The following is a 72,089-nucleotide window of genomic DNA, read 5'->3' as shown; positions in this document are numbered from 1 at the left end:
TGCAGGAGGCCCAAATGGATGCCTGCTCTAGGAGGGGCCGGCCACTCCAGCCCTGCGGGGGGAAAGGAACCTGGGCAGCTCCTCCAATCATGACCCCCACATAAGTCGTTTCGGAAGCCCAAGGGAGCTGGCGTTAGTCCTGTGGCAGTTTACTGAGGGGGCGGCACAGGCACTGCATCTGAAAGTACCCACTTCTCTGGATGGGAATGTGGCCGGCATGCGGAGAGGAGACTGTCCCCTGGAGCCACTTGTTTGGTTAAAAAATGGCTTCTTCCCCTTGTGCCTTGAAATCTTCTTCCTAGACTTTCAAATTTTTCCACGAGCAAGAAAAACATTCTGTCCAGAAAACCTCAGTGAAGAGAAATGAGGGATGTCAGTGGAGACATTACAAGCTCTTCAGAATGTCAGCACAGAAGGAGAAGGTAGAAAACACTTATTTTAATGTCTTCATTTTCGAGATGAACAAGTTGTGGCCAGAGAGATGACGTGTCCTAAAGACCTCAGCATGGTGCCTGGAACAGCGATGACGATGATGTTGATTACAGAGCAGCCTTTGTGAATGTGCCCTATAGGAGGTGAGTTATGTTGGAGGCAAAAATCAAAGGCTGGGCCTTAAAACCGTGCAGGGGAATCTTGTGCTGCACACACTCACAGAGGTTTCTTTCCTGCAGACAGATGCACATTTTGAATCTCTGAGAAAGGAAAAATTATGCGTCATTTCATAAACTTTCCTTCCCAGGGAATTTTCTTCCAAGTGCCTCCCATTTTGGGCAGAGCTGCTTCAGGAAGGTCCCAGAGCTCAGACATGGGTGTGCACCCCCATTTCACATTTACTGCTTGACCACTGCTTTGCTTCTACGCACAAACGCCTTAAGTCTCTCTCGTTTTTCTTTTTTTTGTAAAATGTATGTATCATAACTAATTCTGAGTTGTTTTGATGAGAAACTAATTTTTAAAAAGTATATAAAAAAGGAGCAAAGGCAATTCAATGGAGAAAGCATAATCTTTTCAACAAATGGTGCTGGAACAACTGGATATCCACATGCAAACCAGTGAATCTAGACAGAGACCTTACATCTATCACAAAAATGAACCTAACCTACATCATGGGACTAAATGTAAAATGCAAAACTATAGAACTCCTGGAAGGTAACAGAGGGAAAACCAGGAGACATTAGATTTGGCAATGACTTCTTAGATAATGACACCAAAAATATAATCCATGAAAGAAAAAATTGTTAGTTGAATTTCATTAATATTAAAACTTCTGTTCTGTGAAAAGCACTGTGAAGAGAATGAAAAAGCAAGGCACAGGATGGGAGAAAATATTAGCAAAACACATATCTGATAGAAGACTGGTGTCCAAAATACATTTTAAAAAACTCTTAAAACTCAACAATAGGAAAATAAAAACACCTAATTATGAAAAAGAGCAAAAGATCTGAATAGACACCCCACCAAAAAAGACATACAGATGAAAAGATGCTCCACATCATATGTCATCAGGGAAATGCAAATTATAACAATGACATACCACTACACACCTATCAGAATGGCCCAAATCCAGAACACTGACAACACCACATGCTGATGAGGATATGGAATAACAAGAGCTCTCACTTGTTGCTGGTGGGGATGCAAAGTGGTATAGACACTTTGGAAGACAGCTTGGCTGTTTCTTACAAAACTAAACATCCTCTTACCTTATGATCCAGCAATCATGCTCCTTGGTATTTATAAAAAGGAGTTGAAGACTTATGCCCACATAAGAGCATGCATGCAGATATTTATATTAGCTTTATTCATGATTGCCTAAACTTGGAAGCAACCAAGATGTCTTTCCACTAGTGAATAGATAAATATACTGCAGTACACCTAGACAATGGCATATTGTTCTATGATAAAAAGAAATAAGCTATCAAACCACAGAAATACATGGAGGAACTCTAAGTGCATATTACTAAATGAAAGAAGTCAATCTGAAAAGGCTACATACAGTATGACTCCAATGATATGACGTCTGAAAAAGGCAAAACTATCGAGACGGTAAAAATATCAGTGGTTGCAGGGGGTTGTGGGGAAAGGAAGGGATGAACAAGCAGATCACAGAGGATTTTTAGGCCAGTGACCTTAGTCCGTATGATACTGTAACGGTGGATATGTGTATTATCCACTAGTCAAAAACCCATAGAATTATAACACAAAGAGTGAGCCCTAATGTAAACTATGGACTGTAGGTAATATTAATGTATCAACACTGGCTCATCACTTGTAATAAATGTATGATAATAATGAAAAATGTTAATAATAAGGGAGACTGTGCATGATGGATGAGTGTGAGAGGTATTTTTCTGCAAACCTAGACTTGTTCTAAGACAATACCGCTTGTTAGTTAAAACACAAAATAAAACAAAACGACAAATGTAAAACACATGGTATGTTGGCAGATGTCCCATAATGTTGTTCCTTTAGATAAATAAAGTGACTTCCTTGCCCAGCGTCTAATGACCTCACCTGACACAGGTGAGTTCTCTATATTCTACCTCACAATCTGCTTGGCCAGGGTGCAACTCTGCCTCATGGACTCCAAGAAGAACAGGAAGCCAAAAGGAGAGTGAGGAACAGGTGTAAGTGACTTGGAAGAAATCTTGAAACATGGAAGATGTCTGACTTGTGCATACACCACAGATGCTTGTGAATCATTTTGTGAACATTTATTGGTTTGTCGCTTCTAATTTCCTCTGAGCACACGTTATGTCTACACTGAGAACTTCATTGTTAAGCCTTCCAGTGTGAAAAGTTTCTTTGAGCCATGGTTTACTGTAGGGCTCTATCCTTTTTGACTCATATCACTGGTTTCTGTCTAGTAAAAATGGTGCTGATAAAAGTGACAAATTCTGCTTTCATTCAAAATGTACTGTGTTGTCACCCAGCAGAGGGAAAGATATGGAAGTTATTAAAGGTAATGGGGAAACTCCGGTTTCAATATGGCACATTCAATCCACAGTTCAACTATTCCTCCCTCCAAAAAACCTGGAGACAAGACCAAAGAAATATTAAAGCACTCGCTACAGTGCTACAGGACAGAAAAGGGCACCATCCATGGGCTATACATTTTGTGAGTTTCTGTAGTTTTTGATTCTGTTGGGGAACTAATTCGGAACTGATTGTCAAATCAGACTCCCACCCAACAGAGCTTCCCAGTGTCAAGCACTGGGAGTAACTTCAAGGACAAAGACAATTGGGAGGCTCAGACAAAGCCAAGAGCAGTCGGCTCCCCACAATCTCCCTTTCTCCTTCAGTCACACTTTCCTGGATCAGAACAGTGGATTAGTCTCCAGGTGAGCCTTGTGGGGATACCTCCCACAGCAGGAAGGTGAGTCATGAAACATCTCCAACCGTTCCCCTGAGAGTTGTGTGCCTAGGAGCCAAGCCTCAGAGATTCTGGGCTTACTTACTCTACTTCACCCTTTAGCTGGGGCACTGGGAACGTCCTGCTATAGACATTTTATAGATAAGTGCTCTTTTTCCTAGCAAAATTTACTCAAAGACACAGTTGCCAAGGAGATTGGACTGGATAAACTGCTCTCTTCTATTCCTTTCACACAGTATCCCTGTCCCCAAAGGGTCAAATAGATCACAGCCCAGCTGTTTTCATACCCTACTCCCTGGTGGGGTGTTTGGATGCAAGAATAAGCCAACAAAGTGGTCTACTAACCCATTGTGGAATGTGAGAGGAAGACCAACTTCTCCAGCGGCAGCCAGAAACACCCTCAAAATCAGGGCACCATGAGTGGGCTTCAGCATGGTCAGCCAAGAACACAGTGATGAATGTTGCTGGGGACTGAACTCTGTCTCCCCTAAATTCATATGTTGAAGCTGTAACCATCAATGTGGTGGTATCTGGAGATGGGCCTTTCAGAGATAAACATGTTTAGATGAGGTTATGAGGGTGGGGGCCTTATGATGGGATTAGTGCCCTCATATTATAAGAAGAGACCCCAGAGGGGCCAGCCCGGTGGCCTAGTGGTTAAGTGCACATGCTCCGCTGCAGTGGCCCGGGGTTCGGATCCCGGGCATGCACCAATGTACTGCTTGTCAAGCTGTGCTGTGGTGGTGTCACATACAAAGTGGAGGAAGATGGGCACGGATGTTAGCTCAGGGCCAGTCTTCCTCAGCAAAAACAGGAGGATTGGCAGATGTTAGCTCAGGGCTGATCTTCCTCACCAAAAAAAAAAAAAAAGAGACCCCAGAGAGCTTCTTTTATCTCTCCATTATGTGAAGACTCAGTGAGAAGGTGGTCCTCTGCAAGCCAGGAAGAGAGCTCTCACCAGGGGACTGAATTGGCAGGCATCTTGATCTTGGACTTCCAGTCTCCAGAACTGTGAGCAATGAATTCCTATTGTTTACGCTACCCAATCTGTGGCATTTTGTTAGTCCAAGCTTACTAAGACAGGTATAAGTTGGCAATCTGGGAGCAGCTCTCACAGCCATATTTCACTTTTCTTACTAAATGATGTGGGCATTTATGGGGTGGTCAAAGACATGAGCAGGATGTCCATATATGGAAGTATCTACCTCCTGGCTAACTTCAGGCCATTTTTATTGGAAAGATCAGCTCAGGGGCTGAACTACCTAAATAGTTCCATCTCTAAGGAAATGCCTTCTCTATTTCCCAACAGGAACAACATCCCTCACCCTTCACTGATATCCCTGAGAGTTACCAGCTGGGCTGGACACATGGGCTTGTAGAACAGTGGCCAGGGAGCAATACTAAGGTCTCTGAACAACATTGGAACTCTGCACATGAGGTGGGATGCCGGCCTTGTGGCACGAATTAGTGGGGCAGGAGGCTGAGTGCCCTGGTGGCGGCCCTGATGCCAAAGGATATATAGGAGGGGCCCAATGGTGGTTACCAAAAATGGACTCTGATCAAGACAGACCTCATGATGTATTTACCTAGAAAAGGTATCCCTCACCACTGGAGAAGAATCAACAAATCAAAGCAGGCCAGACTCATCAGGAAGGAAGGATTTGATCTAGGAAATCATAAAAAACATAAAAAATCATTACCCTGAGTGAAATTCAGAGAGACTATGACATCTAGATAGCAAGACAGACAGTTCCATATGCACCCAAGTCATTATTTACTAGTGAGGTCAAGAGACAATATTTTAGGAGTAGCAAGGACTCAAAAACTATCAGGTTCCATTTACTGTTTCCGAAATTATTACTTAAGCAAATATTCCAGATAAGTGATGAAAGAATCAGAATAAAATGTTCAAGAAAGGTGGGAAGAGTTGTATGCAGGACACTGGTGGTTAACGAAGAAGTAGCTAAGAGTAAATGATTTGAGTAATTGTAATTAATGTTTGCGAGGTGACAGAATGGAGACAGGGAGTACAGTAGGTGAAACTCAACTGTAGGCGAACGTGTTTTCTTTTTTCTTTTCTTAATGGTGATACTTATTATTTATTTATTTGTTTTTATTGAGACATAATGACACATAACACTGTATAAGTTTAAGGTGTACAACGTGTTGATTAGATACATTTATATACTGCAATATGATTACCACCTTAGCTTTAGCCAATGATTCTATCATGTCCCATAATTATCATTTCTTTTTTGTAGTGAGAAAGTTCTGGAGATCTAATGCATGGCATAAGTGAACCTGTTTTCTAGTGAACCCTGTGGAATGGTCTCGCTCTGACATCTGCCACATACATCTTCTCTGGTTGGAAAGTCCTGGAGAAGATTTAAAAAAAAGTGTTATTTGAGTGCTTCCAGAAGGTTTACCTGCTTTCCGATTATTTCTTGTTTCTCTCTAGCAAAAGGCCCATGTCCTGCCTTCTGCCCTCGTGTCATTGGTGCCAGTAAGAACAGAGAGTGCTGCCTCTCTCATGTGTGGCTACTTTTTTGATTTTACACTCACTTTTTTGTGGGACACGGATGCCGACTGGGTAGCAAAGACAGTCCGATGACAGGGCATTATTATTAATAGTTCCAATTATTCTTCTCAATTGTTCTCCTGTCCACAACTTCCTTAATTGTAACTTTTATTAGGTAAGTTCTCAAAGAAAAGCAAAAAGGAGCAGTTTGCACTTGTACTAGTAAATGTCATGTTGGTGGAGATGATTTATGATGAAAATTTCCAATGGAAATGTCCCCTGTCTATGCAATGCATCACCCAGCGTTGGTCAATCAAACTCTGCAGTTAAAACTAATCAGTTGTAAGAGACACCCTGGCTCCCCATGTATAAATAGGGTGCACTGATGCCGGGTGGTGAGACTGGGAATGGTTGTGATTCGTACAAGGAGTCAACAACGTCTATCTGTCAAGTGTTTGGTGTGTGTTAGTAATTAGCTATATACATCTGCTTAGCTATATACAACAGCTACTCCCAGTGACTCTCAGATTTAGTCAGAACACCAGAGGACAGCATGCTTGGGACACAATGAACTGGCCCTTCTGCCAAACTGTGTGGTCCTCCTTGGAGATTTTGCTTTGTATCATCCGATGACATTGCAGATCATTTAATTAAGGAACTCCATGGAATTTACTGCTCCGTTTACAGCTGGGATATTTTTGAGGATGTTGTTTACTGCATTACATGGGTTCCATTTGTGAGTTGCAAGCAGGCAATTGGAGGTGAGTGTCTAGAAGCTGGCAGTATGCAGAGAGATAGGGAGGTGCATGCACAGAGACCCAGGGGTCAAAGTACCTCTACAATGGCTGGGGACGAGGAGGTGGTCGAAGGTGGGATCATGGTCCTGAAGGAACATATGTAGGGGAGGAAGACAAATCCTCTAGCCTCTAGGTCCTTCTGACTGGGCTACAAATTAAATTGACATGAGACAGAATAACAGGAGAAAATCAAACAAAGCTTTATAACATGTATACATGGAGAGACTCAGGAAAATGAGCAACTCACCAAAATGGCCGAGGCTGTTACCTTATATACTATCTTCAGCTAAAGACAAAGGAAGATGTTGGGGGTGGAGCCAGTCAGTTATGATTGATTACCAGAAAAGCACAGTAAATAAGAGTAAGGTTAATATGCAGATTTAAGTCCTTGCCTTCACACATTGATAAGAGTTTCTAGAGATAAGGTCATTCCCCCCTTCTTCCTGGTACAGAGAGGTAGATGTCTTTAGGAATGGAGATTTCCCTTACAAATGTAAATGTATCTTACAAAGGGTAACTTCTACTTTTCAGAGCTTCTCCAATCTCTGCAGTTTTTAAAAGTAACCAGTCCAAAATAATCCTCATGCCAAAGAGACACATTTTGGAGTGGCCAATTATGATCCCCCACACAGGGTTACAGGAGAGAAATCAAGGAATGCAATCAGTCATGGAGGGAAATATAAAGGCTTGGGCCCTGAAATTGGTTCAAGATTGAAGTGGTGAAAAATGCATGGGTTTTTGAGTCATAAATCCTGAGTTCAACCCAAGTGACTTGCATTTTCTGAGCTTCAGCGTTCTGCTACAACATGGGGATAAAATTCCAACACACAGTGTTGTCTGAAGGATTAAACAAGATAATGTGTGTGAGGCACCTAGAATGATGACGGGCACATAGCTGAAGCTCAAAAACGTGACGAAAAATCGGAAGCACCACCAGCCCCATATGGCAGGACTGAGAAGTCTGGGCTCTGGAGCAGAAGATCTGAACATATGCCTGCCTTCACAGATTCTCCTGACACTGTTCTTTCTGTCCACACTGGGGGACCTGCAGAGCCTGAAATGTGTAGCAGGGTCAGAGAATGGATCCAGACAGAGAGAAATGGGCTGCAGGACGGGCCACTTAACATACTTCTTCTAATGCTTCCTTTGCTCCTTCTGAACACTCTCCCTCATACAGATTCAATGTGAAACAGCAGCCATGGAACCCCATCCCTCAGATGCCAAAGCAGGAAGTCTCCTGAGAAACTTCTGTAAGTAGTAAAATACTGCAATGGAAAAACACAAAACAAATATTTGGTTTCCTCTGTGGGGTAGCTCCTGACACCAGCAACATTTCTTTGAAGTCCTTTTATTTTGCAAATTACTTCCTTTGCTTGGATTCTTTCTGCTGTTTATGCTTTACTCTACTTAAGTCTTCTTTAGTAATGGAAAAGGACATTCCTTTAAATAATTGAATGCCTCTGCTGTGGGACAGCTTCCATTTACTGCCTTGGAAATCTGACTATACTGATTCTCCTCAGAAGAAAAAATAATTAGTTGGTCTGATTTTCTTTAATTATGAGTGATCTAGCCCTGAAAAGAGACCATACAGTAAAGAATGTCATTTGGAAGAAAGAAAGTAAACTTCAGTGTTCTTATTCCTTTGTGTCCCAAAGGAAGGCAAGAAGGGAATTTTAGTTTAATATTTGCCTACTCTGTAACAGAAACTGTGCAGGTAATTTCATTCACAGGATCTCAATTTTGGGTCACAGCCTCTCTGAAGCAGCTATTATCATTTTCATTTTCTAGATGAAGAAACGTTCACAAAAACCAAAATATTAGAATGTGGAGGAACCAGGATTTGAAGACCGATCTGTTTGATTTTAAAATATATTCATTTCTATTTATATCTGTCAAAAACAAATTAATACAAGATCCCATGGTGTTATGAAAATTTTAACTCAAACACATTTCTATGAAGCATATGTCAATTGCGGGGCTCTATGGGGCCTGCAAAAAGTGAAAACTTTACTTTCTGCCTTCCAGATACTGTTCTTATGGATTGTGTTCATTTTTGTGTTTTCAGCAATATAATAGACTCCGCTGTAGGTTTTATGAAACTCCGTAATCACTTTAGAGATCTCAGATGCTGGAGTTTGAGCACCCATCTTCCTAGACCCAAGGATTGGGTGCGACGAGGGCTATGAGCCAAGCTGGAGGATGGGCACTCTCCAACGGGAGATCTGGCGCACTCTGACAACCTTGTAGGGAAGGAGGTCTGTACAGGTGGATCTGTGTGTAAGGAGGTGTGTGTAGGTGTATCTCTGTGGAAGGAGATCTGTATATATGGGTTTGTATATAAGGTTTTTATGTAAAAGAAAGTCCACTCTGTTGGCGAGATGACCAGAAATTTTCAAAAGCAAAGCAAGGCACCCATCAGAATTTGTGTTGGGAGGGAGATCAAAATTCACCTTGGGGAAAACTGACTGAAAATAAGCATAATTTTTCCTTTGTATTATGTATCTAGAGACAGATCCCCTAGATCCTTTATTACTAATTTGCTCCTTGTTGCACTGAGGGTCAGAGAAGATCTTTATCTAGCCAGCATTCAACCTCAGGAATGTTTAACTCAAAACTTGTGCTCATTCCTTATGCTCTGCTGAGCCAAGCACTTTGCCCTTGGAGACCAGTCCAATTCCAGAAAGAGAGTTGAGGATCATTACGACAGAAGAAGCCCCATCCCTCCTGCAGCCTCCTGCAGTGGCTGTTCATGGCAGCTTGGCACACTTGCACTGTGGCTTCTCTATCTAGGGAGGGATGGGCAAGGGGAGGGGGTGGGAGATGTTTGAATCGTGGATGCTGCTCTGGATTGTGACATGTGGTGGTTCTCCAGTGTGTCAGATTGCTCACTGCTGGGGGTGCGAAGAAGAGGCATGAATGCAGAGAAAGAACACAAAGGTTCAGCACTCGAGAAGCTGAAGCTGAGTGTGTCCCTTTGGTGGCAGATGGGCCTTGGGCTCAGCCCAGGGATCCAGAGCACATTGTCATTGGAAACAGGACTGATGCGAGAGCCCATTTCTGGCTCAGACCCTGGGCAGGATAGACTTGCCATGGTGGGCACAGCAGGCCCTTGTTGAGTTGGCCTCAGACCACTGGTAAGTTTTTGAAAAGTCTCATTAAGCTCAAGGAAATGCTTGCTGTTGGAAAACCTGGAAGAGATGAATAAATCTTGTCTATGTCACCTCTTTCTTCATTCCTCTGGGAGGAAGCTGGCATTCTCTGGAATATGTTTCTCTGCCTCCAGCCCTCCATCTGTCTTACTAATCCTCAGTCATCTTTCCTGACTCCTATTCTCTCTCCCTGAGCCTTTCATCTGACTTTGGGTTTTCTGCTCTTGTCCGGTCTGTTCCATCTGTCTCCTGCCTGCTGCCAGTGGCATTCTTTGCCTCTGGATTGAGTCCCATTTCTCTTCTCTCAGTGACCTTAAATAGGCCTGCAATTCAGCAGAGAAGAGTTTGAGGTTTTGTTTTTTTTTTTAATCTATTGAGGGAACAAGAATACCCATATGCACAAATGAATTATTGTCTACAAACTTATGCGATTAGAAAACAGCTGCAAGAATGATCCTGGGATTTGGAATAATCATGTGCATTTGGAGGGATATAGAGACGTCATCCTAATGTGCATCCCGAGTGCCAGACTGGACATCTAAGTGCTAATTATAGTCCTACCACCTCCCTGATGATGGTTAAGAGCATTTAACTCCTCTCTCTTCTGGCAGCTTTTCTTCAGAGTGAGGTGAGCCTGTGAATTCACCTCCAGTGGCCTGGCGGGCACAGGCATTATTCTCTCTTTCGTTTTTGTGGGGCAGTAGTTATTTTAGCCACCGTGTCTGGCGTGTTGCTCTTCCCAAGCCCTCATAACTCTACCCTTGGGTCATTGGACAGAGATTGGCAGAATAGAAGCCCCTCTGCTGGTTCCCCGCTGCATTTATTCATGCCTTTGCTGGGGATGCTGACCGAGTACGTCTGAGTCTTTCTTTCCCTGAACTACCAAGGCAGCCAAACAGGTGAGATCCAGAGTTACCACGTGACTTAGGAGCACTATTTTGCAGGCCACTGTTCTTCATCTCTTCCATTAAAGAGACTGAGGGCTCAACCTGCAGCTTTCTAACAAGTTCTCAACCAAAAAGCACAGAGGGATTGACTGTAATTAAGTTTGGATCGTGAGTCTGTTACATTGACTCACGGTCCAGAAGCAGATGGCTTCTTCTCCCTCTCACTGACACTGCAGCAGCCTGGGGCTCCAGTACAATCCGGGCACAGCTGGGGCTAGTTGGCGCTGCCCTGGCTCCATTGTAGATGTCTCTGCCCATTTCTCTTAGCTTGAATGTGTGTGTTCTGAGGCCATTCTGTCCCTGCATGTGTGGTCTGTTAGGAGCCCCCTAACACACGCCCAGTCTTAAAATCAGGACTAACAATACTCTTTCTTCCTCTAAACTAATTTTATTCCTATTCCCCTGGTCAAGGAAGCTGCAGGCTCTCACAGTAACTAAATTGTCACCTAATTCAGAGTAGAGGTGCTGAGGTGTAGGGTTACTCTCTAATATCAAAAATACTGGGCCCTTGGAGGTCAAGGAGCTCTAAACACAACAAGTTGAATCCTACTCAGTTTGTGTCAGGGGAGAAAACACAACAAAACAAAACAAAAATAGAAACCCATTGTTATGGGCTGAATTGTGTCCCTTCAAAATTCACACGTTGAAGCCCTAACCCCCAATGTGACTGTACTTGGAGATGGGTCCTTTAAAAGATGATGAAGATGAAATGAGGTCATAAGGGTGGGCCCTGATCCAAGTGGACTGGTGCCCTTATAAGGTGAGGAAGAGACACCAGGGGTGCACACAGGAAAAGGCCATGTGGGGAGATAGTGAGAAGGCGGCCATCTGCAAGCCAAGAGGGAAGCCTCGGGAGAAATCAACTCTGCTGGCACCTTCATTTTGGACTTCCAGCCTCCAAAACAGGGAGAAATAAATTTCAGTTGTTTAAGTCATCCAATCTGTGGTATTTTGTTATAGCAACCTTAGCAAACTAATATACCTATCAATTTCCGGAATGTTTTTTTGTGCAGGGCATGTACTCTGAATAGGCCAGGGAAATATCTTAACATCAGAGGATGCCAAGAGATGCAATGCCTGACACACAGTAGACACTGCATATTTGAGTGGTGGATGGGGGGATGCATGTTTGGATGGATGAATGAATTACTTGGGCACTACTTGTTCTACAGGAGGAAAGAATGTCTCCAAATATCATGCGAGGTGCTCTCCCTCAAACAAAAATGAGTGGCACATTTCCTAATTAACCTGATACTAATAGTACCTGATACATTATAGATAATCAATAAAGGTGAGCTTAATCTGAATATATTTTTTTTTCCTCTCCACATACTTTTGTGTTTTTCAAAGACAGGCACTGGCCTGGCCTAACAAAATCAAGATCCGCAGTCCGAGTTACTGACTAGTCCCTATGATTTTCTTCAGTTTCTTTGACAGAGAAGACTCGGGAATTGAAAGAAGTCAATTACCTTCTGTGAGCTTTAAGTGAGAGCTGAAAGCAGTGTCAAAACCCTCTAAGATTAATCCAGGAACTGGAAACACTTGGGCAGAACTCACACCTCCAGTTTGGGAGGATGTGACACAGCAACAGCGAGCGTTATGTAGAAATGGGAAAACTGATCGGCCTCAGCAGAAAGTGCCTCGGGACCAAGGCACCCAGAGAAGAGCAGGCCTGAGATGTGGGTGGAGAAATCTGGCAGAAACAGCCATGGACTTGAATCCCAAACCTTTGTCTCTTAGTGGGTGAGTCTCCATGAAGGGAGTATTTCCAGACCATTAAAACCCCAAATTGGAATGCAAATGAAAATAATCCTCAAGCATCTATCCATTTACATTTTCTGCAGTGGCTTTAGGAATGCTGAAATTAAGTATTCCCATTTGTATTTCTTTGGAAAGAGTGAGAGGATTGGAATCAACCACAAAGAGGAGGCCATTTGGAGCAGGTGCAGGGAGAGGGGAACTATGGGCTTGGGAGGTAGAGCTGTGCTCCAATTCTCAGTCCCAGTGCAGCTGTTCCAGTGCCTTCAGGGAAGGGAGCAAATCACTCAGCCTCAGTTTTTACATTTATAAAATGGAAATGTGACTTTCCAACCAGCAATATAGTAAATTGAGCTATTTCAAAATCTTCCAGAATGTCTAAAAATGCTAGATAAAATATAACAACAGAAACAAACCCCAAATCTACAGCTGGGTTCAAGAGAAAGAAAGAAAGTATTGAGGTGCCAGAAATGAAGAAGAACTTTAAAACCAAAGTCAAGAGCTCAAGACCTGGTGCTGTTGTCAGGGAGGCACCAGGAGCAGGTGTGGGCATGGGGGCACACAGGAGTGGGGCTTAGCCTTCCAGCCTGTGAGGCAGGAAGGGACACCCACTAAAAAGCTGGGCCCCCACAGGGGCTGCCTTCCGGAGAGGTGTCTAAAATGACCCCAGGTATACATAATGGGGCAAAAAAATAAAAATAGAAAATTATATACAGGTAATAATATATACGATATATGTTATATAATATGGTCGTCCCTCAGTATCTGCAGGGGATTGCTTTCAGGACCCCCTGCAGGTACCAAATCATAGGCCTTTTGATGAGGCAGGTTGAACCTACAGATGTGCAACCTGCAGATATAGGGGGTGAATGGATATATAATAATTATATACATATATATATATATATGTATATGTATATCTCCACAAACCCAGTCCTGGGAAATTTTTAAAAGTCACAATAAAACAATATTCTATATTATTAAGGGCACATAAACATGAAAGACAAGTATGAAAGGTACAGAAAATAAACATACCACCTTCAGGAAACTCTTGGGAGGATGAATAAGTGGGTAATGGGACTCACCTGTATAAGTAATATTTCATTTTTTTCAATGGACAAAAAAGAAAGTGAATACATGAAGGGAGAAAGAAAGGAACAAAGAAAAGAAGGAAAGATCTAAAGTAAATATTGTAAAATGTTAATATTTTAAAAATCTGGATGGTATGAGCAGGAATTTTTTTCCTATTATTTTCTTTAACTTTAATATTTCATATTAAAAGAAATAAAATAAAACGTGAAGATTAAAATACACATTTTTTTTCACTTTTTTTTTTTGTGAGGAAGACCAGCCCTGTGCTAACATCTGCCAATCCTCCTCTTTTTGCTGAGGAAGACTGGCCCTGGGCTATCATCCATGCCCATCTTCCTCCACTTTATATGGGACACCGCCACAGCATGGCTTGACAAACGGTGCGTCGGTGCGTGCCCGGGATCCAAACCAGCGAACCCCAGGCTGCCGCCGCGGAGTGTGCACACTTAACTGCTTACGCCACTGGGCCGGCTCCTAAAATACACATTTTTAATAATTATTGTGATTTTATGTGTAATATATTTATCATATAATGTGATATATATCATACCAGACATTAAGTGTTTGAGTATATTGTTAGAAGATTATAAATATATCATTTATACCAAGCGGAGCACATGATCAATGTATAATAAATATGGCTTTTCATTTTATAATTTGTATAGGGAAAACTACACTTTTCCTGTATGCTTCTCCTTTACTCTCACACTACACTACACTCACAACACTTCTGACACTAGATGTGTGGATTTTCCATACATCAAGCAATCCTCGTGACACTTTCTGACACTCTCCACCTTGAGTTAGCATTAGATTCCACAGGTAAGGGCTCAGTCCCAAGAGACTACCTCTCCCACTTCAGATGCCAATCACAAGTCCAAGGTTGTCACTTGTACTTTTGACCGACTGGCTATAAATCAGGGTTCCCACGACTCCCTCTTCGAGTTTGATACTTTGCTAGAGTGGCTCACAGAACTCAGGAAACAATCACTTACGTTGACTGGTTTATTACAAAGGATATAATAAAGGATACAGATGAACAGCCAGATGAAGAGATTCATAGGATGAGGTCCAGAAGAGTCCCAAGTGCAGGAGCTTCTGTCCAAGAGGAGCTGGGGTGCACCACCCTTCTGGGGCATAGATGTATTTACCAACCCAGAAGTTCCCCAAACCCCATGCTATTGGGATTTTTATGGAGGCTTCATCAAGTAGGCATGATTGATCACTAACTCCATTTCTAGCTCCTCTTCGTCCCCTAGAGGATGGGGGATGGGGCGGAAAATTCCAAGCTTCTAATCATTGCTTGGTCTTTCTGACTATCAGCCCCCATCTAGGAGCCCACTAAGAGCCATCTCATGAGAACAAAAGACATTCCCCCTACTCAGGAAATTCCTAGAGATTGAGGAGCTCTGTGTCAGGAACTAAGGTTAATCACTAAATATTTGAACCAAAGATGCTTCTAGTGTTCTAGAAAATTACAGAAGTTTTAGGAGCTCCATGCCAGGAACCAGAAAAATTATTTTTTCATTCTGTTTAATATCTTTTACCCAAATTTGCCTCTTTCTTTCAAGGATTTAAGCTATTGCAATTTTAGTAAGTCCTTAAAAAGATACCACAAGTGAACTAGACTGTGTCTGCTACCCTTGGTAAGTCCTTCAGTGTGTGGAGGGCTGTATGGTACCAAGGAGCAGCAGCTGTGAGGCCGGAATGCCTGGGATTGAAACCCAGCTCCTTTGCCTACTGTCCGTATGACTTTGGGCCAGTCTCTTAACCTCTCTCTGCTTTAGTTTTTCATCTGTAAAAAGGGATATTATGGTAGGTACCTCAAAGATTGCTGTAAAGATTAAATTAGTTAATATATGAAAAATACTTAGAATACTGCTTGGCACGCAGTAAGTACTATATATTATTGGTAATTCTGAAACTAAAAAAAACCCCAAAGTGAATTTATTTTTCACAAATTTAGAGAAAAGTTCCCATTCCACTTGTGTTTGAAGCTCAGTTAACAGTTACTGATGTGTTAGACAGTGTCTGAGGGATAAGAGAAACTTCACCATAAAGACTCTCATTCTTCTTCCACAGTCTTGCTTCTCCTTAATTCTTGTGTTTTTAGCTGTAAGACGCAAATGCCCAGCTCTCACCCTATTGCTGTGGTGCAAATTTAACTTCTGTTTCAGCTCATCATTTCACATCAGGGTGAGAAATGAAAGGCAATACTTATTCTCTGATCTTCACAACAGGGAAATAATTCCTTCCCCTGGGTTAAATTAGACAAAGCAGTAACACCGTCAGCCCATTGTACGGTGGTATATACAGTGGTAGATTCTAGTGTTTTATCAACATTGCTGTAACTGGAACTTTGTCTCTTCTATTTTGCTGGACTAGTCTGTATCTCATCTCTCAAATAAACAAAATGAAAACAAATGTAAAGAGAAGAGAAGAAAATTAAAGAAAAGAAAATATGAGACCCAGTGTTTTCCAGAACAGCCTGAGCAGCTGAGGAGTGCATGTGGGTAGAGCAGGGCTTGCTAAGCAGCTCCTGTAGAACATGCTCTGGCAACAATAACGTTGACACAGTGCTAAAGACCCTTCGAAAGAGAATGCAGTCACTTGTAGGCTTGTATTTTGCTTGCAGTTTGTGGGTGTGCCAGGTGAAAGGCGGCCACAGTAGCCTTGCTTCCACCTTCCTCCCCGAGTCTCTTCTCTGAATTCTCATTGAACAAAGACTCAAAAATACTGCTCTGAAAGACAACAAATTCTTTGCCTGCATGAGGAGTCTGCATGTCTCAGTTGAGCGCTAGATCCGATAATGTATAAAACTGATTAAAGCCATGTGACAACCCTGGAGAAGCTCTCCTCCTATCTGGGGAAATGGAAAAGTGCACACGTAACTTCACTCCAGGGAGCGATGCCAGCACTGGGTTCTTTGAGAGCACTCAGAAGAGGGTCTCATTTTACGTAGGTGTAGAGAGGTTGCCCAAATCCAAGGCAGGGCGCGTGACCTTTTACAGATGCACTGAGTCACTCTGTACATTCTGTAAACTTCCTGTTGGAATTTTTTGAATTGACTACCTACATTTCCTAAATTAACCACCTAGGAGCTGGCCCCCTCATTCCCCTTCTGCTAAAGGCATCCAGGCTCATTAAGTCTATTTATAACAACATAAAATCCATCTGTGAATGAGATTAATAATATAAAATGTATCAGTCATGTCCAAGGACTGCAGGGTATATTCATTTGCTTCCATGGATTTTAACTTGGCAGTTCCCATTAACATTAATTGGATTATTAGGTTAAATTCAATGTAATGAACAAAGAACAGTCATCGAAACAGGTACAAACAAGTCATATAAGAAAAAAGTTTCCATAACATACACACTAAACATATACATTAAACTAGAATTACCGTGGAAGAGAAATCGTGTTATTCAAGAACATGTTCATAAAATGTAATGCACGCTGGTTCATTACTGGTCACCGCAGCCCTGTGTTTGTGAAAATGGGAACCTGTTTCCTCTGCTGGTGATTACTGCTAAGGAGAAAATTCTTTGCATCCCAAGGATAGTTCATTAACAATAACATCTGTTGTTTATATATTACCAGAATGAAACCTTTGTTTTCAGAAGATGAAACTGCAAGCAGAATGATGCTACAATAGGTAAAATTTCTCTGTAAGCTAAATTATTTCCAGACAAATCAGCCACTGAGAAAAACTATCTTGGCAATATATCAATAAGGATTATTTACGCAGTTAGGAGTAAAATGCAAAAATAACTTCTAAAAATGTACTCTTCCTTGAGTGCCTACCTTATATTATTTTTCAAAAACTAATTGGAACTGCAAAATTAGAGTCCAGAGAACTGAAATGTCTTTCTCTCTCTCTCTCAGCCTCATCCTGCCTCTCTCTCTCTCTCTCTCTGTTTGCTAGGCTGCCATAACAAAACACCACAGATTGGTTGGCTTCCATAACAGAAATTTATTCTCTCACAGCTCTTAAAGCTAGAAGTCCACCATCAAGGTGCCGGCAGGTTTGGTTTCTCCTGAGCCCTCTCTCCTTGGCTCACAGTTGGCCTCCTATTTGCTGTGTCCTCAGGTGGTCTTTCCCCTGTGCACACATATCCTTGGCGTCTCTTTGTGTGTCCAGATTTCTTCTTACATGGACATCAGTCTGATTGGATTAAAGCCCACCATCATGGCCTCATTTCAACTTAATCACCTCTTGAAAGGCCCTATCTTCAAATACAGAGGCATTCTGAAAAACCAGGGGTTAGGACTTCAACTTGTTAATTTTGGGGGCACACAATTGAGCCCATAACTCTATCTGTTTATCTGTGCATCTACTTATCTACCATCTACCTACCTATCTACTTACCTATCTACCTATCTATCTATCATCTATCTATCTATCTATCTATCTATCTATCTATCTATCTATCTATCTAATCTATCTAGTATTTAAACCTATCATTTTTAAAGTTGGAGTGCTATAAAATTGAGAATGCTTTGAAAAATAAAATGAACATATATATATTTTATTTGAGGTGAGGTGGTTCTGACTGAGTTTACATTATGATCCTTCCTCCTAGCAATTGCCACTTCCTGTCTGTAATAGAGAGTAGTCAGTTCCTACCTCATGCTATTATTATGAGTATTTAATAATTTAATGCATGTGAAAACACCTAGTCCTAGGCAGACAGTCATCAATACTTGCTAGTTTCTTTAATATGTGCTGTTCATTTAAATTAAAATAAAGGGGAAAAAAAATCCCCCAATTTTCAAATACAAGTTTAAATTTACATTGTGTAGACAAATTTTCCAGATGAATTTTAACAGAAGACAAGGGACTCAAACTCTGCTGGGTCAGACTTGGCCTAGCTCTCTGAAGTGAAATTTTAAATCGTTGTTACATAATAATTTCTTTCCTTCTAAAATAAAAATTATAATATTAAAAATGATGAATAATATTCATTTCTGAAATTTTAAATTTTACCAAAAATATAAGGAATAGAGGAATCTCCCATAAATTCTATAACTCAAAGATAACAACTGTTAGCATCCTTCGCAGTCTCTCTGTTTTGGTACATATACGTGCACGTGCCAGAACACACATTTTAAATAAGTGGAATCATTCAGTACGTGTTAGATTACCTAATAATATTAAATGTTTCAGGTTGTTTTACTAATACAGTTGTTCTAATGGATGCTCTTTGTGAGTTAAGGGATTGATATTCTGTACTGGCATTATTTTTAAAGAGAAATGTACTCAAGTTTACTCAAATAAAAAAACATTCAGTAACAAACATTTATTGAGCATTAGTATACGTTTGGAGCTGGAGATAAAAAAATATGTATGTGACGTGGTGCCATGGAGGATCAGACGAGGTGACGGCTTCTGAACTGGAAGCTGGCTTTCAAAAACTGGACAGGACTTGTCTAGGTAACTGGTGGGTAGAACTGGGGGAATAGAAAAGGAGGAAAGATCTGAGGGAATGGACCCCACAGGTGAGGAAGCAGCAACAAATACCTTGGGCACCACGAGCTCCACTGTTGCTGGATCTAAAGAGCCGTGGCTGGAGCGGAGCCTGCAGAGGTGGCCGGGCTCACAAATGATCCCACACCACTCTATGAGGAGGTTGACGTCATATGAGGTGGCAGCTATGACAGGTTAGAGAGGTTGAATCAATGGAAATTTCCTTGGAGATGAAAGAAAGGAGAAAATTGAGGACAGCTCATAGGTTTCTAGTTGTGGGGCCTGACAGAATAGCAGTGCAATCTGTTAAGACTGGAATATATAGAATTCTGTGGAACGTGTAGATACTACTTTTGCAGTGCTGTCGTTCAGAATGGGGTGCTGAGAGAGATGCACATTAACATAATGTAATATGTGTGTGCTAGAGACAGAGCTCACTAGAGAAACAAGCTGGGGCAGAGAAGGGGGTGGGTTGGGAGGCAACTTCTCATTTATAAATGTAGCACCTCATATATTACAGAGAAAACAAAAATTCTAGCTTTGTTTATACTACCATAGAGCTATAGGTATTATGAACTGTTGTAGATTCCATGGAATTTTGAGTAAAAACGTACTCTGTCTTTGTAAAAGGAGAAGTTCATACGCCCATATTCATCTCCCCTTTTCCCATTCTTATTGTTATTATCTAAAATTTTATGCAAGAAAAATATAAAGAGAAAATAAGTAGATGAGAGGAAGAAAGGCAATGAGTCAAGAGTCATAAAAATAAAGAATGAAGGCTTTCCTTGATGCAGGAAAATGGATGAAGAACCAACTTGTGAAAAAAGACTCTTCTACATCAATTGATCCTCACTATTGCTGGAAAACATACCAAATCCTCATTGACCCTGTCTCCTTGTTAAATTTCTATTTTCCCCTACTTTTTTTGGTAACACAACTCAACGGTTTTAGTATATTCATAAAGATATACGATCATCAACAAAATCAATTTTACATTTTTTTATTGTCTCCGAAAGAAACACCATACCATTTAGCTGTCCATCCTCAATCCCACCATCTCCCCAGCTGTATGGCAACCACCAAGCTATTTTCTGTCTCTAAAGTTTTGCCTATTGTAGACATTTTACATAAATGGAGTCATATAATATGTCTTTTTTGTGATTGTTCTTTCACTTAGCATAATGCTTTCAAGCTTCATCCATGTTGCATCATGCATCAGTACTTCATTCCTTTTATGGCTGAATAATACTGTTTATACATTTGTAAGGTGATAGACATTTGAGCTGTTTCCACCTTTTGGCTGTTATGAAGACTGTTGCTATGACCATTTGTGTATATGTCTTTGTGTGGCTATGTTTTCATGTCTACTGACTCTATACCTAGAAATGGAATTTTTGGGTCATAAGATACCTCTATGTTTACCATTTTGAGGAAATGCCAGACTGTTTTGTGAAGTGGCTGCTCTATTTTATTTTATTTTATTTTTTATTTATTTATTTTTTGTGAGGAAGATCGGCCCTGTGCTAACATCTGCCAATCCTCCTCTTTTTGCTGAGGAAGACTGGCTCTGGGCTAACATCCATGCCCATCTTCCTCTACTTTATATGGGATGCCACCACAGCAGTGCGTTGGTGCACGCCGGGATCTGAACTGGTGAACCCGGGCAGCCGAAGCGGAGCGCGCACTCTTAACTGCTTGCACCACCGTGCCGGCCCCTATTTTATTTTATTTTTTGAGGAAGATTGGCCCTGAGCTAACGTCTGTTGCTAACCTTCCTCTTTTTCTTTTTTCTCCCCAAAGCCCCAGTACATAGTTATATATCCTAGTTGTACGTCCTTCTAGTTCTATGTAGGACGGCACCTCAGTATGGCTTGATGAGTGGTGAGTAGATCTGCACCCAGGATATGAACCAGCGAACCCCGGGCTGCCAAACCAGAACACATGAACTTAACCACTATGCCACCAGGCCAGCCCCTGCACTATTTTATATTCTCACTAGCAGTGTGTGAGTGTTCTGATTTCTCCACATCCTCACCAACAATTGCTTGTCTGACTTTTTTTTTTTTTTTTTTTGGTGAGGAAGATTGTCCCTGAGCTAACACCTGTTGCCAATCTTCCTCTTTTTGCTTGAGGAAGAGTGGCCCTGAGCTAACATCTGTGCCCATTTTCCTCTATTTTGTACGTGGGGTGCCACCACAGCATGGCTTGGTGAGTGGTGTATGTCTGTGCCAGGGATCTGAACCCATGACCTCAGGCCTCTGAGGTGGAATGGACTGTACTTAACCACTACGCCACTAGGCCGGCCCCTCAAAGTTCAATTGGTGAAAGATCCACTTCTGAGCTCATGTGGTGTTGACTGTTGACAGTTCCTTGTCAGTTGTAAGTCTGAGGACTTGAGTTTCTGGCTGGCAGTTGGCCTGGGCCATCCTCTGTTCCGTGTTATATGGGCCCCTCCATTGGGAAGCTTGCAACACAGCAGCTTGCTTCATCAAACTAGCAAGTGAGAGAGAGTCTACTAGCAAGACACTTGACAATCTTATGTAAGGTAGTCATGGAGTAACATCCACCTTTGCCATACTCTGAAGCAAGTCATAGGTCCTGGCCACACTCAGACAGAGAGGATCAAGAGCGTGAATTCAAAGAGTTGAAGATGTGGGGAGCAATCTTAGAGTTTGTCTGCCATGGTTGGGGACGGTCTCTTTCTGCCTTGATCCATCACTGGAGCTGCAAAGAGGACAAGACTTCCAAAGAAGTGTTCAAAGAACCTGGCTAGGGCTGTGGGATTTTTCCCCAGATTTCTTTCCTTCCCTGACTTTGGTCATTAATCTATTTTAGTTGTTTTCCTACCACTTCTTGGCCTCTTTCTCTGCCCCGTTATGGGTTCTTCTTGTCTCCTGTCTCTCACATGAATAGGTTTTTGCTGGGGTTCTGCCTTTGTCCCTCTGTCTTGCTCAACTATTCTGAATCCCCCAAGGATCTCATTCTCTGAGAGTTCCCCCTTTACCTCTATGAAGAAGCATCTTCAGTCTACATTGCTCTCCCTCACTTTTGCTCACCTTCTTACCTGTATTTCCAACCACCTGACAGGCAATACTTGGCTATCCTTCCATCTCCTCTAGAGTAGCACTTTCCGAAATGAACAAAAATACCTACAGAAGCATCAATTTCCATTATCCTGATAGCCAGACAACTTACAGTCCATGGACTCCCTTCACCCAGTCAGTCACCTAAGAACTTTCTACATTCCTTTCCTGTAGCTTCATGTGTTATACATTTGTGTGTGTGTGTGTGTGTGCACATATACTTTAAGGATTTGTGATGAGCATATATTCTCATATCACACTTCTTTTCAGAAACTTTGGTGTCTCCTAACTGACCACAGCATGACTGCAATTTTCTTGGATAACAACTAAAGCTCTCCACGCTTGACAATGTACCTTTCCAAAATCAACTCCCAATCCCTTCCCTAGTTTGAAACTCTGTAATTATCCCAGTCAGTGCATGGCTTCATCAACACACTGTACTCTTTATGCCTTACTAATGTCACTCATGCAATATTGCTCACTATATTGTGTGATAAGGATCCTATTCATCAGAAGTACAACATGAAACCACAAAGCATAGAAGCTATATATGCATATTTTAAAGAACAATAAAGTGAGCAGCCACATCACCACCACCAAGGTTAAAAGGAAGACTTTGTCACTACCAGAAGTACACTTCAGTGTGCTCCTCCTCAATTGCATCCCCCCACCTCCTCCTGAGAGATATTTTGACATTTTTAATAAGCACTCCTTTGTCATTTATAAATATAATTTTATCACCTAGGCATGAATGTCTAAAGATGTGAGGTTTGAGCTTGCCTGGTTTTGAAATTCATGTGAATGTAATCAAACTACAGGTATTCATCTGTGACTTGCTTATTTTGCTCCCAGTTTCTAAGATTTATCTATGTTGATGCCCATGGCTGTATTACCAATCTTTTTATTGCTTTGTAACATTCCTTTGTATAATATGTTGCAATTTGTTTATCTAATATACAGTTGATGGAAATTTAAGTCATTTTCTAGTTGTTGGCTGCTGCAAACAATACTGCTATGTATGTTCTTATACAAATCTTGCTCACAAGTGCAAGTGTTTCTTTAAGAAATAATCCTAGGAGAAAAATTTCTTGATTTAAGAACGTGTAAGTGTTAGTTTCTGCCAAAAAGTAGTTATACAATTTGCACGTTTACCGCCCATTTATGACAGTTGCCACTGCTCCATGTTCTAACCTTCTTCGTATAAGAGATCTGAATTTTTGCCAACCAATTAGGATTGTAATGATATCTTTTAATTGCACTTTTAATTTGTGTTTTCCTGTTTATCAATAATGTTGAGCATATTGTCACATATTTGTTGACCATTTGCATTTTCTCTTTTGTGTAGTTGCTGTTCAAGTCTTTTGCCCACTTTTAAATAGATATTTTGCCTTTTTTCTTATTAATTCATATGCTTACTTATATATCCTAGATAAATAGACGGCTTATCTTTTCACAATCTTATTAGTATATTTTGATACAGACAGTTTCTTATTTTTATTATAGTCAAATGTATCAACGTTTACCTTTACAATGTTTTCTTTTAGTTTCTTAAGAAAGTATTCCCCAAAGTCTTGATGATATTTTCCAATATTGTTGTCTAAAAACCTTACAATATTGCCTTTAAAATTTAAATCTTTAATCTACCTGGAATTGAATAGTTATATGGTATGAGAAAGTGGTTAAACTTCATTTTTTCCCATATTGATACACCATAGTCTCATCACAATTTATCAACATGCCAATAATTTCCCCACTGATGTGTCATTCTACCTATGTCATACGTGTGTTTCTGAGATCTCTAATTCTTCCACTGACGCCTTTGAGTCTATTATAAAACCACACTGTTCTATTATCACTTCAAAATAAACCTTAGTGTTAAGTAGGGCTAATCCCTCCACCTTATCCCCCTTTTTCTACTGTCTTGGTGTTTTAGAAGTACAGAGAAATTTTGGAATCATTTGGTCATGCCCCTCCTCCCAAAAAAACCCTTACAAGTAAGCAATAGGAAAAGAAAAATACCTTGAGATATTGATGAAGAAGGCATTGATTCCATAGGTAAAATCATAGAAAGGTAGAATTTTTAAAATATTGAGTCTTCCAATGCATGAACATGATTTTCTACTGCATTTATATGACCTCTTTGATATAGATTTATGTACCTTTGTTTTTTGCTGATGGAGAGTCTCTCTGAGCTAACATCTGTTGCCAATCTTCCTCTATTTTGTATGTGAGCTGCTGCCACAGCATGGCCACTGAGGAGTGGTGTAGGTCTATGTGCAGGAACTGAACCCAGCCTGCCAAAGTAGATCATGCCAAACTTAACCTCTAGGCTATCAGGGCTGGCCCTATATACCTTTCTTTAATATCATTCAATACTATCAATAAAAGTCTCTATAAAAATCTTCCAAACATTTTGTTAGGTTTATTTCTAGATACTTTATATTTTTGATATTATTTAAATGGTATGTCTTTTAAACTTTGTTTTTTTTTTCTGATATATAAGAATGCAAAAGATTTTTGAATGTTACTTATATATTCTGTTTTCTTATTATATATTTCTATTCATTCTAATATTTTATTTAGAGACACTTTTGCCTGGCAGTGGTAAGTAGTCACTCCTATCTTGTTCCTTAATCACAAAGGTAGATTTTTTGTTGATAGGAAGTATCAAGGAAACACTTTATTTTTTAATTTGGCTTGCTAAGAGTTATTAATTTGCTTGTGTCTGTTTAATTTCAAATGTTTAATCTTGATCTATGGAGACGACTAAAAAATTTGAGACCTTACTTTATTAGTGTTGATAATATTAACTGATTTTTTAAAATGTCAAATCCATATTACATTTCTGGAATAAACCTGACTTGGTCATGATGCATCATCCTTTTTATACATTGTTCTGTTTGGTTTGTTAATATAAGGTATGGAATTTTCCTAAGGTATACTGGCCGTTCTTGAACTGTGCTTTGTTCATCCTGTTTACCTGACCTGATTTACACTTAGACTGCTAAAAATAAGTCCAATGTGGATAAAGGTAAATTACTAAAGAAGTGCTCTTGGCCTTTATTAATCTGAGAGATGTATAAGACACTTGAGGAGTATTTCAGTAATAACCACTGCATTAAACATGCAGTGGGAATGCTGGCATAACTACGAGCATATTTCTTAAACTAGTGAATATAATTTGAATCATGACTTCCCGTGCTTGGGAAAGGCTGAACAAAATTGCTACTCTTTTATTAAAATCATCATTGGTTTCTGCTGTTATAGGAGAGCCTCAGATGCTGTGTCTCACTAACAGTCAGGCTAAGGGAGTTAGCTAATCCACATCTCTATTGTAAGTGCACTGCAGAGAAACACACAAGATAGTTGTGTGGGATGTACCACTGGGATAAAACTTCTTTTTACCAGTGAGGAGGAAATTGGGTATCGTCTTTTATTGCACGTTTGTTATGCTGCCTCTGTGCTGATGTTCTCCTCCAATTAACAGTTAATATTTTAAACTAGTTTTGCTTTCTAGGAAAATATTTGGAAAAATTGTAAAATCTCAAAACCGTAAAGCTGTCAATATTTAGAACCCAACAGAGTAAATCTTTCCCTCATTCATTCACACACTCACTGAGTTATTTATTCTTGTGTTCATTGAACACCTAAGGGACCATGGTATGCAGACAATTGAGTATGTACATCTTCATTCAATCCCCCTCTTTTCACTACAGTACCTCATTCTTGCCTTCAGCCCTGATCGGTGTCTGCATCCCATGTTGCTCTGGCTTAGTCTCTTCAGTGAGTCAAGTTTACTCCAGGTTTGTTTTTATTCTCTAAGGCAGGTGTGTGGTAGCTGTGTTGATGCTTATAGTAGTGGAGTATATCTGAGTATCCAATTGTTCCTTTGATAGACTTTCAATTAATCCTCCTGTGTTCACTCCCTTCTGGTAAACCTGGCGTCATCCATCAGATTACCTGGGGCCTCCCATTTCACAAGCTATTCCAGCATCCTGAAAAGTCATTGGTGTCCTTGTATTAATTCACCCACTACTACCACATCTCAAGCACTTTGCCATTCCCAAACTCACCTTTCAACATCACCTGCTCTTCTCTCTCTGTTGTCATGCATCCATCTGTTTTCTGTCTTCTATTTTATGACATCTCTAATCATGGTCATCTCTCCAAATCTCTTTGTTCTTTTCATATTATCTTATATTCCTTAGCTATTATTTTGTCATGTTTTGTTCGTATAAAATCTTAAAAGTTTACACAGAAGAGCCCTCACTTCAATTTCCATTACCATCATTGATGAACTTTAAACAGGAGAGGGAACTGATTTAATTTGCTTTTTAAAATATTTCTCTGGGTGGTATATAGAATTGATTGGAGCTAGAGTGTAAGTGTGGAAGTGGGGAGATCAGTTAAGGGATCATTACAATATTCCAGGTAAGATAAGGTGCTGGCTTTTCCTAAGATCATAGAAATGGAGATTGAGGAAAACCAGACTGATTCATTTGGAAAATATTTGGGGTTTACAGGATTTGTCATTTCAGCTCCAACATGTAAAAATCTTGCAAATAATAATTCTTGTCCTTATAATGAGAAAAAGCTAAACAAACCGAAAATCAAAGATTTTTCTTGGTCCCATGGAAGAAATGAAGTCACAGGGCAAATTCCCATCCCCAAAACTTGGGAGATAGGAAAATCAGAGAGTCACAGCTGAGATATACTTACTGGAAGCCAAAAACTCATAGGAATGCTTAAATGGTTATTTTGACAATCTGCTGGAGGCTGAATGTGGACTAACATGACAGTGAGGAACTCCTGGGGCCCTCCATATCATGGGCTTAACCTCCAGGAACCCCACTGTGTTCTCAGTTACGAGCCAAAACGATCCACTGTTGCTCTGGTAGGGGGAGTACATTGTGAAATATCCTCAGAGCATGGCCATACAAAGATCTAGACTTCAGGGAAAAAGACTTTAGCAAAGAGTTATCCCACCTGGAGGGAGGGCATTTCTCCTATTCGAATCTCCTCACCCTTGTTCTCAATGAAGAGGGTAAACAAAAAACTAAGAAACACTTGTGAAGGTCAAAGCCCAGGACATGGGTGCACTATAATACTGAGATGTAATCCTAAGGTCATACAGCTTTTCCTTGCCCCACTCCTTACCGTCACACCAACAAGCTCCAGCATCAAAATTTGGATTTCATTGAAAAGAACTGAAATAAACACATGCTATCCAAGGAGGAGTTCTTAGAGAAACTCGAAGACAACAGAAGAGACACAAACAAGGATGTTAAATGAATTGAAGTTTCTGACACCTACAGCTACAGCAAATAATAAACACAGCCCAACTCTTCACCAGATTAACATAAATCTAAACACTAAAGCTTTACCTCAATTCCTATTATGTGATGCAAACATGTGATGTGTTCCACTTTCATCAAAAGATTACAAGGCATGGCAAAAGGCAAGAAAAAAAACCACAATCTGAACAGAAAAAGGAGTATCAGAAACAGACTCAGATGTGACACAGATGTTGGAATAATCAGACAAGGAGTTTAAAATAACTATTATTAATATGCAGAGGACTCTAATGGAGAAAGTAGACAACATGCAAGAACAGATGGGTAATATAAGCTTAGAGATGGAAATTCTAAGAAAAAATCAAAAGGATATGCTAAAATCCAAAACTCTAATGGTAATGAAGAATGCCTTTGATGAGTTTATCAGTAGACTATACACTAAAATGCAAAGAGAAAAAAAGAGTGGAAAAAAAGAACATCTAAAAATTATAGAACAATTTCAAAAACAATTTACACATATCATATGCGTAACTGGAATACCAGAGAAAAATTAAGAGAAGACACAGTTGAAGAAATTAGGAAGTAATAATGGCCAAGAGCTTTCCAGAACTAATGATAGACACTAAAACAAAGACCCAGGAAGCTCAGAGAACAGCAGACAGGATAAATAAATACCAAAAATCTACACTAAGGCATATCATATTCAAAGTTAAAAAATAATTAAAAACAAAAAACAGACTAAGGGAAAATCTTGAACAAAACTAGAATGGGGAGGGATATTACCTGTAGAGGAATTACAATGAATTCTCATAAGAAACCATGCAAGCAAGAGGTGAGTGGGGTAAATATTAAATTGTTGAAAGAAAAATATTACCAACCTAGTGCTCTATATCTACTGAAAGTATCCTTCAATGGGAAGGGAAAATAAAGAATTCCTCAGATAATCAAACACTGGTAGAATTCATCACCAGCAGACCTGCTTTACAAGATATGTTAAAAGAAATCCATCAGTGAGAAGGAAAATTATATAAATCGGAAAGTCAAACTACAGAAAGAAAGGAAGATCATTGAAGAAGAAATGAAGAAGATAAAATAAAATCTTCATTTTTCTTATTCTTAATTCATCTAAAAGATGACTGTTTAAAGCGATAATAGTTACTATATTGAGTGCTCATAGCGTATGGATAAATGAAATGAATGACAGCAGTGTCATAAAGAATGGGAGGAATTGGGAATAATTTGTTTTAAGGTGACAGCACTACATGTGATGTGATATTGTATTATTTGAATATGGATCTAGATTAGCTAAAAATGTATATTGCAAACTCTAAGGTAACCAGTAAAAAAGTCAAAATAAAATATAATTCATATGCTAACAGAAGAGATAAAATGGAATCATATAAAAAGCTCAATTACAACAACAGAAAGCAAAAAAAGAGGGTGGAGAAAAGAAACAAGCAATAAGTGCCATGAATAGAAAAGAACTGGAAACATGGTAGATGTTAATCCAATTATATCAATCATCATTTTATATTTAGATGTTCTAAATACACAAATTAAAAATACACCAATAAAAGAAAAAAAAAGTAAATAAGATGAAACTATATGTTGTCTACAAGAAACTAATTTTAAATATTAAGACTCAGAGAGCTTGTAAAGTGATGTAGAAAGATATACCTTGATAGCCGAAATCAAAGAAAGCTGGAGTAGCTATATTAATTTCAAACAAAGCACACTTCAAAAGAATGAAAGTTAGCAGGGATAAAAAAGGCATTTCATAATAATTAAGGGACCAATTCTCTAAGACATACCAATCCTAACTGTGTATGCTTCTGACAACAGAGCACGAGGCAATAACAAGTAGAACTGCAAGGAAAATAGATAAATCCAGTGTTTTAGTTACAGACTTCAACACCCTTTCTTCAGTTAATTGGTAGATCAAATGGAGAGAAAATCAGTAAGGATAGAGTTGACCTGAACAGTACATCAATCAACTTGATCTAATTGATATGTATAGGATACTCCATCCAACCAGAGCAGAATACACATTGTTTCAAGCTGCATGAATTAGTCATCAAAATAGCCAAGACTCAGAGCCATAAAACACACCCTAACAAATTTAAAAGAAAGTAAATTATAGAAACTATGTTCTCAGACCACGTGGAATGAAACTTGAAATCAGTCACACAACAAAACCTGGAAAATCCCCAATTAGTTGGAGATTAAACAGCACACTTCTAAATAACACATGAGTCAAAGTAGTCTCAGGAGAAATTAAAAAATATTTTGAACTAAATGAAAAAGAATATACAACTTATCAGAGTTTATGGGATACAGTGAAAGCAGTGCTTCACTTAGAGAGAAATTTATAGCACTATGTGCATATATTAGAAAACAAGAAATACACAGAATCAATAATCTAAGCTTTTATCTTAGGGAACTAGAGAAAGAGAAGAGCAATTTAAGGTAAAACAAGGAAAATATAGTAAAAATATAAAGTAAAGCAAAAATCAATGAAATTAAAAACAGAAAAACACTAGAGAAAATCAATGAAACCAAAAGCTGGCTCTTTGAAAAGATCATTAAAATTGATAAACTTCTAGTGAAGCTAACGAAGCAAAAAGAGAGATGACACAATATTTTAATATCAGATCTGAAAGAGATGTCATCGCTACTGATACTGTAGACAGTAAAAGGGAAATAAAGGAATACTATGAACAACTCTATGCCAACAAATTTGATTACTTAGATGAAATGAGACTATTCCTTGCAATATACAAATTTCCAAAGCTCACACAAAAAGAAATAGATGATCAGAATAGGGTTAAATCTATTAAAGAATGTAAGTCAGTAATTACTAACCTTCCAAAAAGGAAATGACCAGGCCCAGATGGTTTCACTGGTGCATTCTACAGAACTTTTAAAGAAGATATAATATCAATTTTATACAATCTCCTCCAGAAAATAGAAGAAGAGGGATCACATCTTAACTCATTGTATGAAGTGAGCATTACACTAATACTAGAATCAAATACCTATGAGAAGAGAAACCTATAGATGAATATATCTCATGAAAAGAAATCCAAAAATCATCAACAAAATATTAGCCAATCAAATTTAATAATGCACAAAAAGTTTGTACAATAATTATACCAAGTAGGATTTATTCCAGTTATAAGAGGCTGGTTCCATATTTAAAATTCAGTCAATTTCATCCACCACATCAATAGTCTAAAGAGGAAATATCATATAATTATGTCAATAGAGGAAGAAAAAGCATTTGACAAAATCCAACACTCATTCATGATAAAACTCTCAGCAAAACAGGAATGGAAAGGAAACTTCCAGAACTTGAGGAAGACTATCTACAAAAATATATAGCTAGCATCATAGTTAATGGTGAGAAATCAGAACCAGGCAAGGATGACCCCTCACCGCTCCAATTTAAGATTGTACTAGAAGTCTAACTAGTGTAAAAAGACAAGAAAAAGAAATAAAAGGTACACAAATTGGGAAGGAAGAAATATAATTGCCTTTGTTTAGATGGCATGGTTGTCTCTGTAGAAAATTCCAAACAATAGACAGAAAACTTCCTGGAAATAATAATCAGGTATAAAAAGTCATGGATACAAAGTTATTATACAAAAGTCAGTTGCTTTCCTATATATCAACAATGGACAATGGGAATTTGAAAATTAAAAAATAACATAATTTACAATAGCACCCAACAATGAAATAGTTACAAATAGTTATAAATTTAAAAAATTATGTATGGGATCTATACATGGAAAAATACAAAACTCTGATGAATGAATTAAAGAAGATCTAAATAAACGGAAGATATTCTGTGTTCATAGATTAGAAGACTCAATATTGGTAACATGTTAATTTTTCCCAGTTTAAACTACAGATTCAATGCAATCCCAAACAAAATTCTAAAAAGCTATTTTGAAGATATTGACAAACTGATTCTAAATTTTATATGGAAAGACAAAAGACCCAGAAAAGCCCACATAACATTGAAGAAGAACAAATTTGAAGGATTTACTCATTTTCAAGACTTATTTTAAAGCTACAGTTATTAAAGCAACATGGTAGTGGAGAAAGTATAGACGCATAAATCAATGCAACAAAATTGAGAGCCCTGAAGTAGACGCACACACATATTGACAGTGCAGCAAGGACAATTAAATGGTGAAAGGATATTCTTTTCTTCAAATGGTGCCAACAGAATTAGATATCTATATGCGAAAAAACAAACCTAGACACAGGCTTTGCAACTTGCACAAAAATTAACTCAAAATCGGTCACAGACCTAAATGTAAAATGCAAAACTCTGAAAGTTCTGAAAGAAAGAATTATACAAAACCTAAGTAACCCTGAGTCTGGCAATATGCTTTGGGCTACAACACCAAAGGCACAATCCAATAAAGAAAAGTGATTAGTTGTGTCTTATTAAAATTAAAAACTTCTATGTGAAAGACTGTTAAGAGAATAAATAACCAAGAGAGGGACAGGGAGAAAATATTTCCTAAATACCTATCTGATAAATGATTTGTGTCCAAAATATATAAAGCATTCTTAAAATTCAACCCTAACAAACCACCCAATTAAAAAATGAACAAAAAAGATGGTGGAGTATGAGACCCCAGCCTCTGTCCCCCGACAAGAAACAACAACTAGCTATCCACGAACGGAAAGAGCTCTTCAAGAGCTCTGGGGTCCACTGAAGAAGCGGTAGCAACACAGTGGAGCAAAAAACCTAATAATAACCACACAGAAGGGGGAGGAAGAACCGTTCCACTTTGCCTGCGTCCTCCCACGTCCCAGCCCAGCACTGCTCAGAGCCGAGAGGGAATCCTGGGCCCACGAGCTCCCCTTGCAGGAAAGAGGAGAACAGGGTGAGCGACCAGCTTCCCCAGGCTTCTGGGGCACTACATGAAAAACTCACTTGGTTTCACCTCACCCAGATCACTGAGGGGGTCAGCATAGCTGAGACGTCTGCACCCAGCTAGGAACAAAGATGGCAGGGGCTACCAGTGTAATCCACATGGCAGAGGTGACTGTCCTTCCTGGTGGCCTGCTCTGCAAAGGAGCCCAGAAGCCTTCACTGCTGAGGACCTCAATAGTCCTCCAGACTCTGTTGACCCCAACAGTTTTCACCACCGAGGACCCCGCAGTGTTCTCCATCACGGACCCCAGTGGCCTGCTACACAGAGGACCCAGCAACCTTTGTGGCTGAGGTAAACAACAGCCAGCACAACCCCTGTGGACCCTGTGAGGCCCTGCAGATTTTTTATCTCCTCTTTGTCTCCACAGACTCTAGCTGCCTGAGTCCCTCCCCCTCTGCAGGCACGTGTGTCCACACTATCAGCTCCTGCCCCAGCAGCTGCACGCGCGTTCGTAGTTGACCCGGGCCCCTGCTGCTGGTCCTGACACTGGCTACCATGCACGTGCCTGCAGCCAGACCTTGCAGCCAAGTGTGTGCATACCACTGGCCCTGGCCACCACCGATGCCTGCCCTGGTCCCCCACTACCGGACTCAGAGGTATCGCTGTACCCCAACAGCCCTTGAAGGAGCCGCGGACCTCTGCAGCCCTCACTGACAAGGATCATGCAGCTGCCAACGTTGCATAGCCCACTAGATGTTGCATGCCCCCACCCCCTACCTTGAGCCACTACATGCCCCTGCACCTGGCATCCTGAACCACAAGAACCAGGGCCACAGCGTGCTCCCATGTGCCCCCACCACAGGTGAAGGGCTTTCCTTATTGATGCCAGTCCATAAAGTCTGGAAGAGGCGACTGCTTCTTCAAGTGGAAACAATCAGCAAAATGAAAAGGCAACCTACAGAAGGGGAGAAAATGTTTACAAACCATATATCTGATAATATCCAAAATACATAAGGAGCTCATACAACTTAATAGCAAAGAAACGAATTACCCAATTAAAAAATGGGCAAAGGACCTGAACAGATATTTTTCCAAAAAAGATATACAAATGGCCAACAGGTACCTGAAAAGATGCTCAACGTCCCTAATCATTAGGAAAATGCAAATCAAAACCATGATAAGATATCACCTCACATCTGTTATAATGGCTGCCATCAAAAGACAAGAGTTAACAGGTGTTGGAGAGGATGTCGAGAACAGGGAACCTCTGTACACTGCTGATGGGAATATAAATTGGTGCAGCCACTATGGAAAACACTATGGAGTTTCCTCAAAAATGAAAAATAGAACTACCGTATGATCCAGCAATGCCACTTTTGGGTATATATCTGGAGGAAATAAACTCACTATCTTGAAGAGATATCTACACCTTCATGTTCATTGCAGCATTATTTACAATAGCCAAGATATGGAAAAAACTTAAGTGTCTGTTGATGGATAAATGGATAAAGAACATGTGATATATATATGTAGAATATTATTCAGCCATATGAAAGAAGGAAATCCTGCCATTTGCAACAACATGGATAAACCTGGAGGACATTATGCTAAGTGAAATGAGCCAGTCATAGAAAGATAAATATTACATCATCTCATATGTGGAAATCTAAAAAAAAAAAATGTCAAACTACTGGTAATAGACAGTAGAATGGTGGTTAGCAGAGGCTGAAGGGGTGGGGAAAAGGAGAAATATTGATCAAAGTATACAAACTTTCAGTTATAAGATGAATACATTCTGGAGATCTAATATACAGCATAGTGACTGTAGTTAATGATAATGCTCAAAATTTGCTTAAACAGTAGATCTCAGTTGTTCTCACCACGCACACACACACACACGCACACACAAAGGTAACTATGTGAGGTGTTGGATACATTAATTTGTTTGATTGTGGGAATCATTTCATAATGTATGTATATGTCAAAACATCACATTGAACACCTTAAATATATACAATTTTTATTTGTCAATTATACCTCAATAAACCTGGAAAAATTCAAATGAAAAATATTCAGGTTATAAAAGTAAAAACTAAGAATAAAAAAATAAAACATGGAAAAAAAAAATCTAACCAGAGAACTCACCATAGAACATATACATGTGGCAAATAAACATATAAAAAGGTGCTCGAAATCATTTGTCATTATCATTTCACAAATTAAAACAACAATGAGATACCACTACACACATATTTCAAGGGCTAAAATCCAAAACATTGACACCACCAAATGCTGGGGAGGACGCAGAGCAACAGGAACTCATATTCTCTGCCAGTACAAATGCAAAATAGTATAGCCACTCTTGAAAGCAGTTTGACAGTTTCTTACAAAGGTTGAAATAGTCCTATGATTCAGCAATTTATTCAACTGGTTTGAAAACTTATGTCCACACAAAAAAATTCACACAAATGTTTACAGCAGCTTTACTTATAATTACTAAACACTGGTAGCAACTAAGATGTGCTTTGGTAGGTGAATAGATACACAAACTTTGGTGCGTTCATACAATGGAATGTTATTCAATGATAAAAAGAAATCAGTTATCAAGCTACAAAAAGAATGAATGGATCTTTAATGCATATTGCTAATTTTTATAAGCTAGTCTCGAAAAGCTAGATACTGCTTGATTCCAAGTGTATAAGATTCTGCAAAAGGCAAACTATGGAAACAGTAAAAAGATGAATAGTTGACAGGGATTAGGTTGGGGAGAGGGTTGAATATGTGAATCAAAGAAATTTTTAGGCCTGAAAGCATTCTGTGTCATACTTTCATGGTGGACACTTGACGCTATGCATTTGTGAAAAGCCATAGATCTTTATAACATAAAGATTAAACTTTAATATATTAAAAGAATAAGTCTTGAGGTGGTCAGCAGAATCCAGGAGGGAATGCAGAACGTGCCAAAACAATCTAGTTGCCCTACAAATTCATGAAATAACCTCACTGAAAGGGATTTGGGAAAAGGCCGTGAATTCTGATACCTTTCTCCAGTAAAAGGAGTAGGACTCCTTGGAGACAAGGCTGATCCTCAGACTGGGGCAGGAAAGAGACAAGAATGGCTGGGACATCTTGCAGTGCCAGAAAGTAAGGAAGTGCTCCAATAAAACCCCCACAGTGATGGGAAGTCACAGCAACGGAGGAGCCAACTGAGGGAGCTCCCACTGCCAAAGCTGGAACCACAGAACAGTAACGGGAAAATAAAGGAGCGTCGGATTATAACCCCAAGTATAAAACACGCGTCCATGAGGCCATACTAATAGTAACGAATGATTGAATAAATAAATAAGTACAGGACAAGAAATAAGTTTCCCACGCAGAAAAACTTCCAAGTAAATTGTGTAGTGTACCTTATGAGCATAATTCCCAACTCCTTAAGTGTGGGCTGCACATAACGACTTTTCAGAGTGCAGTACGGAAAGAGGGGAATAAGAGTCACTTTATAGTGGAGAAATCTGACAACATGACCTCATCCAGGTGATCAAGGTCTACATCAGCTGTGAAAGTTAAGTCGATAGTATGTACCTTGGTATGATGTGATGCAAATGGTGCTTTACCTCTGTGGTCTTCCTCGCCAAAACTCATAATCCGAGCCTAATCATGAGAAAATCAACAGATGGATCCTAATTGATGGACATTCTGCAAAATACTTGACCATGACCCCTCCAAACTGTCAAGGTCATCAAAAACAAAGAAAATCTGAGAAACTGTCACAGCCAAGAGTAACCTATGGAGACATGAAAAATAAATGTAAAATGATACTTGGAATGGGATCCTGGAACAGAAAAAGGACATTAGATAAAAACTAAGGAATCTGAATAAAGTATGGACTTTAGTTAATAATAATTATCATTACTGGCTCATTAATTGTAACAAGTGTACTATACTAACACACTATGTCAATAATGGGGAAAACTGGGTATGGGGTATATGGGAATTCCGCACTATTGTTGCAATATTTCTGTAAATCCAGAACAAAGGGATAAATTTCATCAAAAATAGGGGGAAATACAGTTTTCCCCTTTCTCTTTCTGGTGAGAAAAGTCCATGGAGGGTGATGTGTCTTGCCTAAGGTCACAGAGTTAGCTAGAACTCCTGCTCAGTGTCTTTTTATTTTGTCACTTTGTCTCTCACTTTTAATTTCCTATCATTTTTATATCATCTCCTCTCTCAAATATATACAAGGTAGATACAGGCAGTTACGTCTAGAGTGGACCATGTAAGGAAATTTGCACCAAATATCACAAGGACTTTATTTTCAGAGGTCACAGTGGCGTATTTTTTTTCCACTTTTATTTTGTTCCCTGTAGCTCCTTCCAATATCTTCCTCTCCTGCACACACATACACAGATGTTGCTACCCTCTAAGCCTAGAGTCAAGGGTTTATGCAAAATTTAATAAAATTCAACAAGATGAATATCTTGTTATATCTTTGTCTTTTGCATAGTAAAATGGCAATATTATCGCATAATAAAAAGTCACAGTAGTGTATTTTAAAGCATGTGACAAGTGGTAGCTTTGCTTTTGGTGTAGAAACCCTTGCCAACTCAGGGAGGAGCCTCCACGACCTCTCCAGCAGAATGTCATATTCCACACCCTGCATTCTGCAGTTCACAGCCTGAATACACAAAGGACTTGGCTTGCAATAAACTGAAGGTTAGTGCACATCTTATGAAAGCTGTAAAAGAGTTTCTGGCATACATTTTTAATTCATTATTGATCATGAAGAAAATGTTGAAAACTGGTGGGAAAATGGAAATTATCATCTCTGTTACAATGTTCTGAAAAGCCTAAAATGAGCCTTTTGGTTACATGTTGTTATAAATATAAACAGACTCAGCCAGACTTAAGGAGCCACTGGGGTCTTTCCAAGCCGGGGTCTTAAAATTTCTTTTGCCCTCAATTAAGGTACACTCAGTCTTGATACCTATCTGTAATTATGTCTTGAAGGGTTCTCTAAATTTGGACTTTTCAGTTTGAGATCTAACTGATAATTTCTGAAACTGCACTATAAACTAAGATCTCTGCTTTTTTTTCCTATATAGTCAAATTTTTTTATAAATAAAAAAGTATGTTAATTGAATTCTGGCGAAAACTCTAAACATTGTACGCAGTAAGCAACTTGAGAAGATCTCTTGTCCCATACAGGCCCTGGATAGGATGGTCTGTTGTTCTATCTGGGCCAGTCAGTCTTTTCTTCATGCATTGCTTGAAATCATTCTTTCTGTCTCCCATCTTGGCCATTTCTGGTTCATTATTCATCCTTTGGCCAGAGATATCATTTTATTTATTTATTTATTTTTTGTGAGGAAGATCAGACCTGAGCTAACATCCATGCCGATCCTCCTCTTTTTGCTGAGGAAGACCGGCTCTGAGCTAACATCTATTGCCAATCCTCCTCCTTTTTTTCCCCAATTCCCCAGTAGATAGTTGTATGTCATAGTTGTACATCCTTCTAGTTGCTGTATGTGGGACGCCACCTCAGCATGGCCCGAGAAGCAGTGCCTCAGTGCGCGCCCGGGATCTGAACCCGGACCGCCAGTAGCAGAGCGCGTGCACTTAACCGCTAAGCCACGGGGCCGGCCTCCAGAGATAACATTTTAAAATGAACCTAATTATGCCACTTCAATTTGTAAAACCCTTCAATGTCTTTCTAACTCCCACAGGCTAAAGTCCAATCTTGTTACTGTAACCTGCTACTGTAACACTGACTTGCTCACCTTGTCAGTTTCATCTCTAGCACAGCTCTCTGTGTATTATGCCATGGAAACATAAGAAACTTGGGTAAGAGGAATATAGCAGAATAAGGGAGATTGAGGGAGGAGGGTGGGGGGTAACACTTGGAACTTCCAAGCAAAGACATGAAGGAAGATAGAGAGTTAGCCATAGGGATTATGGGGAAGCACATTCCAGCCAAGGTCCTAAGTCTTTAGGTGAGCAAGTGCCTGGCATATGAGAGGAACAGCAGGAAGACCAGTGTGACTAGTGTAGAGTGGGTGAGGGGAAGCAGAGTAGGAGATGAAGTCACAGAGTTAATAGAGGGCACAGCGTGAGAGTCTTGGGCCAATTTGAGATCTTGTATCTAGCGATGGCTGAAGCCAAGCCGTACCTTGAACATTAGGGTAAAATTCACTTGTTAGAGATAAATTTCCAGCTCTTGCAAACTAGCATTTTCACTGCTGCACCTCTCAATGCTCTCAGGCCACCCTCTAATTTTCTATTTTAGTAAATATCGTACTGATGGCAGACACGGTTTACAAACACATATCACCTGGCTTCAGCAAGTATCAACTTACGGCCAATCTTGTTTAATCCACTGCCCTACCCACTTCCCATTCCCTCCAACCATTTTAAGTAAATCATAGACATCATATAATTTCATCTGTAAGTATCTGAGTGTCTCCAAAAGATTAGGACTCTTTTTTATTATTTGTGAGGAAGACCAGCCCTGAGCTAACATCTGATGCCAATCCTCCTCTTTTTTGCTAAGGAAGACTGGTCCTGGGCAAACATCCGTACCCATCTTCCTCTACTTTACGTGGGACGCTGCCACAGCATGGCTTAAGAAGCGATGTGTTGGTGCGCACCCGGGATCCAAATCCGCGAACCCTGGGCCACTGCAGCAGAGCGTACGCACTTAACCGCTTGCACCACTGGGCCAGCACCTAGATTAGAACTCTTTTAAAAGACATAACTACAACTTAGTACACCTAAAATCAGAATAATAATTTTGAGGGGATGCATCAATTTAGTAGACTGGCAGTTTTGAAGGTGTCAGGAAGGCTGCATCACTCCTCCTTTGCAGCTTGAGGTGCTAAGTTGTGAATATTTTCCGCTTGTTCGGATTTCTTTCTGTGCTAAGATCATCCGGTATTATTGATTTCTAGCTTCACTAGAAGTATAAAGAAAAGAAACGTCTTGATATTGATTTAAAGAAGGTGGAAGACTACACGGAAATTCTAATTAGGTAATCTAACATCCTCTGTATGAGTAGCAGCTGCTGCTTTAGGGATGTCACAATGTTTGCACTAATCCAAGCCAAAGTGGTTGGCCTGAACAAGAATGTAGGCTGTACTCCTTGTAATATTTTCCTGCTACTTCATATGATCCCTAGTGCTTGAATCCTCAGGGTATTTGTAATGAGTAATGTTTTATAAATTGCTCCAGGAGAATTATTACCTTGATACAAACAAGATAGAAAGTCAATTACTAAAATCCACCCAAAGCTTCCCACTGACTACAAAGAATAACTCGATACGCATGTAAGATGTGATAAGCAGGCCAGTCCCCTATTATGTATGTCGTCAGTCACAGCTGAAAACTATGGTTCATTTATCTTTATATGCCTAGATATAATGCAGGACATAGTACATGCTCAATAAATTTTGAAGGAACGGGAATAAGGGAGTTAGTTAAAAGCTTATCAGTTTAATGTGTCTCCTGAATCACAGTCACAAGGTCTGGGGGACTGCGTTCACTAAAATAGCTTTCTCGAGATAATTGTCATAAGTGACTGTGCAATAACCTTCTCCACAATCCTTAAGGAGAGCATTCCAACACAACAGCTGGCAGAGCTGGGACTTGCTAACAGGCCTGACAATGTGTGAGCCTTCTTGGCTGTCTGTTTTTCCCCTCGGGAGAATGGGGCCAGCATTATGGTGTTCTCAGAGACACAAAATGTTCTGCGCCGTGGACGCTGGGGCTGCATCTGGACCCCAGGGGTAGGTACCACAATGAATTCTTACTGATATATTTAAAGCCTCGATGATGAGAGTACTTATTGACAAATCTCTTCAGAAAATTCTTATCCTTGTTCTTCTGCAAGTAATGGTTGTGAGCAACCTTGTTATTATCATTACCTCTTCCCCTAAGGGGGAAAATTAACTAAATTAAAATTTTTCCTAAAGATAAAAATTAAATACCAAGGAATAATATTTTTTTCAATAAAGGTTACGGTTTGGAGGGCCACAGGCCATGGCAACATGGAAGATGCTTTTTTCCCCCCAAGAACCAGCTTTCCCCACTGCGGGCCATGCAACCCCCGTTCAGAATGCATGCTCTCTAAGAAACATGTCTTTCTTCTTGGGCTTCTTCAGTATTTTCTTTCCCTTAGGCTTTCACAAAATATTTTAATTTTTCACTTTTAGTTGTGGTGATCATACAACACAAAAGTCACCATCTGAACCATATCTTAGTGTACAGTTAGTGTTAATGCAGGTTCGTGTTACCCTTGGGCAGAGGTCATGCCAATCTTCTTTGTATCTTTCCAGTTGTGACATATGTACTGCTGCAGTGTGCACACTGCCTTCGATTTTCAGCTCTTGTTTGAATGTCATGCCTGAGTATGTTTGCGTGGGTGTGTCTGCGTATTTGACATTCATTCTACTTGATATTCTATGAGATTCTTGGACTGTAGTTTCTGTCAGTAATTTTGGAAAATTCTTGGCCACAATTTTTTTGAATAGTTCTGTCCTTTTTCTCTCTTTCTTTATCTGCTGATTCCAATTATACTGCTTTGTTTGCTAAATTCTCACAACTCAAATGCTCTGTTGTTGGGGGTTTTCTCACTCTTTTTGTCTCCGCACTTCAGTTTGAGTCATTTCTATCGATCTATCTTTAACCTGGCTGATTCTTTCCCTGGGTCTACTGATGAGCCCATCAAAGACATTCTTCTCTTCTATTACTATGTTTTCGTTTTCTAGCATTTTCAGTTGAGTCTTTCTTATAATTTCTATCTCACTGGTGAAAGTTCCTACCTGATCTTACATATTGTTTATTTTTTCCATCAGCAAAATTTATCAAACTCAGCACTATTGATATTTTGGACTGGATGATTTTTTGTTATCAGGGGCTGTTCTGTGCATTGTAGAATATTTAGCAGCATCTCTGGCCTCTACCCTCTAGATGCCAGTAGCAACGCCCGATCAAGACAATCAAAATGTCTCCAGACGTTGTCAGGTGTCACCTGGTGGGGCAACACCTTCCCTCCCCAGTTAAGAATCACTGCATTAGAACCTTGAACATATCAACCATAGTTATTTTAAATTCCCTGCCCCACAGTCACATCATTTGCATCCTGAGTACGGCTCTGGTGATTGCTTTGTCTCGTCAGACTGCGTTTTTCTTGCCTTTTCATATGCTCTATGATTGTTCACTGAAAACCAGACACATTGTATAACACACAGGCTATTGAGGTAAATATTTGTATGCTTGAAGATAAGCATGCTTTTTTTTCTGTTAAGCCTTTTTTTTTTTTAATTAATAGGGGTTTTTTTGGTTTTTTTTTTGTGAGGAAGATCAGCCCTGAGCTAACATCCAGGCTAATCCTCCTCTTTTTGCTGAGGAAGACTGGCTCTGAGCTAACATCTACTGCCAATCCTCCTCCTTTTTTTTCCCCCAAAGCCCCAGTAGATAGTTGTATGTCATAGTTGCACATCCTTCTAGTTGCTGTATGTGGGACGCGGCCTCAGCATGGGCGGAGAAGCGGTGCGTCGGTGTGCTCCCGGGATACGAACCCGGGCCGCCAGTAGCGGAGTGCGCTTAACCGCTAAGCCACGGGGCCAGCCCTCTGTTAGGCCTTAATGTAGGTGTGTAGTCATGTTAATCTTATCAGGAGTTGGGTTGGTTTTTAAGTTTGTTGTTGCATCAGAGACTTTAAATTCATCTAGTGAGAGCCTCTTCACTTACCTTTGTTTTTCCTTTTTTGCTGTTCCCTAGAGAGTCTGTCTCCTGCAGCACCTCTATGTTTATTCCACTACCAGTTTTACTCAGTGAGTTAGCATGTGTGGCAGCGGGGAGAGGGTAGTGGAGCTCCCAGTTGGGCATTGGGAAGCAGTGTTCCTGCTCTTCCTCAAGGGGTGGTGCTGGGTCTAATATGCTTTTCTGCACCTCCCCCAGGAGCAGAGCTTATTGTCTGCCCCTCTTGTCCCCTGTTGTAGTTATTTCCACCAGCACCCTCATGGCGTAGTTTTGATGCCCTACCCCCTGAAGTTTAATATTTTTCTTCCTTAGAGGTACAAGAGATGGTCTGGGTGGCTTTCAGTGGTGGCCCCTCTCCTCTCCCCCAGCTGCAATAGGATTCCATCATCCTACCCATTTGGATGACCTTCTCCCTGCAGATTAACCTTTTCTCCAACAGAGGACATGAGTTGGGGAGAAGTTTTGGGGTGACTATTATTTCCTCCCACAGCCTGCACCATGGAGGAGCTTTCTTATAATTCTCCACAATCTTTCTTGTGGATGTTGGTGGGGTTCCTGGAGGAGGAGCTTTCAGAAGGGTGCAAGTTCCCTATGTATGAGACATCCGGGCCCTTCACACTCTCACTCTAGTTCATATTCATTGAAAAATGGTAGCTGAGGCTTCTCCTTGGCTTGTCTAGTGTTTGGTGGCACCTCTTCCAGGTCCTGATTCTCTCTGCAAATGTGTGTGCTTCCCTAGGTTTCTGGTTAGTTGTTTGCTCCAAGACCGCAGTTCTCTGACTGGTTCAAGAAAAGTCAGTGACATGAGGGTTTCCAGGATAGTTTTTTGTTGTATGCATGGGATTGACACCCTTGTTATCTACATCTCCAGGGTGAGACTGGAAGTCTAATCACTGCTTTTGAAGGATATTTTCAATGGATATTGAACTCTGGGTTGACAGATTTTTTTTTCTTTTAGTACTTTAAATTTTTCTTTTCATTGTCTTCTGACTTGCATTGTTTTAGACAAAAATCTGGTCGCAATTTTCCTATCTTTGTTCCTCTGTGTATAATGTGTTTTCTTATTTCTGGCTTCTTTTATAATTTTCTTTTTGTTACTGGATTTCAGGAATTTGTTTAGGATGTCCTGTGATTTTATTTTATTGTGCCTGAGATTCACTGAGCTTCTTACATCAACGGATTTGGAAAATCTGTGCTCGTTTTTTCAAATGACTTTTCTATCCCAATCTCCCTCTCCTTTTTCCCCCTCATATTCTACTTATATGTGTTATATTTAATATTACCTCACAGTTCACACAGGCTCTGTTCATTCATTGTCCTCCTTTTCTGTTTCTTTATGTTTCTATTTGAAGAAGCAGTCTTCAAGTTTACTGATCTGTGAAATGTTCATTTTAGGTATTATATCTCTTAACTCTAGAATTAGCTTTTGGCTGTTTTTTTTCATGTCTTTCATCTTTCTTACTGATGTCTATGGTTCTCTTTAAATCTTGAAACATAATTTTAATAGCTATTTAATGCCCTCATCTGCTAATTCCATCGTCTGCTATTTTTGTGTCCATTCTGCTGAGTTATATTTCTCCTGTTTATGGGTTATATGAACCTGCTTCTTTGCACGGCTAATAATTTTCCCGTGTGTGTTGCACATTGTATGTTCTAACATTCCAATTCTTTAATATTTGGATATTTTTCTTTCAGGTGTTAATTTATTGAAAATCAGCTTGAGAGTTCCAAGGCTTTTTTTTTTAAAAAAAATTTAATTCGTTCTGAATAGCCTGTAGCGCAGCACTAGATTCACCTTCCTCCTGGGGTGTGGACTCTCTGGGTCCTCTCCTGAATCACCAGCGTCTTCAACAAGATTTCTCCACCTAGCTGCTTGGAACTTGAACATCTCCTTGTGCAAAGTTTGACAGCTTTTCAGCTCATGGCTCCCCAGTAATTGCCCTTTCTCTAGTACTTTTTCCTTGGATCCTGACCTGTACATCACAGCCGAATAGTAAAGGAGATTCTTATGCGGAATTCTAAAGTCTGTTACAAATTCCAGCTGCCTCAGTAGCTCCAGAATCTGGTCTGTGCCCTCAGCTTAGAAAAGTTGCTGTGTTCTGTTGGGCTCGCCTCCCTGTGCTGCCGACTGGGAGGTGCCTCAGGAAAGCTAAAGCAATCAGAACGTTCACATCATTCCTTTTCTTTCAAGAATTACAGTCCTGCACTGCCTGTTAGCTAATGCGTGAAAACAGTTGCTTTATATATTTTGTCTAGTTTTCTGGGTGTTTACAGTGGAAATACTTGCCTGTTAAAATTTACTCAACCATGGCCATATGAAGAGTATGTGATTGCTTAAGGCGTTGCATCTGTTTGCCTGGCTCTCTGCTTCCTACTGGCCTGCATGCTTATTCATATGAAGTCGAATCTATTAACTACAAAAGGGTCAGTCTAGGCTTCAGAGCACAACTTCCAGAAATTCAATATCAGCTAGAGTTTGTTAGTTGTATGTCTACTGTTGGCGCTCTCTTTTCAATTGCTTTGGCTGTCTTTCTATCTGCAAGAATTTCAGGTAGCGTCCCAGTTTTCTGTCGTGAACACAGAGGAGGCAGTAGTACTTGTCATAACTTTCTATCTTCCTCTCGACAACTGTACTGACTTTCCTGAAAGCATCTGTGGAGCTCCCTGTTAGTGCACACAATTCCTTAGAACTTTTTGTTTTGTTTCTCAGACTCTTTCTTCATATTAGAAGCCAGACAAGATATTGGGGCAGCTAATTAATTTTGCAGAGCAGTGGGGCACAGGAGTAAGCTCTACTGAACCAAATTGAGAATGCTTGGAGTTGAGGGGCAAATATACAAAGTATGCTGCGCGTTGAAAAAAAATAAAGCAAGAACAGAATAGTTATATAAGCAAGGAAAAGCTGGTGCACAGTGAGCATGGCACATAGATAATACTCAAGAAATATTTGTTCAGTGATGTAAGGAAGGAAAGAACCCATGAATCTGGTGCAGAGAACTAAATGTGGATGAGAAGCTTGGTTAAAATTACCAAAGGAAGCAGATGTTTAGATGGGTAAAGAGAAGATGGTCTACTCCCAGAGATAAGGAGCCAATATTCATGGTACTAACACTGCAAACACTAGTTCTCACTTATACAGTGCTTAAGGCATAAGTAGCATACAGTTAAGAGCTGTAAAATTTTTCATATATTGAATGTTAAGTGCTTTACTAAGTCCTATGTATATATATGTACACACACACACATATAAACTTACTTGGTGTTTTAAGTCATAGGTTTATTTTTATTATTATTATCATTATTCTCATTTTATAAATGAAATTACTGTCACAAAGAAAGCTGCAGCTTCGGGAATTCACCCAAGGTCACTTACAGCTAGTAAGAGGTGCAATCGAGGATCAAATAGAGGCAGGCCATTCAAAAGTCCACATTTCTAATTACTGTACAATATTGAATTCCATGTAGGTGGAGTTTGTTCTTGTAAATGGCCAAAACTTTAAGGCTTCTGTAAAGGATGGTCTGGATACCACGGCTGCTTCCTTCATTGTTCCGTTTATAGCTCTCTCTTCCTCCTTCAGCCAGTGTCTTGTCAGCTGAGGTAGACAGCTGTCTCACAGTGCTTTACTGGGATTTTGCTGCTGAATTGTATCAGCTCCTTTACATGTAGGTTTTATTTAAAAAGAGTGAATTCTGATAGAACCCTAGGGACAAATCAACAATTAACCACTTTGTTAATACGTGTGTCAAATTTGGTTAAAAAATAAGTGCAAAAACTCAATAAAATGCAAAATAATTTTTAAGGTATTCTCTTTCTTCCATAAAGAAACTAATTTCAGTAGACTCCATATTCGAAGAAAAATTATACAATGATAGGTAACTTACTATCTAGTTACCCTTCAACAGCTGTCTAGGAAAAATTTTTCCCCAATTTTTTATTTAACAAATTTCAATTAAACGTAACATAATTATGACTGCTGAGGTAAAAATCTGCGCTAACAGATGTCAAATGATTTTTATAAGACACTTCTGTAATTCCTCAGTCTGTCATAACATTTCCATAAAGAAAACACTGGCACACTTTCAAGCTCATCCCTTTTGTTGAAAACCTTTATCCCTGCTCCTGTTTAGGCTATTTTTTTCTGCCCTTTTGTCTTCTGGGTTGAATGGTGTTTAAGTTTGACTAGAATTTTCAATCAAATTTAATAAAAATTGAATGGTTAAAATACATTTTCTGAACTGCAATTTATGTCTTTAAAATTTTATATTTATGATTATTGGATCATTTTAAATAATATGCAACTGTATGTTCTATATAACCTCCAGTTAAAATAAATCTAGACTTTGAATACAGATACAGGAATATAAATCATTCATAATGCAAAACAAAACAAAATACACAGTGCAAAATTAACCAAAGTTTAATGGAGAAATGGACGTTTAAGGTAAGTGTGAGCATCATTCATTTCTCATGAATAAGATGTCCTGTACTTACCATACATCAATATGAATTCATACATTATTTTAGAGAACTTACCTATAATGGGTCAAAGAAAAGCTTGTATTTCTGCTTTAATATTTGTTCCATTATTGCTGTTTTCATTTCCTGTTTACAAAGCAATATATGTTGCAAAAGTGGAAATAGTTCACCACAAAAAATTAGTCATATTACCTGACCAGATAATCACTGCTAATATTTTTTGTATATCTTTCTTGTCTCTTTTTTTCTTTATGTGATTTTTTTCTTTGTGAGCAATTTCAAATCTACACTAAAGTAGGAGGAATAACATGATGAACACTTAGGTCCCTGTTATCTAGCTTCAGCAGTTTCAACTCTGCTATTTTCTCGGCTCATCTCCCCCAAATCCAACTGACTCATATTGTTTCACCCATGAATGATTCAGTGTCTGTTTTTAAGAGTTAAATTTTTTTTATTTCAACTTATTTTAATATTATATTGTGTGAAACATTTATATACGACCAGAATATAACCATAAAAGAATGCACATTCAGAAAAGCCTTGCTTTTACCCAATTTTCTGCATCACTCCTTCCCTCCTCGATGGGGAACCATTTTCATTAGTCTATGATTTATTCTTCCATTCTTGTTGGAAAACATTGACAGACCCATATCTAGGTTTTCTTCTTCTTTGTTAAATAAAAGACTCTATGTCAATCATTGTTCTTTTCTTTTTTTTTTGTTTTACAAAATGTATCCTGGACACTCCTTTTCAGCAGTACATGGAGATCTCCTTCATTCCTTTTTTACAGATACATAATACCCCATCTTCTCAATTTATTAGTTATTCAACTAGTTCCCCATGGATGGGTATTTGGTTTGTTTCCAGTCTTTTGCATCCACATGTAGAGCTTCATAGAAGAAACTACACATAGACTATCTTCTATATTTGCTAGTTTGCCTTTGGAATACATGCCCAGAAGGGGAATTCCTCAATTAAAATGGAATTCAAATGAGATTTTGTTAGAGAGTGCCAAATTCTCTTCTGCACAGTTAACATTTTATATGCGAGTTCCTGTTTTTCTATAGTCTTACCACCAGATTTATGTTATCAAGCATTTGGATTTTAGTCAACTTGACATGAGAGAAATATCTGAGTGTATTTTTTCCTTAAGATTTATCAAACTTTAATGTATATACAAAAAATTTCACAAACCATCAGTGTCCAGGACAATGATTTTTCACAAAGTGAGAAGGCATGTATAATCAGTCCTTAGTTTAAGAACAAGACTAGCATCTCAGAAGCCCTCACTCAGGAACTTCATCTAACCAACAGTAAACATTCTGTTGATTTCTGAAACACTGAATTTAATTTGCCTGTTTTTACACCATTACATGTATGAATAATACAGAAAACACTTTTTTACTTACAGCTCTTTTTGTTTTTTTTTGCTAACTTTTGTCTTTGGGGCAATTCATCTTTGCAGTCACATGTAATAATACTTTTTTCATTCTCATGTCTGTGTAGCAGCCATTGTGTAAAAGAATCATAATTTATTTATTCTCCATTGGCTAGCACTATAATGTGTCCAGTTTTTGCCTGTCGTAAAGGTTGCTGCTATGAATAATCTCATATTTTTTTCAAACGTATGTATATATCTGCACAATTATTCACAAACAACATCTGGGATTAAATTAAAAATTACTAGATATTCCAAATACAGGACCATATGACCAAAATCAAGAAAAATTAAGCCTACAACAACAAATACACAGGTGGTCCAGGAATTGTAGTTAGGAGAAAATGACTTAAAAAAGCTATAATTACAAAATAAGTGGTGTAAAAAAAATGAATAAAATACCTGAAAAATGGAGAATTTTACCATATAACTGGAATATATAAACAAATCAGTAAAATTAAAATATTCTACCAGTAATTAAGAACTCAACTAATGGGTTTATCAACAGACTAGACACATTAAAAAGAGAATTATTGAAGTAGAATACAGACCAATAAAGAATATCCAGACTAAAGCACAAAGACAAAAAAAGTAAAGAGAACACATTATACTAAAATTAGTAACAAAAATGTATATCTGGCATCAACACTTGAATTCAACATTGTACTGGAAGTTCTAGTCTAAGTAAAAGAAAAGAAAAGAAATAAGAAGTTTAATGATTAGAAAAGAAGAAAAAAAAAAACCCAACAAAACCCTGTCTTACTGCAGATGACATAACTGAATACCTAGAAAATTCAAAATAATCAAGTAAACTATCAGGTTTATGAATGAATTTAGCAAAGTTGCTGTATATAGTATAAACACAAAATCACGATTATTTCCATGTACTAGCAACAAATAACATTGAGATTAAAAACATGACAATAGTATTTGGAAATAACAAATACCTAGGAATAAATGTAATAAAAAGTATATGGGGCTTGAATCCCCAAGACTAGAAATATATTAGAGAAATTAAACAAATCATAAATAAATGAAGGTACATAACATCTTTAATAATTAAATACTTAAAATTGAAGATGTAAAAATTTTTAAAAAACTGATCTGTAGAATGCAGTCAGTCCAACCAAAGTCTCAGCTATTTCCTTCTGTAGAAATTTTTAAGCTAATTTTAAAATGCATGGGCATTCCAAAGGATCAAAATAGCTAAGACAATCTTGAAAATGCAGAATCTTGCCATATTACACATATAAAAAAATAATTGTGGTAAGAAAACGACACACAATTTACCATTTTAATCCGTTTAAATGTAGAATTAAGTAGTAAACGTATTCACATTGCTGTGAGACAGATCTCCAGAACTTTTTCATTTTGCAAATTTGAAACTCTATACCCAATAAACAACTCCCCAACCCTCCCTCCCCACAGTTCCTGGTAACTACTGTTCTATTTTATGTTTCTATGACTTTACTTTAGATACCTCATATAAGGGGAATCACAGTACTTGTCTTTTTGTGGCTGGCTTATTTCATTTAGCAAATGGCCTTAAGTTTCATACATGTTGTAGCAAGTGACAGGATTTTATTCCTTTTTAAAGACTGAATAATATTCCGTTGTTTGTATATAACATGTGTTGTTAATCCCTTCATCCATTAGTGGACATTTGGGCTGCTTCTTCTCTTGGCTATGCTATGCTGCTATCAACATGGGTGTGCAAATACCTCTTCAAGACTCTGCTTTCAAGTCTTTTGTATGGTTACCCAGAAGTAGGATTGCTGAATCATATGATAGTTTTTTCATTAAATTTTTTGAGTAAACTCTGTACTGTTTTCCGTAGCGGTTGCACCATTTTGCAACCCCACCAACCATACATAGGTGTTTCAACTTCTCCACGTTATCACCAACACTTGTTATTTTATTTTACTTTTTTATAGCAGCCACCCTAATAAGTGAGAGATGATATCACATACTCTTTAAAGTTACAGTATTTAAGACAATGTGACACTAGAACAAAGAAAGACAACAAGGCCGATGGTCTTTCAATACAGAGTTCAAGAAAACACTCATCATCATAGGAAGATTAGTATTATGACAAAGATGATATTGTAGCACAGTGGAAAAATCATGTTCTTTTCAATGAACTTTGTTGGGTCAATTGAATACTCATTTGGAAGAAAATTACTCTTGATCCTTGCCGTATACCAAAAACAAAAAATCATCAATTCAAGATGGATTGCAGGTGTAAATGTGAAACATTTTGAAAACATGAAAAGAATAAATATCTTCATGATCTGGGCATTGGTAAAGATTTCACAAATAAGATATAAAAACACTAAACATAAAGGAAAAATTAATAACTTGTTTTATATTAAAATTAGAAACTTTGTTCATCAAAAAAATAAGATAATGAGATAAATCTTGGTATGGAATATTTGCAAACATTTAAAATGTAATAAAAATGGGCAAAAGGATAGAACAGACACTGAACAAATGCATGTAACTTCACCTTCATGAGTTATCAGGGAATATAAATTATAATCACATTGTGATATTGCTATTAAACACTCTCCAATATACGTAAAATGAAAAAAGATGAACCATGCCACCTGTGGTCTAGATGTGGAGGAACTTGATCACTTGTAGGCAGGTAGTGGAATTTTTGTTGATACAAGAACTTTGGAATTCTAAACTTACACACGCCTGTGACCCTGAAATTCCAAGCCTAACTACAAAAGCAACATAAATGTATTTAAAAGATTGATCATATAAAATTGCAAATAAAAACATAGATAAGATTGTTCATTGAAGAAATATCTGAAATAAGCAAAAAATGGAAATATCTATCTGAAATCAACAAATGAAGAATTAAATTAGTTATCTATTAATAAAATGGATATTACAGCAATTATTATCAGTGTACTGCTGCAACACCAACAAAATGAACAAATCTCAAAAAAACAGTGTTGAGGGAAAGAATTCAAAGACGTTTACATAAAGTTCAAAAAGGGGTAAAACAAATGTATGGTCATAAGTCAAGGGGTTACTTTTGAGAGGACTTTGTGATGGGGGCAAGGGAGGGGGCCAAAGATGGGCTTTTGAAGTACTGGTATTCTATTTCTTGATCTTGGGACTTTGCATAGTTGTTCACTTTGCAAAAATCCATGTAGCAGTTAACTTACAATCTGTGTGCTTTTCTGTATCAGTGGTAATTCAAAACAAATTTATAAAAACTTGAAAAAAAATACAGGAAAAAATCTAAATAAGGATGGACCCCAGGACAGAAGCATGCATGTGGACGGTCCCAGCAAACTGGGATCACAGACTCTGTAACAGAAGGAAAGCTGAGGCTATGAGGGAAAATGTCCACGCAAGTCTCCAGCATTCACAGTGGGAGATTTCATATTTAACTCAGATCTCCATAACTCAGACCTCTTTCCCCTTTACCACATTACCTATCATACAATGAATTCTTAATTACTATTGCAGTTTTTAAATGTTCTTCTGTCAGATTCTAAAGGGTCAAATTCCAGAGACAAAACCTCCCCGACAGCCAAAATTTTACCAACTTTAAAAAAAGACATATTTCAGCATTAAGAAATGTCTAAATATAGTTTCCAAACTTTATTGCTATCAGAAAAATATTTATTTGTGATCTTGAGAGATAAAAATTATGGGGAATCAAAACAGTGGGAGAATGTAAAACAGAAATACAATAATATATATTTTAAAATTTTTATTCATAGATATGAGGACTCTAGTTAAACATAAAATATATTTTTATGAATGATATTACTTTGGAATATATTGTTAAGTTTAATTGATGTTAAACTATATAAAATGATAATAATACCACTTCAGGCTGTACTTCAAATGACAAATTTAGTACTTAATACAAATTTAGGAATTTTATAGTAGTTTATTAAAATGTAACGTATATTAGTAAACTTTATAAAAATTATGAAAATCTTACATGAAAGCAAAGTCATTCTATTTTCTTTTAATGAAAATTAATATTTTTAAAGGAGTTGAAGAATGAAGGAAACATTTCTAAACTTACTGGGAGTAACCAACTTCTTGATGAGCAAATGGGAATTGTAGGAGTTGCAGTAAGCCCAAGTCATCAGCTCTTTGCAACTGAAGAGAAACCACACAGTAGAACAGGCAAGCTAAGGAGAAGACATTTCTAATAATCGTTTAAGGGAAAGATCTATAAACGCACGTGCCAACCTGTCTCCCATATGCAGACAACGCCAGCGTCTGACAAGTAATAGATGCCCTAAAAAGTTTGTCGAATGCATGAATGAGTAAATGAGTGAGTGGATGAATGAATAGTTAATATCAGTGGAAGTTGTAAAGCTACCACTTCCCACCAGGATGCATGGGTCTGGTGCCACATTACAGTGGCCAGCACCTCCAACACTCATCTGGACCTCTTCCTCCTACACACTGCTCTCAAACACCCTGCTGGCCAGTGGTTCTTACTGAATTAATAAATTCGGTTTTGGGATTTTTAAAATTTTCATCTTTTTTAAGGATATTCTCTAATCCCTGTTCTAGTTACCCTCTGCCATTCTCCCAGTGTTCTATATTTTCTTTCTACATCATTTGATTATTTCTATCATAAACCATACTTTGTGTTTTTATTCTCTTATGCTTGTTTTTTATGATCTAAATGAAAGATGTCAAGTATTTACTTCATATTACTCTTTAATTTCCAGGAGTTTGCTTTCGCTTTCACATTAGTAAACTGCAAAATGAAATAAATATGTGAATTCAAATAGAAGCAGAAGACCCAAATAAAAGTGAAGAAGCAGTCAGAAAACAAGATGTCAACCAGCCCTTATTGATTACTGTCCTAGATATTTCAGGTGATGCAAAGCAATTATGTGGAGCTAATAATTCAGTAGTGGAGATAAAGTTTAAATGAAGGAAAGATTTGCAAAATCATGCAATGTGTTAAGAATAAAGACATCAACAAAATATGTAAGCGTTCTTGTTCTCACTGTCTAATGGGGAAGTCAAACACGTAAATCAATATGTAGTGCTGTTGGCACAATGCTACCATAAATACATTGGCAATATGCTATTGGGACAATGAGAAAAGAATTACTGACTCTTCTTTAAGTAGATCATTCATTCCCACGGCACTTTAGATACTTTAATTATCTTAATTACTGGTAAAGCTGTCTTGGGAAAAGTCACCAAGATCTTCTATCACTCTTTCCTCTCAAACGTAGACCTTATGACTTTATAGCAGGATGTTCTTCCTTCTTGGTGAGGCAACCTCACTGATGAGAACCCCCCTGGCATCTCACCATCCTTTCACTTGCTCTGCCCCCAGGGAGGCGGCGTGGTTTATTCTGACGGGGGAATTTATAAGGGTTACAGTAGGCAAGCTTGTCTCAGCATGTCATTTTTTTCTTGGATGTGCTCAGAGGGAACAAGTGTTCTGTTTCTCCAGAACCCAGGGAGGAAGAGATCCCATTGTGCCTAGGACTGTGAGAATACATCTGCTTGGTTCTGCAGTTCAGTAAGCAGGCCCATTTGCCTCCACACTAACCAGATTCTACATCCTCCAATTTAGACTTCCTCCGGAATAATATTTTTGTTTCTGTCTATCTTATGATTAACCTTGTTTTTTAATTTGTGTAATATTCAAGTCGGGGGAGAGAGGCGGTATTTATTGGACACTTTCAACATCCGACAAAACCACCTGTAGGAAAATTGTATGCGCAAAAGAGTCGCCTGGACAGCGACGTGAACAAGAACGTCCTGCCTTAACATTCCAGCACAGACAGTAACGTGCCCAAGAGCACTACCATGTGTCCAGAGAGAAATACGGGAAGAGAGAGAATGGTTTCCCTGCACATCCCAAGGTGTTGCTCTTATATTGACCTCAGCAATCATACTAATGATCAGTCAAGTGCATCCCTTGAGGAGAGGGAACCAGACATTTCTGTTGGACAGTGTACTAGTTTCCTAGGGCTGCCATAACAAAAGACCCCAAACTCGAGGACTTAAAACAACTAAAATTGGTTCTTTCACAGTTTTGGAGCCCAGACATCTGAAACCAAAGTTGGCAGGATTGGTCCTTCTGGATGCTCTGAGGGGAGAATCCATTCCATGCCTCTCTCCTAGCTTCTGGGGACTACCGGCAATGCTTAGCATTGCTTGGTTCATGGCTGCCCTCCAATCTCTGCCACCATCTTCACACGGCCTTTTCCTCTGTTTCTCTGTGTCTAAAATCTCTCTCTTCTTTCTCCTATAAGGACAACCGTCCTGGGATCTAGATTCCAAGCTAATCCAGTATGATTCATCTTGAGATCTTTAACAATTATACATGCGAAGACCTAATCTTCAAAAAAGGTCACATTTACAGAGATGGGGGTTAAGACTTGGATGTGACAATGCGGGGGTGACACAATTCAGCCTGCTTAAGACAGTTACCTCTATTATCAACAAATTGTCCTATGTACATCTTCCTGAAATTTATGAATTGTTTATTTGTATGTTTTTTTTTTTCCTCTTAGAATCTTCTGAAATAGATGGCAACAGATGAGGAAGGGTTTCTTATGTGATTTGAGTTTGAATTCAAGTGTTTTAATCCCCTGAAACAGGCATGGTAGTAACACAGGATGAGGTGATGAGGGGCTGGGAGGGGAGTGGTGGGAATGCAATGAGACGGCTTCAATTTTCAAAATGTTCCAAAGGGACTCTGGGTCAGTTTCATGGGGAAAAAGACAGGGAATAGGCCAAACATGTCTTCAAGTGTACATCAAAAAGTGTAGAGGTTGGAAGATTGTTGATGACTTTGCTGGAAATGAAATTATTGAGGGAAAAATGATACGCACAATTCCTTGAAAGGGAGGTGAGTGTGGTGACCCTGGTGAATGCCTTCTTTAAACATCTAAGATGCAGAGCTATAGCATGGTAAGAATTCCAAACAGGAGGCAGAGGTTTGACTTTCTAGTCATTGACTGAGTTATAGTGACAGGACTACTAGCTACAGGGAGGGAGTTTAATGGGGTTTGAATGATTATTGTGTTCTATTATGATATAAGAAATTATGAACTTATAGGTGGAATGGAGGTGATGACTCTCTCTTTCCTCTTTCTTTGGGCAACAAAAGTTCTGGAGAGCCATGAAGGCACCAGCAGCCTGAGGTGTTCTGACCCAGATCAGACTAGTGGACATGGACTCCAGAAGAATGAGCTTCTGACTCTCAGTCTCAATTACTTCCAGGCAGCAAAGCTGATGGCAAGACAAAGTGTACACACACCCAAAGGAGTTTTCGCCTACACAGGGGACTGGAGTTAGTGGAAGAAATAGATCCTCAGTATCAGAAACACCTAGAATGAGCGCTCTTGAGTTAACCCTTTCAACCAGATTCACCTTTTCCTTTATTACCTCTTGGTGGCGCAAACACCTCTCCAATCCCTGCATACAGCTGCAGTCAGCGTGCTAGTTACTAGTTCCTGAAAAGTGGCTCACCTCTAGTTATAGTTTACTTCCTATGTGTGTCTTATTTACTCATTGGACTGTTATTCACATGTTATATGGAGGATGCTAGTTCATCCCCAATTGAACCTTTTATTCAACTTGTTCAACTCCAACTGCGCTCTGTCTGTACCTTAATTTCATAGTACTAAAATGGAAACATCCTGCAGTGACGACCTCTGTTTTGTGTCTTTCTCTCCAGATTGTCTTGTTGACTTGTATATCTTCCCCTGATTAAATGTCTTCAAATTTTTATTGTTTTAACTGTCCTTGAATCTTCCTCATCTCAATACTGGCCATCAAGACCCTCTTATTAAATATGATATGCTTCATTAGTAGGGTTGCCATTTTTAGCAGAGAAAATACAGGGTGCCCATTTAAATCTGAATTTCAGATAAACAACGAGTAGTTTTTAGTGTATTTACCAATTATTGTCCTGTATTTTAATTTGCTGTATCTAGCAATCTTGCCTCTAACATACTTTATATCTTACTTTAAAAATTCTGTTTATTGTCTGTTTATCCTCACTATATTATAAGCTCCCCCAGGACCAGGTTTTTGGTTGTTTCACTAACTGCTGCCTCCCTAGTGCTTTAAACAGTGCCCAGAAAATAGTTCATGTTCAGTAAATATTTGTGGAATGAATTATTGAAACAGTCTTTCCCTGTTATTACATGCCTTTCACAAGACCAGACTATGAAATGTAGATTTTAGTGCTCTAATCACATGATCATTGGATAGGTGTTTTGTTTTGTTTTGCTTTGTTTTAGGATGGAGACACTGAATTTTAAGACATTTCTATTCTGCTGAAAGTCATACTTAAAGTACGCTCCCTGTTCTAAGATTTCACGGTGTTCAGAATATATGATTTGTGATTTTTGGCTTGTGGATGTGACAGTTTGTTTCAGTAAAGATGTTAATTTTTCTGTATTTTTTTGTTATTGTCTTCATGTAATAGTATAGCCTAGTAGTAGTTAATTCTTAGTACATATAGGTCAACCGCATTCTTTTCTTTTTATTATGGTAAAACATATATAACATAAAATTGACCATTTTTAAGCATACAGTTAGTTGCATTAAGTGCATTCACATTGTTGTGCAATCACCAACACTATCTCCAGAACTTTTTCATCTTGCAAAACTGAAACTCTGTACCCATTAAACACTAACCCCCATCCCCCACCACCCCGCCACAGCCCTTGGCACCCACTATTTTACTTTCTTTCTCTCTGATTTTGACAATTCCAGGTACTCCATATAAATGAAATCATGCAATATTTGTCCTTTTGTGCCTGGCTTATTTCACTTAGCACAACGTTCTCAAGATTCATCCATGTTGTAGCAACTGTCAGAACTGAAATTATGTTAAGGCTGAAGAATATTCCTTTGCATATATATACCATATTTTGTTTATCTATTTATCTGTCGATGGACATTTGAGTTGTTTCCACCTTTTGACCACTTTGAATAATCCTCTTATGAACACGGATGTACAAATATCGGTTTGAGTCCTTGTTTTCTCTTCTTTGGACATGTACCCAGAGACGGAACTACTGGATCATCTGGTAATTCTATGTTTAATTTTTGAGGAGTTGCCATTTTGTTTTCCACAGAGGCCACACCTTTACATTCCCACCAACAGTGCGTAAGAATTCCAACTTCTTTACATCCTTGCAATGCTTTTTGTTTTCAGTTTTGTTTTTTTATAACAGCCATCTTAATGGGTGTGGCATGGTATTATATTATGGTTTTGATTTGCATTTTCCTAATGATATATAGACTACTTTTGCACTCAAATTCATCATGAATAAAGAAAGCCTTCAACCTTCTTGTCTATAATATTAGAGACCACAGAGATGAAGTTTCTACAACATTTCCTAGGGACTTAGACTTATTTTCAGACTTATACTTATTCCAGAGGCAAGGCCAGGCCAAGGATCAAGATGAAGAAGGTATGAAGAACACGTCGCTCATTATGAGCCGGAGCAGTTCGCCCTTTATCTGTTGCATTTGCGGTCAAGTTCTGGGTAAGATTTAAAACACATGTATTACATTAGGAAATAGTTTAAATGTATAAAATGGTTAAAAATCACAAATAATAAAAAGCCAGATTGAGCAATCCTTTAATCTTAATGTATTTGCTTTAAATATTTTTAATTGAAATTTTTATTGAGATGATTGTTGAATCACATTCAGTTGTAAGAAATAATACAGAAAGATCCCATGTAGCCTTCACACAGTCTGCCCTAATGGTAACATTTTGAAGAACTATAATACAGCATCACAATCAGGCCACTGACATTGACACATCCACTGGTCCTATTCAGAGGTCCCCCGTTTTACATGTACTCACGGATGTGTGTGTGTTTAATTCTATGCATTATTGCCACATGTGGTCACCACCACAGTAAAGTTACTGAACAGTTCCAACTGCCACGAGGATCTCCTGTTGCCCTTTTATAACCACGACCAATGCATAGGAATGCCTTTGTGAGATCCAGCTAACAGAAGCTGAGCTGAGAACATTCACTTTGGACTTAAAAGATACATTTATGCAGTCTGCGGTCCCTGTCCTTCTGTGTACAGTTATGTTATTTTTGTTAATCATCTCAATATAAGAAACTTTTCCAGAAATACTCCCATTGCTCAATGGCATAATGACAAAAGTTGAGGGTCCAGAGATTCTATCACAACTTGGCCGTTTTCTATGGCACCCAGCATTGGAACCATGTGGGTAATGGGAGGGGGTCTGTCAATTAGAAAATTGTTGAAGCCTGTAACACGAGTACAATGATATTTTATGGGCTCATTTTCAAAGACTTGACCGAGAAATCCAAACACAGAGTGCACTTTTATGCAAAAGGTTGATAAAACCCTAACATGCCATTTTAACTGTACATTGCAAACACATATTGGAACATTTCTTCAAAAAGTGAGAAACAGGAACTATATCTTGATTTGAATTATGTGTAGATCCCCTCTTTTGATATCTTTAAATTTATATATTTGAGTACTGAAAGAAAATCCATAACAAAATTTAAACCTGTAAAATCAAATTGGTAAGGATGAGTAATGAGACAAATGGAAATTAGTTTCCTTTTGAGAAGGCAATAGTAACAAAACAATGTTGAGATTATACTGGAAGCAGTAATTTATTAAGAGGAAGAGATATTTCAAACAGAAGTAACAAACCGGCTCACAGATTGATGATCTAATTAGTAAAGGGGAATGAATCATATTCACATAGAGAAAGAGTTAAATTTACTGCTAACATTTTTTGAAAAATGACACTGATGTAGATAAAAAGTAAGCCACCAGGCAGAATATTTCCACAACAAACTGGCTCACGAGTACTAATTTGAGAACATTTAAGATTAGTCACTTGTCAATAAATTTTGAAATGCCATAAATTTTACAACTTATTTATCAAAAAAACTCAATAGAAGTTTTCTCAAATTTGGCAAAGCTACTAAAAATTTATAGACCATTATCAATCAAAAATTGTGGAGCTGAGAGAAAAAAATTAAAGTATCAATATTGCAAAAATTATTTGTATCAACCATGCTAGAACAAAGCCTGCACTATCTTTATAATAAATATATAATAATATAGTGTATGGTATTATATAATGTCATTGTTCTGTAAAGAGTAAGCAAAAAAACTAAATAAAAATATAAATTATAGAGAACTAGATCAATTAATCAGTGAATAAGTATTACATTATTTTTCTGGATTTGTGATGTTGATGGCATTTTCCAGCTTTTAAAAATGTACAATAGTTTGTCATTTCTTTTCTCAATCTAAATCAATGTCCACATTTGTACCCAATTTAGCATTCATAAAATTTTATTGTCTCTTAAAAAGAGTTTCTAAAATGTAACTTCCCCTGCAGTGGTCCGGGAAGTGATTGCCAGCAGCTTTTCTCGACACTTCTCCTAAGTGCGGAGTCCCACGCCAGCCCAAGCAGCAGCCTGACTCTGTCCTCACTTCCTGTCACCCACTGGAGGAGTGATCTTGACTGGCTGCATCTGCATCCTGACCGGGAGCCAGCCAGCAGGCCTCAGTCCTGCGAGCGACTTGATTCTTCTCTTACATTTCTGCACTGTGGAGATGATTGTCTTGTTTCTGAGCATGGCTGTGAAGTTTGAATTTTCTCTTCCCACATTTTTAAATAATTGCTGTGGGTTTGGGTTTGGAACAAAGGTGGCAGTATGAGCGTGCATATCCATTCTGCCCAGAAATCTCAGCCATGTGTGTTTGTTTGTTGAAAATCTCATTTATTGTTGTTATGTGTTGAATGGGAAAGTTACATAAGATGTGACTTTCCAATGTAACATTGAATGAAAGTCTCACCTACTTAAGATGTCATTTAACGTGGAGATTCCAATCCTATAAACAAACAGACCCCAGTGGACTTCATGACACCCACGTCCCTTTCAGTTCCAGCTCCTTGGAAATGTGGCGCCAACACTGGTTCTGGCAGGACTGGCAAAGTGGTGGCACTAGTTCTCCGTAGGGTGTGCTTTTAGTTCATCACAGACGTCCCTCCTTTGCAGTGTTCACACAAAGACCAACAACCAATGACAGTCAAGGTCATCCCAAAGAATGGGGAAAAGGGGCAGCTATCTCTTTCATGCTTATAAAATGAAAGAGAGCTGTACCAAGTTCATAAATGTTGCTTCTTTAACCGATGGTGCTAGGCGGGGGCAAATCCAGGTTTCATAGGTTCTGATGCTTATGTAATTTGAAGCCATTTTTAGTAAATAAATACAAAGTTATGAATAAAATTAGAAAAGGAAATGGATTTTCTCAAATGTCTTCTTTTCATTGGTGTTAGAGAAATCTGCTCATTTATAGCTCTTAGGGCATTTCAGTCTAGTGTGTGGCTATTTCATGATTCTTATCAATTTTCCTCCTCTTCTTACTTCCTGCCTATATCTTTCTTAGTATGATTAATTAATTAATTGCTTTATTAATCAAACACTCTGACATTCACTCGGTGCTATGCACTGCACTGCATATATTCATAGAGAAAACATTGATGAAGTGCTTACTGTGTGTTTTGTAGGTGTCGTTTCATGAAACCCCCACCGTAACCCTGAAGGAGGCTATTCTGTTATTTCCGCTTTTCAGGAAAGGAAACTGAGATAAGGACTTGAAACACTCAGCTGCGATTATACAGACAGTAAGTGACAACGCTGGATTTAGAGCACAAGCAGTTTTAGTCCAGAGCCTGAATCCCAGTTCCAGGGCACACTCTTGGCCAGGCTGGCACCCAGGTGGAGAAGAGGCGGTGTTCCTTCCCCCTAGGAGCTGACAGGTTACTGAGATCTAAATGCACTCGTGCTGTGGCAGAGAGAAGCACAGGACGCTATGGGAGGCGTGAGGGGTAGAGTCTGTTACCTCTGTTACCAGATACATACCCAGGTTCTTTACCCGCCACACAAGAGGGGCCAAATAAAAGTGGAACTCGAGGTTTATGGCAAGGAAAGAGTTTTTATTTCAGGTGATGTCAGCGAGGAGACAGAGCTCTCAAATTTGTCCCATCTCCCCAAGAGATGGGAGGCGAGGGGTTTTAAAGGTTGTCAGGAATGTAGCTGCTTGTAGGGAGGGGGAGTGTGTGGGCTTGCTGGTCAGCGCTTGCCCACCAGCCTGCAGTTTGGCCTGGTGAGGCTATCTGGCAGGGAGGAGGCGGGCAAGATAAGAGAATCACAGATGGGTGTCCTTCAACCGTCTCAGTGGTTGGTGGATGGTGGACAATTTATAACTTCTGTCTGCCTTGTGAAGTTCAGGGATACAACGGTTTAAAAAAACCAATAGTTACACATGAATGTAACTTAGAGAAGTGGCGAAAGAGGATGAGTGCTTTTGGTTTTAACCCCATATATTCTGGGTTTAATGTCAGGGGACTGATATCAGGGCCAGTATCACCTCCAGTGGAATAATGAGAGATTTCAGAACTGAAAGTGAAGCCTGTAGTTCACCTTTGTTTGTTATACTGTAAAACAAAATCCCAAATTTCATTTACTTCCTGCTCATGCTGTGTGTCCAGAGCAGTCTGCACTTTCTAGAACTGGGCAAAAGAAGTAGACCCCTGTGGACATGCTTCTTCTAGAACAAGAGACACATGCCCACATCAGGGCAGGGGGTGTCTGTCCCTCTCTCAGCGGGGAGTCAGTGGCCTCCAGCCAGGAGGGGCCACGCCTCCCAGGGCCCAGGTGAGCACTTAGCAGTGAGAACAACACCTCACACATCGGATTTGCACTTTGAACAAGAACTCTGATCAGAAAATGCACCAGGCCATTTCATTAGCAATGACAGGAGCAAAATTCCAAATTAAAAACTTAAGTCAACTAAAAAAAGTAGGTTCAATATGAATACCTTTTCCACATAGTCTCCTTGTCTCAGGCTGGCTGGTACATAAAAAGGACTAAGGAAGCAAGGACATATGCCAGAAAAGCCCCTTCAACTTGAGAGAGGACTTCCAGGGCCCAGCAATCTGCTCGGTTCGCAGGGCCCCTAAACTGCCCGCAACTAGCTCTCTTTGCTGTCGCCCTTTGGTCATTCCCCAAAAATGAGGATATGGCTTCTCTGAGCTAATACCTCCATCTCCAGGAGGGGATGGGAGGAGGCGGTGGGGAGTGAGCTGCCATAAGCTTCCTAGTCTCCCCTCCCCAAGCTTCCCTGAACCCTAGAGCCGCCTTGGATTGCAGAGCTCTGCCCCTTCCAGCTCCCACAGAAACCCACTCCTGGGCCATTCCTGACATCCGGCCATTGCCCCTAGAATCCTGGGCCAGCAGCCAGCATGGGGAGTGCCCAGGCTTCAGAAACCTGCTGAGGAGAGCTGGCGCTCAGCCTGCCGGCTGTGTGGTGTCCCCGGGCTGCTCGCTCGCCTAAGAAACGGGTGAGTAACCTGCATCCTCAGCTGTCTTGTGAGGCCCAAGTGGAAGCACAGCCACTAAGCCCCGTGCTGGGAGGGCAGCTGGAGACGCCTGGGGCTCAGGAATCTTGTCTTTGTTGGGAAAACTATCTGCGGAAGATGCTCAGGCTCCCCCTGGACCTGCCCATGCCCGTGGGTCCGTGCACGAGACTCACCACACAGTTTCCCACTTCTCTCGCCATAAGTTCACTGCGTTTCTCCCCTTGCCCCGCTCTCTGCCCTGTACTCCCTGACCTCTCCCAGGCCAGGCTGGTCTGTCATCTAAAAGTGGGGGAGAGATCGATATCAGTGTTGACTGCATTGTCGGCTGCTTTCCACACATGCGTTGGTGGAGAATAGAAATTTCATTCATGACCGCAAATTGCGATTTCCTTCATACACCCACATTTCTCCTCACGGCTCCTCGCAAAAGTGATTAATGTTTTTTTGTCATCGTTTCATGCTTGCATCTTGAAAAGAAGAGGAGAAGGTGTCTTCCAAGTCAAAAATATTAGATATATTTAACGAACAGAAAGCTAGCCCTGGTGGTCTAGTGGTTAGGAGTCAGCGCCCTCACTGCCACTGTGGCCTGGGGTCCTTTCCTGGTCATGAAACCGCCCCGCACCCTCCCACATCCCCCCCCCTTCATCCCGTCTCTCAGTTGTCATACTGTGGGGGCTGCCTGTGGCTGTGATGCTGAAAGCTATGATACCGGTATTTCAAATACCAGCAGGGTCACCTATGATGGACAGGTTTTGGTGGAGCTTCCAGACTAAGACAGACTAGGAAGAAGGACCTGGCCACCCACTTCCAAAAAAATTGACCATGAAGACCCTGTGAATAGAAGTATCGGCGCACTGTTTGATAGAGCACCAGAAGATGAGAACACGGAGTAAAAAGACTGAGGAGGGTTCAGCTCTGCTGTCCACAGGGACACTAGGAGTTGGAATCGACTCCACAGCACTAACAATAAAATGAACAGAAAAAGAAAGGGTCTGACCACTGTGTTTAATGGTTTATCAGAGGTGGTAAATGCCCAGGAGGAGCAGAGTATATTTGAAAAGAGATTACTAAATCACAACATTCAATGTCATTATCACTACTAACATTTAATCAAATAATTCACAAGTAAATACTAGTAAATTCAGCAATTTAGAATGACCCAGTAGAACTCTGCACTTCCCGGGGGAATATGAATTAATACCAAATTACAGCTGATAAAGAGAGGAGCATGAGACAAAACTTTCATAATTTAGATAATAAAAAATTTAGAAAATTAAGAGAGATTTTTATTACTCATATATTGGGTGCTTAAAATATATTTCTTGAGAAAATACATAAAGAATAAAAGGAAGAATGAAGATATCGTTTTGAAATAAGAAATTCAATCATATGTATTTATAAGACAGAAGCAACTGGCTTGCTTCATGTTCGCTTTTTGTTTTATTTTGTTTCCTTCCCCACGTCCCTGACTGAATAGTTACTTAGACACTGAAGATATGGGTTCAAGAGATAAAGCCATGTTTTCTGAGACATTACATTGTCCTTTGCTGCCTACTTGATGAGAAATTATTTGTCGGCTGTATATCATCTCTGTACTTCAGTTTCCTCACATATAAAGTTGGGCTGCCTATCTTCCACCATCTAAAACTACAGGTGGTGTTGCTGCTTCTGGCTGCTGCTGTCACAACCACTACTCACATCACTATTGTGACAATGACCATATCAGTAAACGTAAAAAGCCACTGGCACAAACATGGTGCTCAGACAAGTTGTACTTTTTTCATAAAGACACTCACATGAAGTTCCTTAAACTCAGAATTTGGGGAATGGTATTAGCCCACATTGAATATTATGATGCAATTATGTGAATCGAGGAAAATGTATAAGTAGGTTGCAACTGTTATATTTCTAACAAATTTAGGCATGAACTTGTTACAAAATAATGGCCGGATTTTGAGGTCTAAGAGGATTATAGAAGGGGAGATCCTCCAGGAAAACTTTGAAGGATCTTGAGAGTCAGGATCTCAAGGTGTTCTCTGGTCCACTAGGTCGTCACCCACCCTACACTAGAGTAGTAATAAACTGCTTGCATCCCGGAGTGATAAGGAATACGGAGGATAACATAATGGACAGGGCCATGGAGGGGGAGAGGTGGAGGTCAGAATAAGCTTCCCTGGGAAGTGAAAACTGTGCTGAGAAGTCAAAGGAGGGGTAGCTTGGCCAGTGGCTGGGGATAGAGATTGTGGACATTTGGGCAAATGCAATAGCACGTGCAGATGCCCTATGTAAGGGGCCAGAGGGATGGGTGTGGGAGGCATGGTGAATTTAGAACCTGAAAGAACAGCAAGGACATTCAAATACGGAGAATAAGTGAGAGAATGACATAATGTCAGAATGTAATTGGTGTAGCACCAGATTCTGTGGGATGTCATCGGTCCTATGATATATTTCGATATTTATCAGAAAAACAACTAAAAACCATTGAACATTCAGATTTGAGTTTGAAATGATGTCTTTGGTTGCATGTGGAGAAGGGAACTAAGGGTGAATAAAGGTAATGTGGGTAGATTTTTAGGAGTCTCTTAGAGTGCTCCAGGAGAAGAAGACATGATAATAACTTTGACCAGGATACTGATAAGGAGGCTAGAACAAAGTGAAGAGATTTGCTAGAAATAATATACCAGAAGTAAGTGATAGACTATAATTGGAAGATGAGGTAGAGAATGATGTCAAAACTAACTTCTAGTTTTCTGAATTGCATACAGCGATAGATGGCAGTGACATTAATCAAGACAGAACACGTTGGAAGAGACTTTTTCTTTTTTCTTCAGGGAAAAGATCCTAAGTTTGATGATGGGTCTAGCTCATAGAAGAGCAGTCTGGTCTGCAATGTGTCTTGACAAATCAGCTGTGTGAATGTTGTAATTAAAGTCATGAGCGGATAAGACTGTCAAGGGGGAGAGAGGATATGAAGAGAGCCTGATGTAAACCAGTGAACAAGAGAATCCTTCCTCTCTCAACGTCTACGACTCACCTATTTCACACAAAAAATGTGTATAACCCGTTATTAAATAAAAATGACTAAAAGTGGAATATTCATCATAAGAACTTAGAAAAACAACAAACACATTTAAGGCAAGTAGCGAAATCTCTTTTTACTCCTCTTCCCTTGAGTTCTGAAATTATTGCCTACTTCTAAAGAACCCAATATTAGGCCTATCATATAGAAGATGTTACCTATGATTTTAGCAAGTTCCAAAGCCACTCCTTCAACAGGTGTGGAACAGATAGGGATCTTCAGCTGTCTTTATGATATTGAACTGCAGGACTCCACACCTGGAGCTTGATGGAATGATTAGCATGGGGAAATTGAAAACTGGTGGAGAATATTCTTTGCTCTAACCCATTCCTCCACATTTCTCTGGTTGTAGGACACAGTTCTACTCTTTTCTTTGGAATATTGCTAAAAATGTTGAGTAAAACAATGGGAAAAGTGAACGGGGTAAAGGCTTTGTTGCCTGTCTCTTGCTCCCCTCAGACCTTCTCTTTCTGAGAGAGACCAATAAATGATCAAACAGGAGCTCAGAAGGCCTCATCCATACCCACCCAGATGGGTAACTGATCATCCGCTGGAAATGAAAACTCCTTTTATATGGATACCAATTAAGTATACTAATGGAGGTAGCATGCAGGAATCAAAAACTGAGAGTCAAGGGCCCGGCCTGGTGGTGCAAGCAGTTAAGTGGCGCGTTCTGCTGCGGTGGCCCAGGGTTCACCGGTTCGGGTCCTGGGCGCGCACCACTTGTTAAGCCATGCTGTGGCGGCATCCCATATAAAGTAGAGGAAGATGGGCACGGATGTTAGCCCAGGGCCAGTCTTCCTCAGCAAAAAAGAGGAGGATTGGCATTGGATGTTAGCTCAGGGCTGGTCTTCCTCACAAAAAAAAAAAACAAAAAAAACTGAGAGTCAAATTGCTTGAATTTGATAAACAAAATTAAAAAAATTATAGCAGGATTCGGGTGAGGTCATGAGTCAGCTATAAACCAACAAGGAAGCCTCAGTGGGTCTATAAACAGCATAAATACTTCCAGTGCCTAGAATCCTACAGGAAACTTAGTAAGCTCCATAAATATGGGTGGATAAATGAAAGAATTAGTGCATGAGTAATAGAAGAGACACCTCATTTGTCAGGGAAGTTGGTTGGATTAGGGAGAGGAATAACATCTGAAAAATAAAAGACCAATATCAATTCTTTCATATTATCTGTATCTCCCCAGAAATCTAAATGCAGTTCCTAGTCATTATAAAAACAATGTGTCATTGTTATACAGGTATATAATGCTTAATAATAATATCAATTTCAAACACCATAGAAACCCTGAGAAGTATTGGGGTTTCGTGTCATACGGGAATTTCTTCCTGGTCCCACACCTGGTGTCTTCCAGTCAGAATCGCCACGTACCTTTATCGTTCTTCTCACTGGTCCCAAGTAAAACGGGATCTAAGAATCTTTAAACTTGCTATTATTCAGATCCATTAGGATTATTGGATCCATAGGATTATTAAATGAAGACACAGAACTAATTCTTCAACCATAGTTCCAGTAGAAAAAAGTTACGTAATTATGATTTTTTTGAAATTTTAAGCAATTGGCTTTGAGATATAGTGGTAGACAGGTTGAATATTTGAATATTTGAAGGTTTTTATGATTTTTTTTGAAATTTTAAACATTTGATTGATTTTTGAGGAATGCATAGTGGTAGACTCAGGTTGAATATTTGAAGGTTTTATAACCATGTGACATTTAACAAGTGAGTATAATAGCACCTTGTCTTAAATAGTGCTCTCAAGAAAACCAAGGCAAACTTCTTTGAAATTATTTGCTGAAGCCTCAATGATAAAATAAGACTTTGTCCTATTATCGTCTTAAGTTTCAGTTAGAGCCTCTTATCTAGGCAATGGATTATCATTTTGTTAAAAAAGAACATTTTCGTTTCTAGTGCCTGAGCATTTTGAGAGAAAAAATTGCTGATGTTCATTGGCAGAGAGAACAGATATTCAGATTAAAAGAAATATAGAAAAAGTGTTATCTCAGAATTGGAGAGTTTGGAGCAGGGAGTTGGAAATATTGATTTGCTCTCTGCCACCTGCTACTCGCACAGAACTTCACCCTAGTTTCACCGTGTGATTCCTGCTCACACACGTTATTAGGGAGCTTGGACCTAGGAATCATGGCTGGAACCACGAGGCACTGCCTCTTCCCAGAAAGAAATTGGAGAAGCAAGTCAGTTAAGCTGGCAGTCGGCACGGGCAGTTGTAAACCAGTCAGCTCTGTGGGGCTGTGGTTTTTAAGGGAGAGGATGAAATGCTAGTGTTCTTTATCTGGAAACTATTTATGTTTCCACGTGTATATGTGTAATACACACACTTATGCATATTTGCTTTTTTCTGACATAAATAAGTGTATTGGAGAAAAATCTCCACTGGATTAATGATACTATGAATTTAGGACTTATTTCTCATGCTTTTCATCACACTACCTCATGGCACTGTGATACATAGAATATATGTAATTAGAGTCCCTCACAGTACGTGAAAGTTGTTAATGCTTGTTGCTTCATTAAATTCACAGGCATTCTTATAAACAGGTATTATAAGCCATGATTTACGTATATAGAAACTGAAGTGCAGAGATGTCCTGGGTGTGTCCAAGATCACACATCCCTTAAAAGAAAACATAATTTTGTTTTTTTTCCCACAGAGCTGGGGCAGGATCATGACCTGTCCCAGCGATAACGTAGGTCATGCTGACTGGCTTGTATAAAGAGCCCAATTAATGGAAAGCACTAATGCCTGTGCACATCTTAAAGGGAAACATAGGACTGGCTTAGTGCCCCAGCAAGAGATGCAAATCCCCTTGCATGCAAATCCCCTTGCATCCAAAACTTGACTGATACTGGACTTGCAAAGACAATGGTCAAACTACTTTTACAATTCATAACCCAATACCCTCCCGCAGGATCAAAATGTTGAAGAGCTGAAGTGATCAGAAGAGAGGATTTCTCTGAAAAAAATTGCCAGTGTTCTGGTACTCCCACGTCCCCATCACCTCAAACTTCTGAGAAGCATTCCAAGGAAACCATTTGAAGAGCAGGAAACACATTCTCTGTGTTTTAGGGCACACAGTGGACAGGTGTAAGACTTATGTCTGAAAAATGTCCACAGACAAAAGGCTTGTTGGAGCAGCCCATGGTAGCCGCTTCTTATTATCTGAGAGTCACCAGAAAAATTATAGCATCCACCCTAATTTTACCCAGGTGGCAAGAAAGGCCTAGCCTAAGATTGGGTCTGAATAGTCAATGGAGATAAAGAATAAGGTTAACCCATGATGGCACGTATCAAGTTATTTCTACACTGCTCTGGAGATCCCATCTGCCTTTATCTCCCTTGCCCCCCATCTTACTCTTCATTGGGTAAGGACATTAAATTAAGGATTTAGGATTAAAGCATTTAACTTGAAGGATATCCAGAGCATCGTATCTTATCAATGATGTAAATTCAGAAATATATTGCAAATAAGCCTACACTGGAGCTAGTCTAGTAGGGTAACACGTCCTATGTACTGCGTCTCACAGTCACTCATTTTTCTTTTATTTTTCCTCTGATTCCTTCTATTTTTTTCACTTTCTGAGCTGGTGGGTAAGAATGAATCTGGCTTCTCTTTCATCATGTGACATGTGCCCGCTCACTTCCATCTCACTTCAGAAGGATAAAAGGAAAACCACTCTGAGACAGGGAGTTTACATCTGCCTAACCTAGACAACTGGGATTTCTGTAGGTTCTGCTCCACACGGTTTATCCCAGTCTCCAGAGGTAGTACTTTATACCTGGGTTTGGGGCCAAAGCTTGTCCTTGGATATCATGATGGTCGGGTTCTCTCTCTACATCTGTCTCTCTCTCTTTCAGTCTCTCTCCCTCATCCTGAAGGAGGCAGAAGTAGGACAGGATTAAAAGTTGGAGTTTTGGTTTGATATCTGTCTATATATCTAGGTATTTATGTTTCAGAGAATCTATTAATCATCTATTCTTTTATTATCTAGTTATCTTTTTTACCCCTTTTTATAATGACTTACATATGGCACACTTGGAAGGATGAGGTTTTGGCAAACAGTGCATTTGAATAATCCTGAAATCCTGCCATTTGGGTAACACTATCATTTGGTACATATTATATAATCTGGTGTTGTCAAGTGAGTCAAATTCACTAGAAAATAAAATTGGGATTGTCTCTTACCCTAATATTAGTGTTGTCTTCAGTTAAACATTTTAGTAACAATTTAATGCATTGATCACTTTGAAGTTTTCGGGCACAAGCTCGGTGAGACATAAGGGAAGCACATGTGAAGAAGGAACAGCTCACCTAACTGGTATTCAGTGGATAGTTGAAGTAATACCAGTGACTGAGGAAGACGCTTCATGAAGGCATGGACACTTACGTCCAGCATGTTTAAGGAAGAGCAAAGAGGCTAATGTGCACGTAAAGCGCTGGAGAGAGAAGTATGAGATATGACACAAAGGTACCAGGGGCCAGATAGTGCAGGTCTTTGTAAACCTCCAGAGGGATGAAAAGGAGGGTTGAAGCAAGGTGTTAACTGGAGAAATGACTTGATACAACTCCTGTTCTAGAGGAATAACATTTGCTGTGCTGACAATGGACAGAAGGGGATTGAAACAGGAACACCAAACTGTTATATAGTCACTAGGCAAGGATCATGGTGGCATGAACCAGGGAGTAAGCACTGGAATAGGAGAGAAGTGATGGGAATCTGGATATATTTGGAAGTAGAGCCAACACTATTCCCTTAGCAGATGAGGTTGGGAGCAAGTGAGAAAGAGAAGACTCAATGATGGCTCCATAATTTTTGTCATGATCAATGAAAGGATGGGGTTGCTATCAGCTGAAATTGGGGGAGGCTACTGGTGAAGTTGTCTTGGAAGAAAGATCAGGATTTCACCTTTGAAGAGATTATTTTTGACATGTCTATTTGATACCCAATGGAAATATTGAGTAATCAGATAGATATATGAATTTGGGGTTGGGAAAAACACAAATGGGCTGCAAATAAAGAGTGTTGTCAGCATTGATGGTACTATTTTGTTTAATTAAAATTTACAGAAAGGAGTTTAATCATACATGTATATCTGAATGAGTTTTCAAAATTGAAAAGACATATGTAACTGTTAGAACAATGTTGGAACCCAGATGTTCACCTCATGACCCTTTCAAGTCATACCATCCTCCACAAAGGTAACCACTATCCCAGTTTTTGACAATGTAGATTAGATTTGCCTTAGTTTTTGTAGTTGCCATGCAGAATAGACTCTTTTCTGTCTGGCTGCTTTTGCTCATCTTCATATTTTTTGTAGATATCCACGTGGTTGTAGCTCTTTCATTCTCAATAGTGTTCTGCTGTAAGAGTATAACACAATTTACTTTCCATTCTATTTTTGATGGACATTTTGGTGATTTCTAACTTTGGATCATTATGACTAATGCTTCTATGAAAAGTTTGTTCATGTCTTTTGGTCAATACACATACGCACACACACAGGCACACATAGACTCTTCGTTGGAAATATGACTAAGAGTAGAATTGTTGAGTCATAGAGTAGGTACATTGTTAGCTTGAGTAGATACTGCCAAACAGTTTTCAAAAATGGTTTTACCAATTTACAATCCATCTAGGTCTATTGTCTGCCTTTTAAAACTCAGCTCTTCTAGTTAGAATTCGGTGATACCTCACTATGATTTTGTTTGCATCCCTCATAACTAATGAAGTTGAGAATTTTGTCAACTATAATGGCCATATTGATCATCTCTTTCTTGAAGTAAATCTTCAATATTTTAACCACTTTTATTGTATTGTCTCTCATTTTCAGATTGATCTGTAAGAGTTCAAAATATATTTTATATATAAGGACATTGTCGGAATTATTGCAATTATTTTCTTTCACACAGTGGCTTTCATTTTGCTTCTTTTAATGAATAGAAATTCTTGATTTGGATGTCTTCCTGTTTATTAATTTTTCACATTATGACTAATGCTTTATGTGTCCTGTATAAGACATTTTTCCCACCCTAAGTTCATGAAGATAGTCTTCTATTGCTTCCAAAATTGTTTTGTTTTACATTTTACTTTTAGATCTATAAGGATTGTGTAACAATTGAGATAGAGTTTCAAAAACTAATTTTTCACTTAACTCAGCACCATTTATGTAAAAAAAAAATAATTCTTTCCCCCTCAGCAGGACAGTGTCACTTCATCATAAATCAGATATCCGTGTACACGTAGATTTCTTTCTGGCCTTCTATTCTAGTTCTTGGTCAACTTTTTCAGCTTTGCACCAGGACAACAGTGCTTTAATTGCAGTTTTATAATATGCCTTTGCATCTGGTGTTCTCAGTCCTCCAGTTTCATGTTGATTCCATGTGATTACTTCAGCTATTCTTGGCCCTTTGCATTTTCATATGGATTTAGGATTATTTTGTGAATATTGATTTTAAAGAAGTCTGTCATATCGATTAAATCTACAGCTCAATTTGAAGTCAGTGGCATATTTATAA

The 72,089-nt window shown here is 39.1% G+C and overlaps 1 non-coding gene across 1 annotated transcript; it reads right to left on the bottom strand.

Moving 5' to 3' along the window:
- Nucleotides 1–40,624: 40,624 nt before the first annotated feature.
- On the bottom strand, nucleotides 40,625–40,731 carry LOC147918122 (U6 spliceosomal RNA). Its single transcript, XR_015553551.1, has one exon. It is a non-coding gene; the product is annotated as a U6 spliceosomal RNA (small nuclear RNA).
- Nucleotides 40,732–72,089: the final 31,358 nt, after the last annotated feature.

The sequence above is a fragment of the Ceratotherium simum genome, chromosome 1, assembly GCF_057802395.1.
Source record: "Ceratotherium simum simum isolate JZ-2026a chromosome 1, ASM5780239v1, whole genome shotgun sequence".
In the NCBI taxonomy this organism is placed as follows: Eukaryota; Metazoa; Chordata; class Mammalia; order Perissodactyla; family Rhinocerotidae; genus Ceratotherium; species Ceratotherium simum.
The sequence above is the reverse complement of the archived record's forward strand: the minus strand, read 5'-3'. Positions and strand labels throughout refer to the sequence as shown.